Source organism: Panicum virgatum, chromosome 2N (genome assembly GCF_016808335.1).
Source record: "Panicum virgatum strain AP13 chromosome 2N, P.virgatum_v5, whole genome shotgun sequence".
NCBI classification, from domain to species: domain Eukaryota; kingdom Viridiplantae; phylum Streptophyta; class Magnoliopsida; order Poales; family Poaceae; genus Panicum; species Panicum virgatum.
In genome coordinates, this window is record NC_053146.1 from 52,889,426 (window position 1) to 52,949,503 (window position 60,078).

The window sequence follows — 60,078 nt, forward strand, 5'->3', positions numbered from 1 at the left end:
AGGTACATAAAATAATAGGTCAGGGGAGCGTTTAGGCCCTAAACAGAGGTCCAGGGACCTAATTGTAAATACGACTAAGTAGGCAGGGGCTTGGTTTATAGTTTGGAAGTTTCTTGGGTTAATTTAAAAAGGGTCAGGGTTTTATTTGTAATTAAGTTTATAAGGTGTGGGGTTTGTTTTGGAAATATAACAAAGGGTGAGGGTTTAACTGAAAAAGGGCTAAAAGGGCGGGGTCCTCTTTACTGATTAAAGAAAAAATGGAGGGGGTTATGGGCAAAATGCCCTTTCTTCCTCCTCCCCCCCGACGCAGAACAGGGGAGGGGTAGGGGCGCGCCGGCGGCGGCCGATTCGGCCGCCCTGGACCTCGACGGCGGCCCGGGGTAGAGGGAAAAGGAGGTGGGGTCCCTGCGGGGTTGATTCCCGGCCTCACCTTGGGCCGGGGCGGCGCTCAGGGGCGGGGCGACGCGGGCCGGCGGCGGCGGCGCTACTGAAGCGGGGCGGCGGCGCTAGCGCTGGGGAGGGGAGGTGGTAGTGGCCAGGGCGGTTCGAGTGCGAGGGTGCGGCGCCGGTGGGGAGGCTTTTATAGCCGTGGAGAGGCGGTGGCGGCTTGGCGGGATGCGGCGGAGGCCGGTGGCCGAAATAATGGCGGTGGGGGCCGGCGTCAACGGCGGTCGGAGCTCGGCGAGGCGACGTGACGCCTCAGGCAGGCGGCGACCGCTGCAGGCGTCACTGTGCCGAGGTCGCCGCCGCCTGTACGGCGTCAACGGCGGTCGGCGGCGTGGCGTGAGCGCGCAAGGCTGGCTCGGGCGGGCGCGTGAGTGTGCACGCAGCGGCAGTGCGAGCGGAGGGGGCAGCAGCGGTGCGCGCGAGAGCAGGGTCCCGGGGGCGTGCGTGCGCACGGGCGCTCGTGTGGGCACTGCCCGGGGGTGGTGTGCGCGGCGAGCTGGGTGCCGGGCTGAGCGGCGCGCGGTTGGGCCGAGCGGGGCGCGAGCGCGAGGGGAAACGGGGCAGGGCAGGCCGGGGTGCGCGCCTGGTGTGCGCGGCGAGCGGTGCGCGGGGCGTGCTCGGGAGCGGCCAGCGCGGAGGGGGGGGGTGGTGGCGCGTCCGTGCCGTGCGGAGCAGGGGAAGGGGGGCCGGGCCGGTGCTCTGCCGCGTTCGGGAAGAAGGGAGGAGAAGGGGGGAAGGAGAGAGAGGGAGAGGGGAAAAAAAAAGAAAAAGAAAAAGAAAAAAAAATGGGAAAAAAGAGATAAAGAGAAAAGAAGAAAAGAAAAAGGAAGGAAAATGGAGAGAGGGAGGGGCGGGAATCGCGCTGACGCGATGCGCCCCCGGCCGGCCACGCGCGGCGGTCGCGTGCGACGAGTACAGGCGGGATTCGCGGCGTGGTCTACGGCCGGTCGGCCACGCGCGCGTCGCGCGGAGAGGAGGATGGGACAACGGGTGTTCGGGAAGGAGAAATTATCTCGGGATTTGGGTTTAGGGTTTTAGAAGGATCTCGAGCTCAACGACGAAACACAACATTAGCGTATGATTTATTTTAGTCAATTTTCGGGATGTTACATCTCTCTTCTCTCTCTGCCTTTTTTTCCTCCTCCATCGACTGCTATGCTGCAACTTCACTTCTGCTGCCGTGTGTGCTTCTGCAGACCAAGAAAAAGAAAAGTTGCAAACACAGAGAGCAAAAAAAGAATAAGCTAGTAAGCTCCATAAGCTAGTAATCAATTTGAAAATGAGATAACAAAAGCCTTGTTTAGATCCCAAAACACAAAATGCAAAATTTTTATAAATCGCTTGCATTGTGTACTAAATGTAGTCGAAAAATAAATCGCATTACACAAATGAATTGTAAATCGGCAGACGAATCTAATGAGCCTAATTAGGACGTGATTAGACACTAAATTGCTACAGTAATAATACAGTAAACATGCTCTAATGATGGATTAGTTAGGCTCATTGGATTCGTCTCGTAGTTTACAGACGATTTATGTAATTAGTTTTGTGATTAGTCTATCTTTAATACTTCAAATGTTGAAGATTCCCTTGCAAAAATACAAAATACAAAATGAACTGAACAAGGCCTGAACTGAGGGCACGGTACGAGAGCTTTGACATGCGGTGCTGTTGCTGAGTTGCTCACTGCTAGTATAGCTAGCTATCCGATTCACTGCCTGGGCTCTCGGCGTCGTGTCCCTTGCTGGCTACTTGCCTGCTTCTGCACTCCCGCACCGCCGCCGACCAGGAACCCGGCCGCACGGCACACAGCAGTGCAGCCACAACGTTCACGAGTACTCCTAGGAGTGACCGTGGGGTGGAGAGAGGCAGAGAAGGAGTGCGACTGTGCGAGAGCATTTGGTGAGTTTTCGATGGTCATCAGGCATGCAGAGCAGAGCTGGACGGGGGGAAGAGAAGATGAAAGAGCACAGGAGGAATATGGTAAAGATGATATGAGGTCTATGGGCAAAATGGTCTTTTTATAACTCTTCTCTGCTGAAAATGATTTACTTATTCTGTCTGATGTGTTGCCGACCAAATCGCGTTTTTATGATGTGATGGAAACTAAATTTGTTTTGGTGGTGTGTGTAGCACAAAACTAAGTTTTCATAGTGTGCCACGGACAAATTTCCCATAATTTAGACTACTGCTACAAAGTTTGGGAGTGGAGATAATAATTATTGTGTAAAACAGTTTTGTAGATCATCTTTTTTTTTTGCAAGTGCAAATCAGACGTGCTATTTTGTAGACTGGGTTAAAATTGAAGATTGGAATGGTCGAAATGGAAAATATGTTTAATTTTCCTTATGTTTTTATGAGCACATATCCTCTATATATCAGTCTTGTTACACAACAAAATACATTTTCACAACTTTAGAATAATTTCACTTGTTATATGATTATATATATATATATATATATTCTAACTTATTTTCCCTCATTTTGATTTAGACGCCGCCATCTGGCATTGATGGGTCCACACCACTGAATTCTGTGATGCAGTCTGTGTTTCTGTAAGGATTTCTGTACCTTTGTTCACATAATTTCTAGAATAATATTCTTACATTGCATTAATGTTTCATCCAAGTATCACAGTTAAGTACAAATATTATTCAGCTTCAAAGAACTTATGTTTAAACTCATTGGAATTTGAAATTATATATCTTTCTCTTTGTAGGGACAATGAGCTAGAACCAATTTCATGTAAGTGTATTAGTATTACCCTTGACTGATCAAATCTTTTTTATTTTATAATTATAATATTTTTATATTATTTATCTTGTATAAAACTACTTGATTGAAGATCGTTCAAATTCTGAACCAATGCCATTTTATCATCAAGCAACTGGCGTGGAAGGTTATCCAATTGCTGAGTTGAGCGATTATCAAGTTTTTTATGGAACTGAGCCAAGAATCTCTGTGATAGAGCAGCCCTACCTAGAGATTCTTCCACTGCAGGATTTTGTCAGTCCCACAACCCCATTTGGCTTTGAGGTATCAAGATATGATGGTAGCAATCAGCGACGTTCCACAGGGTATGCGCTGGCATTACCTATTCCATCATTATTATATACTTCTATGGGAAATTTTGAATTTAGTTGCAGGTTTCTAGATATGTCAGCTCTGATGGTGTTCTTCATATTTTTAATACTTTTGCACACAGCTATGCTAGAAAAACCTGCAATGTATTAATCAGCATTTATCAATATGTAGAACTTAAATTTTGCTCAGTTTGTTGGTTATCACAGTCCTAATCCTAACTAGACAATGACATTGATTTAGAGGGAAAAAAAAACTCGATCGGGGGTTGAAACGGTCCCCACCCGTTTTTCATTAAGAGGAAGCGACTGCCTCGGCTCTTAACCCGACCGAGAAACCCCCCGAACCCTGGCCCACCAGCGAGGGGGATTTTTTACCCCGCGGCATCGGAAATTCGCGTCCCCCAGGACTCGAACCCGCGCCGCGGGGGCGCCAGCCCCAGCCGGCCAACTGGTCGTAGGGGCCTTAGGCTGATTTAGAGGAAAGATAGTATAAATCTAGTTATTGTGGTGACCTGTGCTGAAATTTACCATTGACTGTCTTCTCTCTCAAACTAGTTTTCTTGCTAAGTTGTAAGTGTGCCAATGCAGGTCCACACCTCGAAGGGGGAGCAGTTCTGTTGCACCATTAGGACCATCACCAGCTGTTACATTTGGAGGCCATGGTAATGGTCTGGGAGGTCATGTTGTTCAGCAGACAGTCCCTCCCAACACACCAAGCAGTCCACACCCTCCAACAGGCAGAAGGACCCAGATGAGGGCTTTCTCAATTGCATCTTCCATTGCATCATCAGCTTTCTCAATCACATCTTCCATTGCATCATCATACACAGTGGAGGATAGGGAGCCTCGCAACAACATTCCTCGTGCTAGAGCTGCAAATGTGCAAAACAATAACATTTCCAGTCGGGACAATGCCTCTAGACGTGCTGATCAACGGTACCCTGTGGAGACCCTGTGGAGACCCTTGGGTTGGGATACCCTGTGGAGACCAAGTGCGCAGCGAGTCACTCTCAGTTCTTCTCAATATAATCAAGGAGATAGACGTTCCCCTAGCAGATCAACCTCAGAGCTGCCGCCAGAATTTCTCTCAGAGAATGGTTATCCACCTTCCTCAGAGAATGGTTATCCGCCTTCCGGCAGGACGCATCCATTTCTGTGATCGATGACTATTCAGCCAAAAGTTGAAAAAGAACTGCAGGTTCAGCTTCAGGCTGTTATATATCATCTTATGTACTCTATGTAACTTGTTGTTGGTGTTGTTTTATCTGGTACCCTGTTCGCTGTTGAATGTGCAAGTACTGTATGGATACCGTGCTGGTTTAGAGTCATGATAGATCGTTCCGGTTGCTCCCGATATTATCTTGGAACCAGACTGCTAAAACTCAATGCCTCAATGGTGCTGTGGGGGGCACCGTGTAGTGTTGTAACTTGTAAGGTCTGTTGTTTGTGGATTTGTGGTCGCTGAGGCCATGGGCTAAGACTTTAACTCCTTAAAATATGTTGTGTTATCACTCCTTCCAACCTCATTTTTTTAGGCAATGGCGCTGTTGATTTTGAATCATCTTATGCCGCTGAAATGCTGCGTTTGTTTGGCCATATTTACATGAGAATGGTCGACGCTGTGATTTGGTGCTTATGACGGGTTTAATGTGATCAGTGATTGTGGTCGAATCGGTACGAAAAGCTACTTGAACTTCCCATTATAGGGTAAAAACAGGATGATGCAACTGTTTAAGGAAAGAGCGATGCTACAGTACTCCGGTTAGTTCGAATGAATCACAACAGTCAATTTTTTAGATACAACAACAACATAGCTTTTTTCCCAAGCAAGTTGAGGTAGGGTAGAGATGAAACCCGAAAGAAATAAGTTCAACGTTCAGGCACATTGATAGCTAGTCTCCAAGCGCTCCTATCCAAAGCTATCTCTTTAGAAATATTCCAATCCTTAAGGTCTCTCTTAACCGACTCATCCCACGTCAGTTTAGGTCTACCTCTACCCCTCTTTACATTATCGACCCGCTCGAGAACCCCATTACGCACCGGCGTCTCAGGAGGCCTTTGTTGGACATGTCCAAACCATCTCAGCCGATGCTGGGTAAGTTTCTCCTCAATTGGTGCCACCCCGACCCTATCCCGAATAACTTTGTTCCGGATTCTATCCCTCCTTGTGTGCCCACAAAACCACTGCAACATCCGCATCTCTGCTACACTCAGTTGCTGGACATGTCGCCTTTTTGTAGGCCAACATTCAGCACCGTATAACATCGCCGGGCGAATTGCTGTCCTAAAGAATTTGACTTTTAGCTTTTGTGGCACCCTCTTATCACAAAGGATGCCAGAAGCTTACCGCCATTTCAACCAGCCAACTGAAATTCTATGCCTAACATCTTCATCAATGTCGCCATGCTTTTGTAGCACCGATCCTAAATACCGAAAAGTATCCTTCTGGACCACCACACAACAGTCAATTTTTTAGATAAACGAAATAATTAAATAATCAACTTCTATTTCTTTCTAAAGCAAGGTATGTTTCCACCTAGATTTTTAGTTTTGTCTGTCTTGTTTTATTGATAAGTATGCAAAATGCGACAATATAGATCAAACTCCAAATCTTTGTATCTGTCATTTAAATTTAAGTCCATATGCAAACCTAGCAGGGAAATCTGTAGTTTCTTACAGCAACACAATGCATCTTCATTTTTGTGTACATCACCCAGGGAAACATGCACCAAACCCTGGCACCCTGCCATCCTTAAACCCTAAGAAAAATGTCGAGAGTACTCAAAGATCAACTTATTCAATTCATCCCACATTTGTCCAACATATAAAGGACTGTATGCCACCCAACTACCCCGTGCTTACACGTGCTAAATTCTTTCCACCTAGAGGGTGCTCATCAATAGTAACTCCCCTGTCACTGGAGTGTGCTGATCACTGGGAGTAAGCTCCGTCAGGCAGAGCCACCGGCCTGAGCTCATCACCCCGGAGGAAGCTGGAGTACCACTTCGCCGAGTGCCTCTGATACCTTGTCCTTTCCGTCGAGTTGAAGTCGACACCGTAGACACCGAACCGGAGGCGGTAGCCGAATAGGTACTCGAACACGTCCAGGAATGACCACACGAAGTAACCCTGCACGTTTGATCCGTTCCTGTGCGCAAAAGAGAGCGATAAAGATTTCAGAGCAAATTCGGCATCGATTTAAGATAGTTTCATGCTCTATCATATCAGTTTCAGAAGGCTTCCTGACCGTCAGTTGCATAATTGAATGATAATTGCTGTATCAGTACCTGATGGAATGAAGTGTGGCTTCGATGTAATCCTGCAGGAACTGTGACCTGAACTCGTCGTCGTAAGTGTTGGCGCCAGATGGGTCAGGCTGGCCAGCAGCTCCTGGTGGCCAGGACGAGTGTTACATATGAGTACAATGAAACATTAACCATTTCATAGAGAAGTATTTCAAGGTATCACTGTGCCCAAGTTACCATTTTCATGGATCATCACGGCAGGGTTCTTGTATTTCACTTGGAGATGCTTCAGCATTTTCTTCAGAGCCCAGGGGGTGGACGCATTAAAATCGTTCGTCAGCCCGAATGGGAATTGGTTATTTGACTTCAGGAATGGCACTGCAAAAATGAACTAGGCTATGCATTCTTCTCATTGTATTCTGAATCATGATAAAAAAAAATCAAGGTCCTAAGATTCATACTGTCGTATGCCACAGCCGCATCAAACATGTAATCTCTCAGTTTCTGGTCCAGTCGGCTAAGATCAGCTTTCACGTAGACGGCAATGTAGTGGTTAAATCCGACAAAATCAAAAGATCCCGTCACTCTTTTCCTCTCTTCATCGGTGAAGGACGGTAGCCTGGACCCTACATTCTTCCTCATCACAGGAGGGTAGTCTCCATACACCATAGGATGCATGAACCTGTATTATGATGATTATGAACACATGTTTACATGTTGTGACATAAGATAGTTGCTTGCACGAAAGTTGAGATTCAGAGAGGACCTAACCATCCAATGTGGAAGTCATTCATCCTTGCAGCTGCTGCTATGTCATCAGGAGTTTCCGTTGCAGGCTCATACCACCAACCAAGCAAAGTTAGTCCAATTCGTCCTCCTTGCTCAGCCTGAACAGAGGGGAACAAAACAAAATATCATGTCTGCAAAAATGCTTCATCCTAAAATAATGGCAGTTCTGCTATAAAAGGATATGGCAATAGCTCAAACCTGGTACTTCTCTCTATACAGGGACACTGCCGAGGCATGTGCAAGCAGAAGGTGGTGTGCTACTATGTATGGCTCTGTGGTGGAGTTGCCTTCCTCACAAGCAAAGCCAAATGGGTATGAGCATCGCCGTGGCGGGTTGATTCCTTGGTCGTATCCGCCAATTGGTTCAATGTTAGGCTCATTGACAGTGCTCCAGTACTTCACTCTGTCGCCAAAGTTCTTAAAGCACACATCTGCATACGCCGTGAAGTCCTCTCTGCACCAAAGTGACATAACCCAAAAGCTAATGTTACCTCATTTCTCATAGGTGTGGCTGCAGTAAGGTTAGAGTTAGTAGGAGGCAATGAGAAAGTACATGAATCTAGGACTAAGCAATCCGTTGTACTCATCTTGAAGAGCCTGAGGAAAATCGAAATGATAGATCGTTACATGAGGCTGTATTCCTACATAAACAGAGAAAATTGCATCATATATTGCACAATTAGATAATTTAATTAATAATAGATCAGATCGGTAAAAGTAGCAAAGATAAATACCGTAACTAAGGAGTTCATCTATTAGATTGTTGTAGTACTCCAGTCCCTTCGGATTGACAGCTCCCCGACCATCTAAATAGGGGTTACAATGGAACAAATTCTTAGCAACCAAACTAGGCAGGCCATAGGCCTAGTTGAATTTTTGAAAAAGGCATCACACAAAGGAAATAAATAGGCCAAAATGTCTGAATCAAACTTTCTAATATATATAGAGGTTCAGTGGCTTTATTAATACTGTATGTAAGGCAAGCCTTACCAGGAATAAGTCGAGGCCAGGCAATTGACATCCTGTATGCATCGACACCCATCTCATGCAAAAGTTCTACATCTTCCTGTCGTCAAACGTAAAAAACCCATGTCTGTTAGTTCTGAGGCTTTTCCATCTGAATTTTTTTCTTTTTGGAAGCACTTTATTTGCTTGACTACTTACCTTGTACTTGTGGTACTGGTCTGCAGTTACATCACCTGTCGCATTGTCAATAGAATAGCCTGTGAAATTTCAGCAAGATCTTGTTAGAATAAAGAAGCCAAAGTAAATAATAGATTCTGAATCAGTGACCACCAAAGATCAAACTAACCTCCATGGGTGAATGTGTCCCAGATGCTAGGCTTCCTTCCATCCTCTGCAACTGCACCTTCAACCTGCACTAATCAGGCGACCAGCTCAGTGAACATAAATTAGTTTTTTAAGTGAAATAAAAATAGGTTATTAGACATTTGTATGAGTTGACAAATAGTTATTAGACATTTTGTATAAGTTAACAAGTGATTTTTGCTGTACTCACTCCAACTACTCTTCCAACCAGGACACTTCTATATACTCTACTGTTATAAAATTGATAGTTTCCCCTCAGAACAGTGCCATACTACTAAAAACATGATCAGTTTAAAAAATCTTTATTTAACCCAAAATAGTGACCGGTGAGGAGTGGGAACCGTAACCCAGTGAAACTCTTCCAGCATCAGAATTCCAGGCCATCTACGCCGAAGTCTTCAGTGGCGTGACTTTGGCTCTATTTAGATCTTTATCCGTAAACCCCGTAAACGCAAAAAAACCATCACATCGAATATTTCGACATATGCATGGAGTACTAAATGAAGTCTATTTACAAAACTTTTTGTATAGATGGGCTGTAAATCGCGAGACGAATCTAATGAGCCTACTTAATCCATGATTTGCAACTTTGATACTACAGTAACTATCCGTTAATTACTGATTAATCATGGATTAATTAGCATCATTAGATTCGTCTCGCGATTTACAACTCATCTGTGCAAAAAGTTTTGTAAATAGACTTCATTTAGTACTTCAAATTAGCAAGATTCCAACACAAAAAATTTTTGCCCTCGAACTAAACACGACCTTAATTGCAGGTTACACACAACAAAACTACCATGCTGAAATAGCAGCCACAAGACTAACCAGCAATCCAATGGCATCTAGCTGAAAAGAGGAAAGCAAAACGGGAAGACGACAATATAACTTGTTGAAGTCCATTCGCAGCCAAATGGGCACGCCAAAACATGGGTATGGCAATTTTTTCTACCAAAACCTTAGCAAGTTTAGAATAGTACTTGGTCAGGTGTTTTTTTCCTTCAATTAAACAAGCGCCAAAATTTAGACTTGCCCATATTTTGATATGCTCATATTTTAACATGCAACTAAGCAGACCCTATATGTTGTAGCTTCTCATTAAACTCTAGCGCCCTAGTGGAAGAGCGGCAACCCCCAACAGCTGTGGCCTGTGCCCATTGTTTCTTGTGGCCTTGTGGGACCACGGCTCTGGACCTCTGGTGGTGACCTCTGAGGCTCTGAGGCTCTGACCTGCTAGATGACAAGAGACAAGCAGAGTACGGGTTCTACCCCCGATCAGAGTGCAGCAACTGAATCTACGCTTCTAGAAGGAGCACGGCCGGGCTCTTCTTGTTTCACAAGGAGCCAGCGCTGCGATCGGAGTAAGTTTGTTAATTAAGGCCCCGTTTAGTTTGAAAAAAGTTTGTACAGTATCTGTCACATCAAATTTTTGGACACATACATGAAGCATTAAATATAATTGAAAAAATAACTAATTACACAGTTTAACTGATTAGCATGAGATGAAACACGCATAGATGAAAAAGTTTAATTACCGGCGGCTGCTTTGCTCGATGAAAACGAAGCGCGGTATAAACTAGTTTATATGTTGTTCGATATAACACGCATAGATGATTCGGACATCAAATTTCTAAGCATACATAGATGTAATGGATTAGTATTGTGTGAAAACATTGCAGGTTGAAGCAGAAACGAAGAATAAGATTGAAGTTTAGCCCTCTAGTTTTCTTTTTTTGTTCTTTAGTTTTTTTATTTTATGAAATCTTTCATTTGAGATTTAGAGTCTAATAACTTTTATAACTCAAGAGTCTGGTCTCTCTTTTGGCTGTAGACACTCTCGAGTGTTTAAGACTGGGACTTTCCTTTATTAAAAAACTAGTTTAGAAAACAAATCGTCAGGGCTCAAATCAGCGCCCTACTCCAGGTCCACCACATGAGTGGAAATCAAGAGAGAGAGGGGGGGGGGGGACAGGGGTCGAAAGGTCTCCAGGACAATTCTCCATGTAACCTCACGATTTTCAGGTTCCATGATGTTTTCTCTTTACAGGGTATTTTCTGTGACAACTGAAAGGTTCCTTCAGTTCGGACGGAGGCAGCGACCGGATTACTTGGCATGGCGGCATTCCAACGAAGACAGTGACTGGATGACGTCGTAGTGGTAGAAAAGGAGGAAAAGTGTGGTCCTGATCGAAGGAGATACCAGGAAAAGAAAGGCACGCAGACGCAGGGTTTTTTCCCCCCTGAAATTTGAACACGAAAGCAGAATTCCGGCTTGGAGATTTGTCCGGGGTTGGGGCTAGTTTGCCGTGCATTCGAAATACCCGGGCATGAAACTTTTTAAATTTTACGACGCACGGAAGTATTTTTGATACGGCGCTGGGTCTCTACTTGGATTGATAGCCTCATCCCAGGATTGGGTGGCGGCTAACAAGCGACGGATCAAACAGTTAGCACAAGCACCCATCCGCCATGGACACCGGAGGCTATGGCATGCAGGAAGCTTGCGGCTTGCGCTTGCGCAGCGTACCTGGTAGGCGGAGGAGCCGACGCCGAAGACGAACCCCGGGGGGAAGTCGGCCCGGGTGAGCGCCTCCGCGAGCGCGGCCGGCAGGACGAGGAGGTGGAGGAGGAGAGCAGCGCCGCCGAGCGCCTTCCCCATCGTGCCCAGTTGAGCCAAAGTCCAAGCGCGCGCCGCCGGCCGCGCGGGGCGGACGGTTTTATACGCGGCGTCGGCCTGGGGCCGGGGGCCGGCCGTCCTCGGTGGGCGCGTCTATATATCGCTTCATGCGATTTTATACGATCGCATCGCAGAAAGGATCTTGCGGGCGCGGGTGCAGCTGAAGTTTGCGGCCTGGCCCGGCCCATTAATAGATCTGTCATTTGTTTAAATTGATTCTAAATAAAAAATTTTCAATAAATAGAATTCTTATTCATTTCGAGTCTCTTTCGAAACAATTCGAATGTCTCCGAAACATTCAGATTTGTTTTGGAACAAATTTCAAATAGTTTTGTTTGCAATAAAAAGTTTCCCATAAATATAATTCCGAAACATTTCAAATTTGTTTCGAAACATTTCAAATTTGTTTCGAAACATTCAGATTTGTTTTGGAATGATTTTCAAATATTTTTTGAAACATTTCGAATGTTCAGAATGTTTGAAACAATTGAAATTTGTTTGGAAACAGTTCAAATTATTCCAAACCACTTTAGAATGTTCCCGATGTTTGAAACTTTTTAAATTTGTTTGGAAATAGTAGAATTTGTTCTGAGACATCCAATTTTGTTTGGTTGTTTCAGAATGTTTGAAACATTTCTAATTTATTTGGAATAGTTGTAATTGTTCCGAAACATTCAGATTTATTTTGGAAATATTTCAAATTGTTCTGAGATATTCAGGCAAAACTATCTATTTTGTTTGGTTGTTCTGGAACATTTTAGAATGTTTGGAATGTTCGAAATATTTCAAATTTGTTTGGAACAGTTCTAATTGTTCTGAGATATTCATATTTGTTTGGAAAACAGTTCAAATTGTTCCGAGATATTCAAATTATTTCGAAACACTTTAGAATGCTCCAAATGTTTGAAACTTGTTAATTTGTTTGGAAACAGTAGAAGTTGTTCCGAGACTGTAAGGATCACCGGGGTGTCCGACCCTAGAGGGGGAGGGGGTGAATAGGGTCGCTAATCGCTTTTCTATCCTAGGGCTCAATCTAATTGCATAAGATAAACCTAACACGTCCTACACAAGCTAGTTATGACTAAGGTTTATCTATGCTACCCTCTACTTACCCCAAAAGACTTGCAACCTATAGCCAATCCTAATCAAACTAACTAGGAAAGTAAAGGAAGCATGAAAGAGTAAATGCGGAAACGTAATGCGGTAAGTAAAGCGGTAAGGGAGAGGATATGCAAACTCCCGAGTAGACACGGTCATGTAACGTGGTTCGGCACAAACGCCTACGTCAACGGGACACCGAGGCTCTTCCGATCACCGTCTTGCACTACGCCACCAAGGCGATGCCGGCAAGCAAAGGCAAGTGCGCACAAGACACCGAGTCTAGTGCACCGCCACCGTCTCTCTCGGTCACCCGGCCGAAATCCACTACGGAGCTTCTCCACCAAGGAGGGGGCCTCCTCTTCCCCCGCACAAAGTGTCGTTGCCACTCCACATCAAGACGGAGGGTCACACGACGGATCACAAGTTGCTTGCCACAGCAAGACTTCTCTCAAGGGAGCTCTCGCAAGAACTAATCCCTAAACAAGCACTAAGCACTCTCACAAGTGTGCTTAAGCCTATATGATGTACAATGAAGCTCTATGGTGGTTGGAGATGTTCTTGGGTGTGTTTGGGATGTTCAGCAACTCCAGCACACATCAAATGGACGGGGTGAGGCATATATATAGGCCACCAAGTCTTGTAGCCGTTGCTCCAACGGTCAGCTGAAAATCTGCTACCACCGGAAGAACCGATGCCTCTTGGCAGGGTAGCGTCGGTTCATCCGGTCACTCACAACATGAAGTAGCCGTTGAAGTCCTGACAGCTGACGCAGAGACCACCGGTTGAACCGATGCAATGCACCGATGCCTCACCGGTTCAACCGGTGCTGAAAGAATCTTCTCCTGGATGCTGACGTCATTACACCGGTGGTATGCACCGATGCACCGTCGGTTGAACCGGTGCTGAAGAAACTTCTTCTGGTCACTTGACATCGTCTCTGGTACAAAGGACGGCCATTGCACCGATGCCCTATTTTGGACCGTCGGTTCAACCGGTGCCTATAGGCTGACTTGGCTTCGATTCCCTTCTGCACCAAAGTATCAAGGCTTCGGTTCTTCCGACTACCATCGGATGCTCCGATGCCCTGGCGTCGGTTCTTCCGGTGCTCCTGAATCGAAGAGCTTTCAGGGCGCTGCCCTGAGACCCGCGAGGGGCGGCTCCCCCTCGACCCCCGTCCGCTAACCGGGTAGCGGAACCCCCGTAGGGGCAGTCCATCGGGCCTTGCTACGCCTATCTTCTCTTTCTCTTTGTCATCACTTGAACCTAAAAGCCTGAGAATGATCATCTTAACAATCATATTAGTCCAAGTGTTGTGTTGTCATTCGATCACCAAAATCACTCGAAATGGCATCAATGGTGCCATGTTCGTTACAGAGACATTCAGTTTTGTTTAATTGTTCCGGAATATTTTAGAATGTTCGGAATGTTTGAAACATTTCGAATTTGTTTGGATCAGTTCTAATTGTTCCGAGACATTCAGATTGTTTGGAAAACAGTTCAATTTGTTCCAAGATATTCAGGCAAAACTATATGTTTTGTTCGGTTGTTCTGGAACATTTTAGAATGTTCGGAATGTTTGGAACATTTCGAATTTGTTTGGAATAGTTCTATTTGTTCCGAGATATTTAGATTTGTTTGGAAACAGTTCAAATTGTTCTGGGATATTCAAAGTGTTTTTGTTTCCACGGAAGTTCCAAAAAAATGTTCCCAATAAATATTCCGAGGGATATTCATCATAAGAGGGATAGGTGTAAAGATAAAACAAGGTACGGCAAAAACAAAATTAACTGTTCTAAGGACAAAGAAAAATGTTTTAGAACAAAAAAGAAAGTTGTTTATTTTTTTCAAATGTAAGCAAGTGTGATCTAGTTTCGAAGATCTCAACATAAGGATCACTATAATGTAGTCAAAATTAAATTTGGACAATCGATTTGCGAAATAGAGATTTTTTTAGTCTGAACGTATGCATAGAACGCAATCCAGGTATATCCGCTCCACTGGGAACTTTCTGCGATGCTCCAGCACCCACTCACACGCGCGATGAATAACCTTTCCCTCCTCGGTGGCGAATTGGCCGGTTCCCATGCGGACGTCGTCGCTGACGTACGTCCGAGGCGCGCGACGGCCACTGTGGCTGACCGCGACACGGCCCCGCGCGTCGGAGGGAAGCGACACGTGGGGACGCCGGGCGTCGCCGTCCCTCCGGCCTCGTGCCCTCTCTTTCGTGCGCGCCACCGATCGACCCATGCGTACGTGATGCGTTCGGCCGGCTCGGGCTCGGGCTCGGGCCCGCCCCGTGTGCGGTGCCGGCATTGGGCTTCGGCGCGGCGCGGCCTGCCGTCACGCGTCCCCTCTGCTCTGCAGGTTACTACCGCCTGCCGGCCACACGCTCATTTCCGCCGCAAAATCTTCCAGCGCCTGCAATACTTGATCGTGATCGATTCCTCTGGATATGATGGCCCTGTGTGATTTAGTAGCACAAACTATTGTAAACAACTTTGACCATTAAATAAGAGTATTAAATAAAAGCAGATTATGAAGCTAAATTCATAACTCCTGCACTACTTCGCGAGACGAATCTAATGAGGTATTTGACCGTATGATTAGAGAATGATTAATATAGTATTACTGTAGCAAATCATGGTGAAACTCGACTCATTAAATTCGTCTCTAAAAATTACACTCATGTGTGAAAAAGTTTTACAGATAAATTTTATTTAGTACTCTGTGTATACAAGATTACTTTAGTAGCGCTACTCAACCACGAGGCATGGAGTGCATCGTCCAGCGCGTTCCTGTCCAGTGCACACTGCGCAATGATTGTGTTCTTCGAGAGAGAGAGAGAGATGCTACTCAACTCGAATCGGCAACCATGTTCGGCTGCCGTGCTCTCCTTTTCAGATCGGGACTTCGCTCGTTTCATCCAGCTTGCTTGCGTCTAGAAAGACGGAGCACAAGTTTTCGCCGCTCAGATCCGCTACGCCTACCACGACGAGAATGCGCTGTCGCGTCGGTCTAGCTGCCTGTTTTTCCAACTAGGACACGTATGGATCAAGTGGTCGACGACAAAAATTCGTGACTTCACCGGTCTCTACCCTACTGCTCCGCAGCGATCCAATCTGAAATCCCGATCCACGCAAAGTCGCGAGCAGAAAAAAAGCAGTTTCATTCGACCGACGTGCACTGCTGCGGCTTTAATTTATTTGCAGCTCATACTTGCTGAGGCCGTGTTTAGATGTTTTGAAAAAAAATTTGCGATGGAATCTTACTAATTTAAATTACTAAATAAAGTTTATTTACAAAACTTTTTGCACAGACGGATTGTAAATCGCGAGACGAATCTAATGATGCTAATTAATCTATGATTAATTAATAATTAGCGGATGATTACTATAACATCATTGTTGCAAATTATGGATTAAATAGGCTCATTAGATTCGTCTCGCGATTCACAGCCCATCCATGCAAAAAGTTTTGTAAATAGATTTTATTTAGTACTTCATGCATGTGTCGAAACATTCGATATGATTTTTTTTGTGTTTACGGGTTTATAGGGTGGGACTAAACGCCTGAGGATTCGCACACGAAAAGTTAGTACAGTTCCAACCCCGCGGGGTAGCACCTGCCACGTCATCATCAGACGTGGTGCGTGCCTACACGAACCTTTTATTCTCGACTCGACTCGCGACTCGCGAGTGACCTCCGTCCTGCCCTTTCTATCTTTGATGTTCGCTTTTCGATCACGCGGCGACGTGCGGCCTGGCGGGCGGCGGCGGGCGGAGCTCGCCGCCGCGGAGGAAGCCGGCGTACCAGCGCGCGGAGCTCCGCGGGTACCGCGTGCGCGCCGCGGCGGCCATGTCCACGCCGCACAGCCCGAAGCGCAGCTCGTAGGCGAAGAGGAACTCGAACACGTCCAGGAACGACCACACGAAGTAGCCCCGCGCGTCCGACCCGTTCCTGCACGCACCGCCACGATTGAGTTCTCCCCCTCCCTCTTCTTCTTCAGAAAAAAAGAAGAAGAAAAAGAATGGGGCAATGGAGAGCACGTCTGAACTCGCACGCACCGTATGGACTGGTAGAGCACCTCCAGGTAGCTCTGCAGGAACTCGGACCTGAACTCGTCGTCGAACTCGATCGCGCCCGGCGTGCCGTCGGGGGCGTCTCCTACCCCTGAACCACCGTGCACCAACGCCAACAGCCCGTACAGTCACTCAGTCAGTCAGTCGCATACAGTCATGCATACTGCAAGATCGGCAGCAGCAGTTCTGGGAGGTGTTCTTGCGCCTACCATTTTCATGGATGACGACGGGAGGGTTGCCGTACTTCACCTTCAGGTGCTCCAGCAGCTTCCCCAGCGCCCATGGGGGGGACTCGATGCGGCCCTGCACGTCAGTATCAGTGTCAGTGTCAAGAAATCTGTTACAAAGTGGTGTGCTACATCTGCTGGAAACTTTCTGTACACCGACTCCTTGGCATGTACTACCTCCGTGATGGTCTGGAGTGGATCTGCATCAGGAGAGCACAAAATGGTTAGGTTCGGCTACGCAGTGCAGCAACTTTCTATTCGTCAGACTAAGAACCAACAGGGACTGTTGCTACGCTGAGACTACATGTGCGCATGAATCGGACAGGGGTTCAGGGCTCGTTACTCTGGACGGCCGCATCAACGTAGTAGTCCCGGGACCTCTGGCCGGAATCCTCCTCCTCCTCCCCGGACGACCGGACTCGTAGGATGAGGTAGTGGTTGAAGCCGACGAAGTCGAAGGACCCGCGCACCGCCGCCGACTCCTCCGCGGACAGACGCGGCAGCCGGCCGCCCACCCTGCTCCTCATCACCGGCGGGTAGTCCCCGTACACCAACGGGTGCATGAACCTGTTTCACTTCCACATGGTGGTGGTGGTGAATTTCTGCTGTGGTGCTGTAACTGTAAGTCTGCAACGAACTGCAAGCTAGCTGCCCGGTGCTAGCAGAATCAGATAACAGAGTTTCAGCGCTACGGACCATCCGAGGTGAAAGTCGTTCATCCTCGACGCAGCGGCTGCATCCTGCGACGTGTTGGTGGCAGGCTCGTGCCACCAGCCCAGGAGCGTGATCCCTATCCGGCCTCCTTGGATCGGCTGTGCAACAGTCAGTTCAATGTTCAGGTATCATTCGTTTATTCAGCAATTCTTGGCATGTGTTCCAGACAGTGAAAGCGTGTGTGAAGAGAGAGATACCTCGTACTTGCTCCTGTACAAGGACACTGCAGAGACGTGTGCAAGGAGGAGGTGGTGCGCGGCGATGTACGGCTCCGTCGAGGAGTTGCCGCCGGTGCAGTTCTCGCCGAAGGGATAGGAGCAGCGCCGCGGCGGCTGTGAGCCAATGTCGTAGCCGCCGATGGGCTCTATGTTGGGCTCGTTGACGGTGACCCAGTGCTTCACCCTGTCCCCGAAGTTCTTGAAGCAGACTTCTGCAAATGCAGTGTAGTCTTCTCTGCAACACATGTTAGAAGCAACTTTCAGCTCAATCATGATCTATTGATCTGATGGCCAGATTTGTTTCAGGAGGTCTGAACGGTTTTTTTTTTCTGAAAACGAGACCTGAAGATTGCCTTACATGAATCTGGGGCTGAGGAGTCCGCCGTATTCATCCTGAAGGACCTGAGGAAGATCAAAATGGTAGATGGTGACATGAGGCTCAATCCCTACAAACATGATAGGAAACGGAGCCGGATTAGTCAGAACAGGCAGAAAAGCAAATTGATTTTTACAGGAAAAGAAGGGGACAGAACAGAAAGTAAATGTTGGGGGGTCATTACTTCAGTTTTACGACAGAAGTGTTGCAGTGCGTTGCCATAACTAATAACTTTATAAAAGAGCAAACATATACCGTGCAGTATCAGGTCATCTATGAGATTGTTGTAGTATTCCAAAGCTTTTGGGTTGATCTCTCCTCTTCCATCTACACCATGTGGTATCAGTAAGGAATATATTTAGTACTTCACTTTTTGGAAAATAACATTACTACTCTGTTTGTATTTACCAGGAATAAGCCTGGGCCAAGCAATTGAGAATCTGTAGGCGTCTAAACCCATCACATGCATAAGCTTTACGTCTTCCTGATATCGAATCCGAGTCGAAACATTGGTAAATCAAAGATTGCAATATAACTGAACTTTTTACTGAAGACGCACGATACAAACCTTGTAGTGGTGATACTGATCTGCTGAAACATCTGCAGTGGATCCGTCGTACGAATAACCTATCAATTACACACAAAATTCAAAACCTTCAAGCTTGAGCATGATTTGAAGCGCAACACAAAGCTTGCAATCCTTCAAAGTATATTAGCAGTTATGTAAAGCAATTAAATCATCTGGAACGATCAAGTACCTTCATGGGTGAAGGTGTCCCAAATACTTGGTGCCCTTCCATCCTCTGCAGCTGCCCCTTCCACCTAATATGTTCAAAATTTAGCTCTTCAGCACAAACTTACCGGAAGTGAATTTTTTTTATAGGACTACTTGACCCATTCTACATGAAAATGATAGGTACTCTTGGAATTATAGGGGCTGCTTAGTTAATAGCCAAATGTTGACATACCAGGGTTCAGCCAAATGTGACCAAGTTTCATGTGACTCATAACTGTACTGATGATGGTAATATTATTTTTCTGCCATCACTAGAAATGTTTGGTAATGTTCTTTAGTGGTAGCCAATTTACAGCGTCAGTTTAGATGACACGGTCTTAGTCGACTCCAAACAAGAATTCGGTAGGCTATGCAGCATAAAAAAAATGTAAGTTATAATAAAAAAGGATGGGGACTCCCTACTCCGTGACTTTTTTTAATATCTTATCTCCGTAGGTTGTCAATTTCATATCGTTAAATTTTTCGTTTTGAAATTCCATGACAATGATATCCTCCACGTATGTTAATTTTTCCTTCAGAAAATCTCAAAACTCCCCATTGAATATTCCCCTAGCATCGCAAATTCAGGGAGCAGAACAGCATCGCGAACGTCCACGGATCCGACGGAGTTCGCCTTCACGTTTGCAGAATTGGAGCCTGAACACAACGGCGGTACCTGGAAAGCCGATGACCCGGCGCCGAAGACGAACCCCTCGGGGAAGTCGCGCCGGGTGATCGCGTTGGCGCTCCTCGGCACGACGCCGGCGGTGATGACGGCGAGCAAGAAGAAGAGCAGCCGCGGCTTCCGGTGCGCTCGGCTTCGTCGGAGCACGGAGAAGCTGCTGAGCGGTGGTGCCATGCCTCTGCTCTGCGGAGAGCAAGCGGCCGGCTCGCTGCTCCCGGCCCGTCGCGCGGTGGTGGTGACTGGTGAGCGAGCGGGTGGGTCCGTGGGTGAGGACTTCACTTGTGCTATTCACTGACGTGATTCCATGGATCCTTTGGTCGCTGCCAATTCTCCGCCGCGTCGCTGTCGTTTCGCTGATGAGGACCGCGCGAGCAAAGCGGTCGCTGAATCTCTCGGGAAGCCGGGAAGCTCAGCAAACGAACAAAGCGGTCGCTGCTTCACGGCGGTCATGAACGACGTCGGCGGAGGCTGCCGTGCGGGCCGGAACAGCTAGGCCCAACTTCTGATACATAGGCCTGGGCCCAGTGCGGGCCAGCGTCTAAAATTGGGGGAGACTCGATGCCGCCCTGCACATGTCAGCGTCAGTGTAATCTCACAAAAAAAAATTGTCACCATCAGTGTCACCTAGGGGTGCACAAGGGTATGCACCGCTCCTCGTTAGTTCAAAAAATTGTATTAGTTTTTTTAATATTTAAACAACTAATACAATTTTTTGAACTAAAAAGAAACAATGGATACTTTAAGAGGCACTCATTTGCACTTTTAGTGTCAGTTTCACGATAAAGAAATCTAGTGCCAACAAGTTGGTGAGAAACACTTAGAAAGGATCCTTTGTACCTACGAATTTACTTGATCTATTTTCTACTTTGGTATCTAGCTATTCCTGATACCCGAACACTCTGACACTATCTCCGGAGACTCCGAACCTCAAGTCCGGAGTATCCGAACATATACCCAAAGTATCCGGGCATCTTGAGATCCTCTCAATGAAACTATGTACTGCCAGCTGCTGGTTTCTGTTGTAGTTATGTTTGCGTCGTCAAGTTTCTCGCCAACGCATGAAGCCTGAGAGCTGTACTTGCCTCCCTATCAAGAACATTCACGAACTCAAAAGTGATTCAAGTATCAAGAGTCTAACTAGATTCAAGTCAGCATGTTAAGAGTTTAAGCAGAGTAGCATATTTAAGTCAGCATGCCTATCAAACTGAGAAATTAAGTTCCAGTAGTGAAAGGTCAGCTAAGCCCCAGCCACTCTCATCTAACATCTTCACTCTAAAGCGAAACAATGCTCAGATAATTAAGTAATCTCAAACCTAACAGTACTATTACCTGTCTACTTTGATTCATGTATTACTTACACATATAGCATCAAAAAAAGTGACATCCCAAAGGTTTTGAGTATACCTGCGGATGATTGGTCCAATTCTGTAACAGTCGTGTTGTTCTTCACATATAAGAGTTATGTCCAAAAGTTCCTAGTCCTTTCAGTACAAGAACTCAACATAGTAGTTGTTGTTTTCTGCGTCCTTGTGAGCTAAGCCCGCCAAAGTTTCTTCTTCTTTATACATTATGTTACATGCATTTACATAATAAAAGAAATTATAACCAATGGAATTGAGGTTTGTTGAATGAAGCAAGTCAAACTTCTACATACTTCTCCACAATTCAAGGATAAGCTATTTTTTCATGGAGTTCTCTAGAATATCTGAATAAAATAAATCAAAGATATTTCTAGGACTAAATATTTTCATGAAAAAAGTGTAGAATTTAGATCAAGGGCTATGATTTTGCCACATGTCAATAATCTAATGGCCTTATAACCCTATAAATAGAGACCCCCTCCCTTGACATGCCATCCATCCAAGAGCATGATAGATGAGAGCAAGGTAGATAGCTAGGTGAGCATGAGAGGGTGAGTGCTAGGTAGCCACTAAAGAGTGTCTTAATCTCTTTATTTTTTTTCACAATATCTCTGGATGTAATCCCATAGAGAGGAAAAAGGGGTGTGTAATTCTATTGTGTTGTAATAAAGCAAGTATTTTGTAAGTGTTAGTCTCCCAGTTTCTAAGTACTTAGTGTACAAGTTGTGATCTATCGTAGGTTGGCTCTGTCACCCGGGATCACATAAGGGCTTCATCGAAGGAAGGCTCTGCCTCCCGGAAGCCAGCTTCATATATTGGTAGGCTCTGCCACCCGGAAGCGAGAAAGCGGATCTGCCGTCGAATGGACCTTATACAATAAGTAGCTAGAAATTGAAAAGGCTAACCGACTCTACAATGAGTTGGTGTGTCTTAGATGTAGGTTCTCAAATTAGTGGGTATTTGGGCCACCTTATTCCCAACAAGGTTTCTTATTAAGATTATATTTCCTGAAAACTCATGACTGTAGTAAATATTTTTAAACTAGAGGTTTGGGATATTAACATTGCCTTTAACTTTGCACATGATTTGTCCTTTTCCAGCAAAATTAAACCTCTTACACTCACTCAGTTCCAATTTTCGGCCAGCAAGGTTTTTTCATTTGTACTATGCTGTGGAGCACCCAAATCCAGCGCCCAGCCATCCTACAAAACAAATAAATAAATCATAATACATAATTATGAAGACTTTATCCTTTCTACAAAAGGTTTATGAAGACTGTAGGTAAAATTGAAAATCTAACCTCTGCTTCATTGTATTTGTCTTTGTCTTCAGCATCTGAAACAGCTCTTGCACTTTTGTTTCTGTCTAATACCGAGTCATTGACGAGCCTTTGAAATAGGGTCAAGAACCCCCCTCCCGACAATGTGAATGATATTGTGTGGCAAATGGATGGTGCACTTCCCGTTAACAACATGTTCGTGATACCGGTGGTGGACCTAGATTTTAAAAATTAAGTGTACATTATCTTTAAAAATATTTCTTATACTTAACCATATTTCTAAATGAAAGACATTATATCTAGTTTGAAACATACATTATTTTACAAGATAAAATCATTACTTAAATATACATTCCATTCTTCTTTAGGCCATATCTTCTCAAAAGCAAATAATAAAGATTTCAAATATGTTGTGTATGGTTGTCTAGTACTTTATTTATAGAATATGTTAGTTGTTACCCAGCTAGGACATAAATATCTATCGGTGTGATATTTTACTCCACTATATAATTTGATGTGTTGCATGGCATATTTTCTTCTACTTAGGTAGAATAAGAATTTTTTAGCAGGAACAATTTATTATAATCCTAATAAATATGCATGTGCGTGCTGTGAAGTATTTATTAACCTTATCGGTTTAATATCATCACAATACAATTAAATTTCACATGGCAACATCTTGTTCAAAATCCTTTCAAATAAAGTTTTGACCTCAAGCACTTCTTAACACTTTCATACATGCCACACATCCCTTTCTTCAAAAATTCTCTCTATCCTTCACAATGATGGCTGTCGCGACCTTGACTTTAGCAATGACTCAGAACCGCTGAAATTTAAATAAAATGAGTCTAAGGATTAGAATGTAAAAATGTTGACTTAAGCAAATTAAATGAACAAGGAAATGATAACCGGGCAGCGGGCCCAAACAGCTTTGGTGTCGCGACCTTGACTTTAGTAATGACTCAGAACCGCTCAAATGTAAATAATATGAGTCTAAGGATTAGAATATAAAAATGTTGACTTAAGCAAATTAAGTGAACAAGGGAGCCGAAACAGCTTTGGTTTAAGTCTGCCACCGCATTTCGGTCTATCAGCCGAGGGTTGGCAGGGGGTCCCTATCTATCTTGTGGAAGATAAATAAGTCATTCATCTTTAAAGCCCATGAGGCCCAAATTAGATTCAACATTATCTAAAAAATATTTCAACATTTTGACATAATGGATTCAACATCTCTTATAAACTATTTCAACATTTGGATATAATAGATTCAATATTTATTAAACCTATGTCAACATTTTTTTTGAGGGGGGCGGGGGCTTCTCTCCGGACTCCGATGGCGGCGGCAGCGCTCCCCGCGGCAGCCAGGCGCGGCGGAGAGGCGGCCGGCGGGCGGCCGCGAGGGCGCAACGGCGGCGGCGGTGTAGGGGAGGTCCGCGGGCGGCGCGGAGCGCCGGGAGCAGGGGCGGTGGCGGCCAGGGCCGCGGGCGGCGCGGAGCATGGCCGCGGCGGCGGTGCAGGGGAGGGCCGCGGGCGGCGCGGAGCACCGGGAGCAAGCGGCGGCGAGCGGAGCCGCCGGGAGCAGAGGTGGCGGCGGTGCACGGGGCAGGGGAAGGAGGAGGAGGCCGGGCCAGGGGCGCGGCGGCACACGGCCGTCGGAGCCGCGGGGCGGCGGCGCACGGCCGCGGGACAGCCCCCGGCGATAGGTGGCGGCGGGCAGTGGGAGGGAAGAGGGAGAAAGAAGAAGGAGGTGGGGATTAGAGTTTAGGTGGGATCCAAGGGTTGCAGTTGATTTGCACGAATCTCAAACACTGGAAGATGATTAGAAAAAAAACTTCCGGAAGATATATAGGTTCCACGGGGTTGGAGCGCGACCACTCCGAGTTGGGCCGCCGATCAGCCCACTGCAGCCCGAGACCGGGAGCGCGGGGGTGAGCAGGCTGGCCACGATGGACTGCCTGCCAGGCCCGGCTCCGCTCAGTTCGCACCGGCCTGTATATCAGACCGTTTGGGAGGGGAGTCGGAACCCTAACCGCTCAGCCCACAGCCGTTGGTGTGCTCCCTCCACCGTCACTGCATGCTGATCCGCCGGCGACGCCGCAGTTATAACCATGCGCTGCCTAGATCGGTCGTGTGCCGACCGTAAGATTTTAGAGAGCAATGCATGTCTTTGATATTCTCTATACAACCCCTTGCGGAGGAGAAGATATGACATGATATGTCTTAGATATCTTCCTAAACAAAAATCCCTATGGGGAAAAATAGAAGATACGACATATATGTTCTTGTATTGATATTGTCCCATTAAAAACTTCTATATGAGAAGTCTCAAGGGAAAACTCATAAAATGAAAAGAGTGCAATGATACTTAACCGTTTATAATTATGAGGAGACTCCCCCTGAATTTTGCGAATTACAAAATAATCAGATACCAATTTGATGAACACTTTGCAACTGTGAAATATGGTAGGGACTTTGTAAATAAATTAGCAAATTAATCGCAGATTTAATTTGCAAGATTTTTGTTTCTTGAATGTATTATAATACATGAAGATAGACCATTTTATGAGAAATAGTATAATATTGCTTTATTGTAACCTATTTGCATTCAAGAAATACAAGTAACCTTATCTTGATAGACAAAATCAATGATGTAATGGGGAATCACAATTAATCACCAATGAAATCTTACATGCACATGTTAGATTCGGAATGATATGCAGGAATATCTATTAGAGTCTATGACAACTCTTATGAGCAATCACCGTGTTCGGCAGGCTGGAGTTGGAGTGGTGTGAGAGAAAAATACTATTACCTGGCTGGTGGCTGGAGGCTGGAGCTGGAGTGGTGTGAGAGAAAAATACTGTAGTGCTGGAGGGCTGGAGACCAGCCGAACACGATGAATATCAGTATGTGATACACATTAATGGGGAACAGTTGAGCTGTATCATCATATCCCACTATGGCCATTCTCAACTCATCCAGTCCCGGTCTGGCCAGGCTCGTAAGCACCACACCTTTGTTTGGTTCACGTTGTCACACATCCATACCAATAAGAGAAGCTGGTTGGTTTGCCTGAGTACATGAGCTGGTCTCGCATCGGTGCTCTCTGTTCGTAGCTCCTGTGCGCATACAACTTGCATGCGCCCAGCTAGGCTCCCGAGAAACGCTCGATTTGAACTTCTCTCGCGAGCCTGACTAGAAGGCAGGCTCCACTATATCACTTGGGCCAAACTCTACCCTTGACCAGGTATCCAAACATAGGGACCCTGCATCCCGGGAGCCTGGTTCCCTCTTATGTAGGAACCAAACGGATCCTAACATTTTATAATATCCATCGAGATACGAACGAGCGGTTTAGATGCACTGTGTAATTTTTTTGAAAAAGAATCTTTTCACATTTGAAGTATAAATATAAACTAATTATAGAACTCGTCTGTAAAGTATGAGATAAATTTATTAAGACTAATTAATTTATCATTAGCATATGTTTACTGTAGTAATTTAGTGTCTAATCATGATCTAATTAGTCTCATTAGATTCGTATGGTAATTTACAAGTAAACTATACAATTATTTTTTATTTCATCTAAATTTATACTTTATACATATGCCCGCACACATTCGATATGATAATTTTGCACATATTGGATATGATAATTTTGAAATTTGCATCTAAACCGGCCGTTAGATTTCCAAGCAGTCTCGAATTGGAAGGGGACAGCCCGATGTGATGTCATCCGACCAATAGGAGGCGCCCCAACACCGGATCTCCAGGCCCACTTGCCGTAACCTTTCTAAAGTCCTTCCTGACAATCATTAAATTAGAAGACAAGTGCCACTCCAGACGGAAATCAGGTCGCAATTAGAATAACTAAAAGTCTATGTACTTAACCGAAAATAAGTTCCCGATGCATATAAATCCAGGAACCAACCCTCAAGATTTCGAAAATTCGATCACCAACTCCCCCTTTCCCTCCCCACTCCGTCCGCTGCTGCTGCTACTGCTCCTCTGGAAGCATCGATCTCTCTCTCGACCCATGGCGAAGGCAAGGGCACACGCGTCGAAGCGAACCACCCATCACCTCCTACTCGCGGTTTCCCTCTCTGTTTCCGTTCTCCTCCCGCTGCTCTTGCCGGCGGCGGCAACCGCCGCGGTGGCGGTGGTGGAGGGGGATGGGGAGATCAAGTCGGCGCTGGGGGCCGGGAGGCAGTGGGCGACCGGGAAGGACGAGGTGAATCTGGTTGCGGAAAGGGATACTGCTGGAGGCGGTTTGGTGGAGGAGGACGAGTTCGCTGGTGGCTTCGGCTCCCTCGATAGCATGCTGCAGTGGGCGATTGGTACGGGAATCCCAAACCCCCTAAATTCTGCTGTACGATCTTTCGATTTTCTTTGGGAATTTAAAGTTTTACATGAAAAGGGCGGGCCAGTGGATAATTGATGTTGCATTTGTGTTGTAGAGTTTGGTTGGGTTTGAGCATATAAAGACAACTCTGTATTTTGCTGAATGTTTCTGGTCTTTGTGGGGCAGGAAATTCTGATCCGGAGAAGCTGAAAGAGGAGGCAGCTGATGTGCAGAAATTGTCTGCAGATGAGCTGCTGAAGCGGCGTCAGGAGATCAAGGTAATAAATGCTGCTTCACTGCGTCAGTATTCTGACTTCTGTTAATTTATTATCAGCTTTGTAGTGTGATATTCCATCATCCTATTTATTTTGTAGTTATTTGTATTACTTGGGTTGTATACATAAAAGTTTGGTTTGATCATGATCTAGATTACTTGTGCTGTTTTGGAGCTGCTTTACTGTACAGCTCGTACATTAGCAGGTGAATTAGTACTTCAGTGCCTGGGGCTGGGGACATGCTTTTGCACTTGTTCTATCATTTGGACTTCCAGCACATTTGTGGAAAACCTTATTCCTGCAGTGCCCCAAGTTATTAGCATGTTCTTGGTATAGTTGTAGACTTCACAAGGTTTGAATTTTGCTCCACACATTTGTTTGTAACTGTTATTAGCCAAAGAAAAGATAAATCTACTGTGAGTATGTGTTCTTTCAGTAGTCAGGCATCTGGTCCTCTATTTAGTTGAAAGGCAAAGGTTAAAACATGGTTATACCTACACTGAATATATTTTCTTGCAGGAGTTGATGGAGAAGTTAAAGATGCCATCAGATGCTGACTTAATGAAAATTGCAATTGCTGACTTAAAAAACTCTTCCGTTTCTCTGGAGGATCGCCAGCGTGCATTGCAGGAACTTTTAGTTCTTGTTGAGCCCATTGACAATGCTAATGGTAAGTCTGTTCCATTTTTAGTTCATCTGTATGCTACTTACTGCTCTGCATATCAACCAAAATGTATTCTTATATCCACAGAAAACTGAGACATCTAAGTTAACACCTTTAGAGTCTAGGCTGCTGACATAATGTAGCCACTGTTTTATTACTTGTATTGGTTGTATTCCTAAAATGCTCCATGTTTGAAGTGTATGTACAGTTCACCACTTTGAAAAATACCGAAGGCATTGTTTGAAGTGCTCACTTGTGTGTCTGCAAACCTCGCAGCATAAAACTGTATAACCATGCAACTATAGCTTCCAAAGATTTCTCTTCCAGAAAAGAAAATAGCACGTGACAGCATGTGAACTCTTGTGTCCTATTTGATATTTGTTAATTTACTTTTTTCTAAGATTTTCTGAAACTCTGTTCTTGCATATGCTCAGATCTTGACAAACTTGGGGGCCTTCTTCCTGTGATTCAAGAGCTTAATAATGCAAATGAAGAAATACGGACCACCTCTGCATGGATCCTTGGTACAGCCAGTCAGAATAATGCACTTGTACAAAACCAGGTAATCGCATTCAGCATGCAAGAATGAGCATTCTGATTCCACTTTTGTGCCTTTTGTAGTCAGGGAATGTGCATCATTATTCATTATCCTGTGCATGTCTTGTAAATATATATTTTTTTCTTAGTTAGCCTTGCAGATTCTGATTTGTTTGGTTGGTTGCCAAACTTTGCCATGCCGAATGGTGAGGCACGCCATAGTTTCTTAGGCAAAGTGTGGCAACGTGCGCAGGACAAACAAAACCAGTGTTACTGTAATTTAGCCTTACAACTTAATTACATGTGCTCCAATATGATGTTTGCCCTGTGTAGCATACCATTTCATGCATGCAATTGTGAATGCTTTCCTTTTTAATATTTTAATCTGTAACGTGATCAGTGGATTTCTTATTAACAATTGTTTCCATCGTGATTCTGCTCAGAGCAGAGTTGAAGTACTTTGATCAGTTCTTTATGTTCTAGTTATGCAGTATGCCCTGATGATATGTTTAGTCGTGCTAATGGCTAATGCTGACCCCTCCACCCTTGGCTAGATCCTCGATTATGGAGCTTTGGTGAGGTTGGTGAAGATGGGCTATTCGACATCTACAGAAGAAGCTGCAAAAGCATTACATGCTATATCTGCTTTGATCAGAAACAATGTAAATGGTCAAGAGGCATTCCATTCAGAAAATGGGGGTGCAATGTTGCAGGTAACAACCTTTTTCGACTCAGAATATGGACACAGAATTGATTCACGTCTGACAACTTGGCCTGTTTCGCAGCACATATTGGGGAGCAACAGTATTGATGTTAGGCTACAGAAGAAGGCAGTGTTTTTAGTAACAGATCTGGCAGACTTTCAGCTAAATTCTGGAAACCCACAACTTCCTTTCTTAAGTGACCGCCTTTTCTTGAAGTCAATAGTTGATATGTTGTCAAATTTTGACCTAGATCTTCATGAAAAGGTATGATTGGAGCTGCCTCCAGTTCCTATTATCATGAACATGCTTGCTGTTACCATTATTTAGCAGTAAGTTAGCATTTTTCATGACAATTTTACTTGTTCATAATAATATTGCCATTTTCCCTAGAAAGAAGTTTTGTCATTTTTTGGAAGACAATAATCTTAGCGGTACATGCTTGGTTTTAGCGATGCAAAGATAAAATCTTGTCATTGAATATATCTATATGTAATTTCAGAGTTATTGCCATAGATGCATATATTACTACACTAGTACCTTCAACATTTTGGACATGTAATTTAATTTTACCAGCTTATACAGACAACTTATTTGTTAGTTTGTCATGTCATTCTCCTTCATTGAGTTTTGGCTCAAGCAGTCATGCATATCTGAAATTCAGATTTGGAAGGTCTTGGTTGCAACATGTTTCATTGTTCAGATTGGGAGTGGCTGCTACACTTCACATGAGCTTTACACTTTCTATAAAAACTAGCTCGTTGCACCTACCTAGTAAATTGATCTGATCCTTCCTGTGCAGGTCTTGTTGGCCATTAAGAGTCTACTGAAACTTTCCTCAACTGATGTGGAGGATTTTGAGTTCTATGACCTTGAGGGTGTTCTGCTCAGACTAGGGGTACAGTTGGAGGATTTGACACCAGAGGATCAAAAGGAGTTCGCTGCGGAGGTTGATGGCCTTCGAAGAGAAGTTCAGACGCTCTTCCAACAGAAGCTCAAGCAGGTACATAGTTGACCTTACCTTAGACTGAAGTCCAGCAATTCGCTAAGTTAACTTGCATTTCTTCTGCTAACGACCAGGGTAAAGCAACTGCGACATGATATTTGGAAAACCACCAGAAGATTTGCCCTTTTGGATGCAATATAATACATCATTTTTTGTGGGATGTTAATGTTACAGTTAGATGGCAGGTTTGGATGTCCTTTTCTTGCAGTATTCAGGAATGATCAGTCGTAGGGGACGGGAGGATTGCCAGGTAGTGATGTCGTGGTGTTGTAGTATACGATGCCATGATAAGTTAGGCTTTTATAGGCACGTGCTTATGACTTCATTTTGGCAAACTAATTATCATTCTCACAACATTCTGTGAGACTGTGATACGGGCACTGCAATGAAGCAATTTTTCCTTGTGCCGTTGCAGCTTCAGCTTCCTTTTGAGGCCTGTTAAATTTGATGTTGTTCATATTCATATCTTTTCCGAGCTCGTGACGAAACTAAATTGAGATCTGTGCAAATGTCTTAAAAGGAGGCGGATGATTGATTTTTGAGTTTCTGATTTACTATCTAGGTTCAGTTTGCTGTTGCACACGTACGTAATAATATTGTAGCTAGAAGTGCTGGGACAGAACAGCCACTTGGTCCTTATCGTGCTGACAAGAATTCTAGTACTCGGCGATAATGTTTCACATGTGGGACGAATATTACATGTGGAAAAAAGACCTCCACCTCCAACAGTTCCCTAAAAATTAGTTGCTAAAAATATTTTTTCTCTTTCCCTTTCTTTCCTTCATTCATCCACTTCCTTTATTTCTTGTTTCCTCTTCTGCCCCTTGCCGTCTCTTTTCCCATGGCCGCGCCCACCCAGCAGCCTCGAGCATTCAGGAGCAGCAGTGCAGAACGTGCAGCCATCCTGGACACCAGCAGATTCACCTGACGAACACCGGGCACCGGCGGCGGCTGGTGGTGCTGATTGTTGAGTAACGGATGCAGAGAGCAGAGTGGCGGCACAATTCAGAACTCCAGCACAGCTGCACAGGTCGTGTCTCCTGCTCAAGCGCTGCCGCATCCCCGCAAACTGCGGCAGAGCCCTCTCGTCCCTTGCAGATATCGCCTCGGTGACGCCAGCAGCACATCCGAGCAACGAAGCCGGGCAGCGTGCAGTGCCCGGCGGAGCTGGAGAAGGGCACGGCGGTGGGTCGTGCACTCACCTAGCGTGCGACCCGTCGCGCGTTAACCCACTCCAATGCAAAAGAGGTGGCCTGCATGGACGGGTCGGCGCTTCTTCATCAATCTCCGTGATTGGGAGTTGCGAAGGACCGGCGGGAATTTGGCACGATTTGGCATTGGTTTTGAGCGTGCATATTCTAGGACGTTTATTGGGTAGTTGTTGCAGAAAGATTTTTTTTGTGTTTGGTGGCTAAACTAAATTTTGGAAGTTATTTTAGACACTCTTGGAGGTGCTCTTAGTAGATCTTATAACAGCTTCCCAAGCAAAGGCGGTTATCCGGTCAACTTTACTAACCCACAAACGTACAACCAATCATTGGGCGTGTTTGGATTCAAAGACTAGGGCTATTTTTATTCTAAAATAATCTAAAATCTCCAAATATGAGGATTAGTTTTTGGCTATTTGCAAATAGTCTATCTCAAAAAACTATCCCACCTAAATGGTGATTATTTGGGCTATTTCAGGTGGAGTTCACCATATCAAGAGAGGTAATAGGATTCCAATAATCGAGAAAAAGTGTTTCAAAGTCTAAATAGCCCTTGAATCCAAACATATCAAGAGCTATTTTATTAGATGGCTATTTGCTTGAACTAATTAGCTCTACCTCAAATAGCTCTATCTCTTGTATCCAAACACGGTCATCATCAACAAGTGGGCAGATCAGATGATCCTAAAAAAAAATGAGCATGGCTTTATCGCTCCCCTTCCCGGTTCCTATCCGCGCGCGCCACCTTCCTCGGCGGCAGCTCGTGGACCATGACCGCCCGGCCACCGTGACCGCCGTAGATCAGACAGACAGACAGACACGGGCGAGCTCCGCCAAAATCCACCGCTGCCTTCCGCGGTTCCGCCCTTCCCCACCCAAATTCTCGCGGCCCCTCTCACCAGCCCCGGGCAAAATCCTCGCGCCGCGCCGCTTCACACCGCAACGGCAACAGCCTCGCGCCCACGCGCGGCACCCACCCCACCCCCCGTCCGTTCCCCACCGCGAGAGCCCCCCCCCCCCCCCCCAAAACTCGGGTCGCGCGCGGCGAGCTCACGCGCCGCGCGGCGAGCCGAACGGAAAGGTACGGAGGTAGGCGGCTGGCCTCGCGCGGCCGCTGGGTTGCCCCTCCCCTCCCCTCCCCGCTCTTCCCGGCCGGGGCCCATTTCTACGGCTCCGTCCTCCCCGTCCCCGCACACCCACCACCCCGAAAACCGAACACCCCCGTGACCCCGTCCCCCGCTCCCTCCCAACGCTGTGCGCCGAACGCATTCCCAGGTCAAACCGAAACCGAGCGCATGGAGGCCGCGGCGGCGACCGCGCTCCCGTTCGCGGCGGCGGCCGCCGTCTCCCCGCGGGGCGGGTGTACGGCGATGGTGGCGGCAGGGCGCGCCGCGCGGCCCCGGCCGAGGCAGGGGCGGTGGCGGGGCGCGTCCGTGGTGGCGAAGATGGAGGGCGGGCAGGGGAAGGGGGTGCCCACCACGAACTACGTGGTGCCGCTCGACAAGGCCACCGGGATGACGCGCCCGCTCGTGGAGATCCTGCGGGACCTCAACAAGCGCGTCCCCGACAAGATCATCGACCCCGAGACCAACGCCGTCCACTGGTGAGTTGCTAGTGGGATGCTGTGCTCCTCCGCGGGGCGGCCCCGTGCCCCGTCTGTTGATTGTTCGCTTTGATTTCGCTGCTCGTTTTAGAGGAGAAAGAAATAAGAATGCGCGATCCGTTGCTCTCTGGGAGGATTTTAACAATTCAGGGCTCGTTTAGTTGTGCCCGTAAATTTTTTGAAATGGAATCTTTACACATTTGAAGTATTAAACATAAACTAATTACAAAACTAATTATAAAATTTGTCTGTAAACTACGAGACGAATCTAATGAGTCTAATTAATCTATCATTAGAGCATATATACTGTAGCAATTTAGTGTCTAATCATAGTCTAATTAGACTCATTAGATTCGTCTCGTAATTTACAAGCAAACTATATAATTCGTTTTTTATTTTATCTAGATTTAATAATTCATGCATGTAATATTCTCTTTCGATGTGATAGATTTGGAATTTTGAATTTTACAACTAAACAAGCGCTCAATACGCAAAGCATCTCTGCAAATTTGTAGCTGTTTAGCCTGTACTCCCTCCGTCTCTAAATAACTGTTGCTTTCGCTTCTTGAAAAATAACTTTAATTAATTTTATATAAAAATATTAATATTTATGATACATAATTAATATTATTAGATAGATCTTTTAATCTAGTTTTTTAACAAATTTATTTGGAGATACAAATATTGCATGTTTTTTCTACAAATCGACTGAAATTTGTAGCACGCTTACTAACGGCGACACTTTTAAAAAGAGACAGAGGGAGTAGGCTGGAATTGATGTGATCGGACCTCGCTAAAATGCCGCTGACCCAACACGATTGATGTGATGGAACAGCTTTGTATTGAAGGGACACGGTGCAATGTCACGGGTTTCCAACTGTGGCATTAATTCGATCGGTTAGCCTCCTCATCAGTTACGAGGGGTGTTCTTTCTTGCTACTTCCTTCTAAGGGCACATTTGATCATGTTGATGGTGTTGATTTCTGCTGTTTTGTTGATACGTTCAATATCCATTCGAATTGTTTATCAGATGTTACTTGAGTAAGAGTAACTTGTTCTTCCGATAAGTTTTTTCTCCAGAAAACATGTACAGAATCATTATCAATACTGTTCGAAATCAGATGTTGATTGTGTTCTGAATTTCGAACAAGCTGGGGCGCCTGTTCTGTTATTTTAAAAGGGAGGTAGTTATGACCTTGGAATGTGTAAAATGGATCGAGCTATATGGTTCCATTTTGGCATGTACTATGTCATGTGTTGTCACATTCATTCTAAGTAGCACGGATACCATCGGTATCGGAAGGATACGGATACGCGGATACGGCAATTTTCTAAAAAACCCGATACGCGGATATGTTTCACTATTTTTTAAATAAATAAATAATGGCACATATTAAATTTGTGAAAGTAGTAAATTAACTTGCAATAGCAATTACCAGCCAAAACAAGTGCTTGAGGAAACAGGCCCCCTCTTGTTCCTCTTGTTGGTGTCAGCAGTATTGCTTGAGGAAGGAGCAGTAGGCAAAGAAACAGTTTTTGTCTTGGATCTTTCCACCAGATCCTTGCACCTTTCAATTTCCTTCCTCATGTCACTAAGCATTTCATATGTAACATTAGGACATTTACCTATTCCCTGTCTTCCCTTCTGAAGCAAATGAGCTTCAACTCTAGTGTAACTACTCAGTTTTTGCATTGGACAGTACTTGCAGCGCCATAAAGCATTTCCTCCACCAGTTTTAGGCTTCTCCAGAATGGTGACATGATCCCAAAGTGGAGCCTTGATGTCTGTTGTGTGTGTGGCTTCAGATCCTATGCTAGCACCAGCACTTGCACTGCCACTACCTACACTACTCATATTTGGAGACGCCATCTACTGCATACAAGCAATCAAGCAACAGGAAATCACTAACTGCACGTTTGCACTGCAGAAATAGAATAGATCGAGAATGAGGATAGGAAGACGAAGTGGGGAGCAAAGAAATCAAGCAACAAGCAGCCACGAACCGAAGAACAAGAGGAGATCGAGAAGGGGGAAGGGGATTAACTCACGGGAGTTCGCCGCATCGCAGGGGCCTGGATCCGTGTCGTTGGCGACAGGCAAGCAGAGGCGGAGGCGTGGAGGCTCGTCGCCGGCGAACGGGCGAGCGGGGTCGCCGGCGAGCAGTCGCGGGGGCTCGTCATGGACTTGCCGTCGCAGGGGATCGTTGGCGTTGCAGCCGGTCGAGCGCGCGGTCGCAGTCGCGGGGGCTCGTCGCCGGCGAGGGCGGAGGCTGGTCGTCGGCGGCGGTGGGCGGTGGACACGGGCGCTGCGTGGGGAAGTCTCGCCCAGTCGCAAGGCGGCGGCGGCTGCGTCTGCGTGAGGCGTACTGCGCGTGGGAGGGAGGGGTCGGGAGTAGGGCAACGCAGAAGGTTGGGCCGGGCCGTATCGATGGCAAGGATACGTATCCCTTCCTTAGTTTCCGGCCCATTTAAATTGGGATACGCGGACACGTCATGGATACGTATCCGGCGCGTATCCAGTGCGTATCCGTATCGGATACGTCTCCGACACGGGATACGCGCCTACCCTGGCGTATCCGTGTTTCTGAGGTCACATCAATAAACTTTTTGGTGTAGTCTTAAAAAACATGTCTTCATGGTATCAAATTTTATGCATAATGATAAGTTAACTGATTTTGTGGCATGTTTTAGAGTTGACTTGCTATCTTAAACTTATCAAATTATTTTTTCTCTCACTTTGATTAAAGAAATTTTTAATATGGTGCCATATAACGATATATGTCTAATAATTCTGCCAAAAACAGAAATTCAGTTTGATGTAAACTACCTTTGTTGGTGCAAAAGTAATTTGTGGTTGAAGTGGGTAGAGTGTCAATAGTGTTGGTATGTGCCTTGCAGTTCTGCCTATCCATCTTGGTCTTGATCAATTATGTCTAGCCATCGATCTATTGAGCCAATAAAATAAAATGAAATATGATTTTACTTTGTTTCATTTTCATAATGCAGGGATAAAGTGTTGGTACTATGTAGACTAGATCCCCATTCTCTATGCTGGCCATGCACAGGATTACATCGTAGTGTTTCTTCTATCATGAGTGTGCATTTTCTGGATGAACAAAATTACGTTGATTATCAACACTGCCTCTATTCTCTTGATAAGCAAGGCTTTAGGCATAGTACATCATTGGTTAAGATGACAATGTACTATTCAAAAATAAATTAACACCTGACACTACTTGTACTAAATATTAACATAAGCAAGACTTCTCTGTTTACATGCAAGGAGCTTTTTACTTATTTTAAGGGTCTGACAGAGAAATATATGTGATTTCTATCTCTTTAAGTAATATTTGGGAAAAATTCCTCACATAACCCTAAATCCCTTATATGCCACTAATATTTGCTATGAACTGGTAGGCAAAAACATGCTGAACTCAATGATACTGATATTATTTGCCTTTTGTTGTGTAGGTATCATGCCAACAGAATGCTTAGCTTTTATGCACCAGGTGAGTTTTCTTGAGGATCTGAAACTGTTTTATGCTTTGTTTTTCAGTGAACAGTTTTTTTAGGAGAAAAAAAAACAATGTCCCCTGCTGGATGCTGGCTTAACAGTAGTTTTCTGGTGCTCCCATAGGGTTACTTTTCTTCTTCAAGCCTGCATTTTGGATGCATGTTCTTGTTAGTATGCTAAAAAATTTCGTTTTCAACTATCGAAGGCACAAACAACCGGTTTATACCATGCCACACCTGTTTCAGACAACTTGAAGACAGCTTGCTTCACTTCGCTGACATTGCAGACATGAAATGCTTTACCTACTAAGTCATTGTTTCTCAGAACTACTCTAAAAGGAAGGTGCTAAGATGTTTTATACATGTTTCTGTTGGAAATCTGAGCTGTTATAACAGGAGGTAGTCAAATAAAAAAAAATATCTGCGATCTGAAATAATTGTACATTTATTTAACTAGGTGGTAGTTTCTTACATAAAGCACCGCTCTGGGTTCGGAGAAATCACTGATGATTCATATCTTCAGGTTGGTGTGGAGAAGTTCGTGATGTTATTTATTCTGAGAATGGAACTGTAACCGTGGTCTATCGAGTGATACTGAAAGGAACTGATGGAGAGGTATCCTTTCTCACCTTTTCTCTATGGAAGTACTTGTTTGTTCTGCACAAATCATCCTTCATTGTGGTGTTGTCATACTGTTGAAAACTAAAAGTGGCTTTTTCTTGGAACTATACAGTTCATACCAACTGCATCACCCTTTGTTTCTTTTAAGGCTAACTAGGATACGTAGAACAACCATCTTTATCAGCTAGTGCACTCATAGTTATATCTCTGGGGGTGTAGGCATACAGAGATGCCACAGGCACAGCACAGGTCCATGAGGGCCGCAGGGAAGATGCTGTTGCAGCCGCTGAGGAAGAAGCATTCTGCAAAGCCTGCGCACGGTTCGGTTTTGGACTGTACCTGTATCACCAGGATGATATGCATCACGAGGATCACTTCCACTGAGGCTCATTACGCTACCGGAGCTGCTCCGCCAAATGCTTAGGATAAGCCCCTGGAGAACTTCATATCCAGAGAAATTTTTGTTCTTTGTGTAGTATCGTATTCGTACCACAAGCGAATAGGCGTGCTTCCACTTGAATGTGAATGTAGATACTTGTGGTACTAGGCGTGCTTCCACCTGAATGTGAATGTAGATGTGAAGAAAGCCTGTAACTTGTTTCTGTTCCTGCCTTTGTTGTTAAGAGAGTCGATGGCATCCTGCAAGAACCTGTCCAGATAGGAAACCATTATGGAAATTCTGCTGTTACTTGATTGTTGTACTGCTCCATCTCATGCAGCGTAGGTTAAGTACATGAGACGTCATATTATTTGAGCAAATACGTAGTTTTGTAATTCAGATATCTGCTTGTATTTATTAGATACAGTACAAATGAATTATGAACGTTTGGACATGTCCGCAAACTCATTTTTGTTGGACAAGGGCAGGAGCTCTTTGTTGCCATGTACTGCCTATGCGAGCATTTTTGGGTTATTTCAATATGGTTTAGTCCTCTTGGGAGGCACATTGTTGTACTTAACCTTCTTTTCATTTTTATTTTTTCAATGAAAAAGAGAAATAAATAAGTTTTCTTGAGAGTTTAGGCAACAAAAGTTACGTGAGAGCAAGAAAGAGCACTAAGATCATTCTTTAGTTTCAGAAGAGCATTAAAAAATTCCTTTAAATTCGTAAAAAGGAAGATATTTTCTCACATTGGAGATTTTGTTTCATTCACCAACTTAAATCTTTTTAGATGAGGTGACACTTTTGGTACTTGTGAAATGAAATTTACCACTGCCAATGCTCTTAATAGACACTCGCACATCTGCAATTCCTATTCACGCTGAAATTAATTGGAGTCTGAAGATATCAAAATCTAACTGTCAATATACGATGCTAAATACTCCCTCCGTTCCAAATTTGTTTGACTTTTTGACCATAAGTTTGACCACCCGTCTTATTTAAAAAAATTATATAAAATATCAATTCTTTTGTTTTGGCCTACTTTATTAATACAAATTCTCCAAGAATGACTTAAATCTGACTATATTTGCACAAATTTTTAATAATATGAGTGGTCAAACTTGAGGTAACAAAAGTTAAATGAATTATAATTTGAAACGGAGAGAGTAGATAGCAAAACCTAACACCCGATGACACGTGCGGCCCAATTGTACATAAGCAACAGGTACATGCACTTCCGACCTGATTGGTTGATTGCCATTTTGTGTCGAGCCAAAATCATGACAAGCCAACATACAGTCCATTCGTTTGAACTGAAAATCGCTGGCTGGGCTAGAGTGGTGGTTGGAATGAGCACTTCCGACTAGGGGTGGTAATGGGCCATGGCCCTAATGGCCTCTTCACAGCCCAATAAAGCCCTTAAAATTTTTAGTTCAAAAATACATATGTTTAGAGCCCGGTCCTTTTAGGGCCCGATCCTTAGATTTTCTAGTTCAAAATGTAGGGCCCTTTACCACCCCTACTTCCGACCTAATTGGTTGAATGCCTATTTATGTCAAGTCAAAATCATGGCAAGCCAACATATTGGCTTACCGAAATCATGGCATACTAAAGTGTTGACAGGAAAGTTAGGTATTCATTTGGTTTAGTGCTATTTTTTTTTCTTTTGTAAGGTTTAAGAAATTTCTAGTAACTTGCCATTGTTTTGGTCATAAATATTGAAGTGAAGTGCCAATTTTTAGATATTAATCAGTTGGTAGCCAAATTTTATTTGCACACTCTAATTTTGACTTGGCAGAAATTGGCATCACCCAATTACGCCCTTGGAGCCATTAAGTCAGCTACCTAGAAGTAAATAAAAAACATACAAATAACATAACTGAAAAAGCAAACGGTTGTGCTATCGATAATCATAAATGTACCACTAGAGCTCATGCTAACCAATTTAGCACTCTCCTATATGGCACTTTGACCTGCAATACATATGATATATTTCAAATGCGCAAGTTATATAATGTAAAAGTACTATTCATAATGAATCGAGTAACACCAACCTTGTGTTTGTTAATTTGTATAAATTTAAATATTATTCATTAAAGTTTAAAATTCTGACTTGAAGGCCAATTCATATAAAAACTTATACCTCCATGTTTAAAGAGGAAATTTTTTTGATAAAAAAGAAGTATTTTTATGGAGAAAACAGAAAAAAATTTGATGGTTTTTTTGAAGAAATAAAAAAAGTTTGATGGATTTGGGCCCATTTAGGTCTGGAACACTCTGGACCGTACGATGCACCGAACCGGGAAGTCCAGGCCTTTTTTATTTTTATATTTAAAAAAATACAAAATTTCAAAAATATATGGCGGTTTCAAGAAATTGCAAAAATGGACACCTGTCGCCCATGGGGGGGGGGGGGGGGGGGGGGGGGGCGACAGGCCCCCTGTCGCCCAGGCAACGGGCGACATGGACCTTTCTATAATTTTTTTCTTCGAACAGGTCCCTGGCGGGGGACGTGGTGCAGGGGGGCCGGTCGCCCACCCCCCCCCAACAGGCCACAGGGCAGGGCTGCCCTATTTAAACCCCCCCTCCCCTCTCACCCCTCATTCTATTCTCTAAAATTCTAGAAAAAATAGAAAAAAGAAGAGAGGGGTGAGAAGAAGGAAAGCGGCGAAGCCCTGTCGAAGTGCGCATCTGTGATCTGCAGGTATTAACGTTTGACCTTTCATTGTGATTATCTTATGAATCAGAGTAGAAGTAATTTTTATATATTGAAAAATTGGATCATAATCTTAGAATAATAGTAGCTATTGTTATTTCAGCATTTCGCCATGGCTGCCTCCAATTTTGGAGGTTTTTTATGGACCGAAGAGAAATCTACTATAATACTTGATATCGTGAAAGATCTTGTGCTTAGAAAGAAGTTGGATCCACTTGTGGATGGTACGATAGAGATGGTTATGGCCAAAGTATTAGGGTTTCAAGTTTGCACACTGTTTCATGGTATTACAACGCAAGATCTAAAGGGACACCTGCTAGAACGCCGTAAGGTATACATGCGTATATGTGAACTTGCGAATCATCCTAATGTTATTGAATTCTTAGAAAGTACTGCTAAGATATGGATGCGGCCAGAGGTGTATGAGATACACATTAAGGTAACTTTCATTCAGATCTAATATTAAATGTATTTTTAATTCATATTTTTTGAAACTATAATATTATTCTGTATTTATATGCAAGGATTTTCCTGAGGACACGGAGTTGATTTACAAATTAATACCCAATTTCCGTAAATTGGTATTAATCTTCGGTGGCCCTATGTCTCAAACTAGACGAAGGAGGTGCCGAAGATTGTCGGGTAATACAACTTTGCGTCCGCATGAACAGAGATCCGGAAGTTCATCAAGTCATACTGCATGAACAGAGATCCGGAAGTTCATCAAGTCATACTGCACCACCTGCATCACGAACTTCTGTTAACCTCGACGACGACTTCATGCCACCCAAACCATGGCCTCCAAGACCTGATCAGCGAACCGGAGGTTCGTCCAGTCGTACTCGACCACCTGCAGCATCATCTTGTGTTACCTGGGACAACGATGATGATTTCATGCCCCCCAAACCTTGGCCTGCAAGAGCGGATCAAGGAACCAGAGGTTCGTCCAGTCGTAACGCACCACCTTCAGCACCATCTTGTGTTAACTGGGATGACGACGATGATGATTTTATGCCCCCCAAATCTTGGCCTCCAAGATAGGATCAGAGAACCGGAGATTCGTCCAAGTCTTCAAACTCTCATGCAGCACCACCCTATGAGAACTCAGATGACGATGTAGATGATTTCATGACATGATCTATGATATGTGTTGTACTGAACATGGAAGTTTGCATTTGTTGTGTATAAATAAATGTTAGTTTACGGTTTCAATGTCTATAATTCGTACGTAATGGAAAATGCGTGAGAGAACAGAGGCGTATGCATGAAAAGTAGTTAATAACAACGAGAAGACAACATCGTTGGTACCATAAGACATAAACGTTCGGCCACTATGTCATTACAAAAAAACATACGAGATACAAACATAAGTCATATCTAGCCACCCCGACGGTTTCGGACCCTCTTCGCCCTCTGCTGGGCATGGACATGGCCCTGCGAGTAGGTGTGACGATCCGGAGAAATCATTTGTCGCTGAGGACGCAAAGAAGGCTGCGGTGTCTGCTGCTGAGAGTAACCAAGTGGTGCTCCTCCTAGCTGTGAAGAGCCCAAGACATCGGGGTCACCTTGCTCCACGGGTGAGAGGGAAGTGAAGTTGTCGAGATCTTCTAAGTTGAAGCCACCGCTATCTGGAACTAACGTGTCTGAGACGAACCCTACGTAATATGTAAATGTGATACAACATATGTTGCGTCTTAACTTTGTGAAAAAAAATTGAGAGTGTTATATACCAGGTTGTGCTGAGGAAGAAGGTCCGACGCCCGCATCTGGATAGAATCCTACGCATAAAAAACTTGCACGTCAGCGTACACTATTGTAGTTCATAGTAACATGTAGAAAATGACATATGAATCATAAGCTAACCTAGGTAGGCTGGTGTCGATGGCGGCGGTCCCATCCCTGGGTACGGTCCCCCAACTGGCGCTGTCCCTCCAAACATTCACATCCCCTGCTGTGGGTCGAAGTGAGATCCTTGTTGGCCCCATTGGCCAGTATGGCCGAAGGAAGAAGAGGGACCGAATCCTGTTTGTGTCGATTAGTAAAAGTATAGCAAAAACTGATATTATTTAAATTTAGTATCCATGTTACCTGCAGTAGTGTTCCACTGGCGTCCCTGATCTGGCTGAGAGGTCGGCTCGTGCATCGTCGCCGGACACGGGAACGACGTCGAGGCCTGGGACGATCCTTGGCTCTCTTCATAGTCCACACGGCTACCAAAATCGTGCAGTACTGTACGCAAGTGGTCACGGTGCCTGGACCATGCCTCTCTCTGCTCAACCTGGGTCATAGGGGAACCGTGATCCACCCTCGTGAGGTAAGCAGAGCAGTCCGCCTCCATCATCTTGAAAAGTCGAAACTGCATTCATTTTAGTAATGGAAAATTTACTTGCATACTGATTAATATTATGAATTTGAATCCATTCGCAAACACTATGAAGAGACTCACCGCGCCAGCTAGTGCTTCCACGTGGTGCTTGGCGTAGCCATCTCGAAGACTCGCCTGGTGTGGCTGCGGGTTCGTGTCAGGAAAGACCAAATGAGCCTGAGTCCGAGGCAAGTACCAGGTGAGGCAAGCCCTAAAAGAGCTGTCTGTGTGTGGTCCTGTCGGCTCGACCACGTTCTCATCTGCATCGTCCCATTGCTCCAACCACGGCTGCATCGTGGTGAGCCAAACGGCTGAGCACGGCATGCCACTCCTCGACAACCTACAAACGTGGTAGACAAAAAATCGTTAGATTCGATATGATTGAATAATACAAGTGCATTCATAATTACCTGTGGTTGTGCCGTTCGACTCGGTCCAAAGCCGTGGCCACCGGAAACTCCTGTCGCTGTCCAAACTGTCTCATGACCCTGTGCGGACAATGCGCCTCAACCGCGATGTCGTAAACAAGGACGGCTGTAGTAAGCCACATGCCCGCATTCGCAGAGTAGTGTGGAGACAGGCCTAAAGGTGCACATCTCGCCACTGCCTCTGGGGTGTATGGCTCCCAGATAACGTCCTCTGGCGTCAGCTTATCCAGCTCCGACACGAACTCAGGATATGCACGCCTAACCTGGGCATGCGCCCAAGATCTCTGCACATCGAAACATATGAAATTAATAATGAGCTTCATGTATCGAGTAACTAACTAAGACAGAAGTAGAGTTTCCGCGAATGTACCTGACGCCAGTTCCAGTGGGTACCCATCGTGGGCCAACCCTCCTCGTCGTCACCGTACAAGATGTCGTGGTATGGCTCCTGGCTCACGATAGGGCGACCAACCGCTATCCTCTCGTACGACCAAAGCTGAAGCAAGAGTGGGCACCCCGAGAAAATAGCCTCACCATCGGTCTTGCTGCACCCGTCGAAGAGTCCACGGTAGGTGGCCGCCAATACCGCCGAACCCCAGCTGTAGGGCGGTAAGTCATCCTCTGCATCCGCAATCTCTCGTTCGTACAGAAGTAGGATCCTGTCGACGGAGTTGTCATGGGTGTTGTTGAACATGATGTAACCAAACAACCATAGCAGGTACGCCTCCAGTGATCTGGTCACACTATACTCGTTCGCATCCGCATCCAACTGGGTAGGCTGCATAAACAAATATGATGTACGATTTAAACTCACAATGAAACATATGAATTTTAAAAACATAGTGTAAAGATGAATCGAAATACGTACTGTAAACTGTAGCAACCAGGTCTTCGAAGGACCTGCAGCTCGCGGGTGCGGTTTGATCGGTCCTGCTGCTGCCACGCGCTGTACCGGAGCAAAGCACTCCTCCAGGTCATCCTTCCACGAAGCCGGCACCACACGCGGACCTACGGCATCATCGACGATAGGGAGACCCAGTAGGTAGGCCACGTCCTGCAGCGTCGGAGTCATCTCCCCACATGGGAGGTGGAACGTGTGAGTCTCCGGCCTCCATCTATCCACTAGCACCGTCAGGAGGGATCGGTCGAGCTTCACAATCCCACCCTCCACAAGACGGCCTAGAGTCAGTAGACCGCACTCACATAACCTGAAACAATGGAACAAATGAAGAAAAGTGAGTACAAATATTATAAAATAAACAATGGAACTAACATATAAAATTTAAATACATACCTTTCGACCCAATCTTGGTGTATAGTGTAGCGAAAATGGTCTCTCATGCCATATTTCAATATAATGTTTTGGCGATTGATGACACATACAACACTTGGACTAATATATGTGTTAAGATGATCATTATCAGGCTTATATGTCCAAGGGATGAAAAGATACAAAACCTCGAAGAAATCAGGTCGAAAGGACTAAGACAGAGGTAATTTGCACTCACCGGTTAAACTGACATGAGGCAAATTACATACACCGGTGCAATGAGCTCAGAGAAGACTCAGTCAGCAGAGTGCACCGGATGAACCGACGATGGGAAAAATGATGGCGTCGGTGCAATGGACCCAGAAGCTGAGGATAGGGTTTGGCGTCGGTTGAACCGACGAAGCCTGGAGACAAGCGTCGGTGCAGTTGTCCAGAGACTCCGTTTTTGGGGGTTTCTGAGCTTACATACACCGGTTAAACCAACGGTGCTTTTCAAGAGCATCGGTGCAATTGATCAAGTAGCCGTTGGAGCAGTAACGGCTAGTTACTGGGAAAAAGCATTCACCGGTTGAACCGGTGATGACAAAAACTGAGCGTCGGATCAACCGCCGTTAAGGAATTTTGTCAGCCTTTTCCCAACGGCTAGTTTGAGGGGTTGGGCTATATATATGCCACCCCACGCCTCATTTGTGTGTGCTGGAGACTAAGGAAGCATAAAAGAGTTGAAGATCCTCTCCAACCACTTTAGAGCTTCATTGTATATCATATAGGCTTAAGCACACTTGTGAGAGTGCTTAGTGCTTGATTAGGCTTAGTTCTTAAGAGAACTAGCTTGAGTGAAAGCCTTGCTGCGGCAAGCATCTTGTGTACTCGTCGTGTGACCCTCCAACTTGGTGTGGAGAGGCAACAGCACTTTGTGCGGGGAAGGAGACCCCTCTTGGTGAGAAGCTCCGATAGTGAAGATGGTGCCGTTGGTGATGCTTCGAGAGAGACGGTGGCGGTGGCTTTGTCTTGGTGACTTGGGGTCACTTAGCCTTTGCTTGCTGGAAGCCTTGGTGACGAACGCAAGACGGTGATCAAGCGAAGAGACTCGGCATCACACTTGTTCATGTTGGACAAGTGGCCGTGGACGTAGGGAGGGACTTGATGTCCTAACCGAACCACGTTAAATCGTGTGTCTTGGTGTCTTCATGGGAGTTTGCATATTCTCTCCCTTACCTCTTTACTTACCATATTACGTTTCCGCATTTACTCTATCTTGCGTGCCTTTACTTTCCTAGTTAGTTTGATTAGGATTGACTATAGGTTGCAAGTCTTTTGGGGTAAGTAGAGAGTAGCATAGATAAACCTTAGTCATAACTAGCATGTGTAGGATGTGTTAGGTTTATCTTATGCAAGTAGATTGAGCCCTAGGATTAGAAAGCGAATTAGCGACCCTATTCACCCCCTCCCCCTCTAGGGTCGGACACCCCGGTGATCCTTACATGTAGAGATGACCTCTCCTGGTGGATGCGGTCGTAGCACTCCAAGGGCTCGGCGCTGAAGTGCTGCGGTGAAAGACCGGTGGCTCGCGTCGATAACAGGGTCTAGCAACAAGCTCATACCTGCATTAAAACATTCAAATAGGGTTGCATGATTAGTACAAAGGTAAACATACGTATAGAAACACATTCAACAATATAACACCTTATATGTTTTGGATTGTGCCACCAAGCAACAGCACTGAGTCGACAGAATGAACTTGCAATGACTTAAATCATGACACTGAGTGCCTTCCACGAGCAATTCTCGGCAATGGTGCTCTGAACGTAGGAGGTGCTCCATCTATTGGATTTCCAGAAGGACCAGCGTCTGCATCACCGTGAATTGCATTCTGAGAACACCTTTTGTAGTTGTGACCCAATGCTCCACATTGGCTGCAATGCTTTTGTGCCTTGCTTGCCTCGGACTCGTCCATACCATTTCTTATACGACGCGTCTGATGACGGCATTTTCCTTTCTTAGCGGCTGGATCAGGAACATAAGTCTTAACCTCCCGGTCCATAATAAAGGGTCCAACTATGCCAATCCCGTATATTTCATGTCCCCAGGTGGATGTAGCTGCCTCCTTGCTGAAATAGGGTGACACAAATACTCCGGGCTGCAACCCAGATTCTGCACAAGCAGCAATGACGTGCGAACATGGCAAATGCAATAACTTTGGCTTCATGCAGGTGCAGCGGGCAATGCCATCTGCTCTAATTAAACTCTCTTGCACCACCCTATCTCTACGGATGCCACGACTAATTATATCCTTGCATAGCACCTCAAATCTATGCTCCCTTGTACCCGTCGATATGACGCGGTGCTGTCTGGCCTTTGCTATCTTGTCTTGCATATATTGTGTCACTCTTATGCAAAACTGAATTTGGGGGTTGCTCATGTTTATGGTTGCAGCCATGTATCGTTCTCTGAAATACTTCATGCATCCATACATGATGAACTCAACAATTCCCACGAGAGGAAAGCCATGACAACATCGCATCAGCATATTGAAACACTATGCGTGGTTTGTTGTCTGGATACCGTACCGCATTCCGTTTGTATCATAAAGGAATGACCATTTCTCCTTCGGTGCACCTCGAATCCAGTGCGAAAATGGCTTCTCCAAAGAAGCCCTTGCATCTGATGACTGGCTACTGCTGGTTCCTGCTGCCCTTGCCTTCACTTGCTCCGCAGTTAGCTGATCAAGCATCTGCCACAAAGCATTAAATTTTCTCTACTGATTCTGAGTGCACAACCTCTTGAACCATTTTTTTAGTTCCTTGTTCTTGAAGTGGTCAAAGAAGTTTGCACCCATATGCTTAATGCACCACCTGTTTTGCACATCTGGCCATAATGGAGGCGTTGTTCCATTTCCGACTTGTAATTTCATAATTGCTTGTAGTAGACCTGTGTGCCTATCACTTATAAGGCACACATCTGGACGGGCGGCAACAACATGAATCTTCACTCGTTCGAGGAACCAATACCAACTTTCTGTGTTCTCATTCTCAACAAATGCAAAGGCGACCGGTACTATTTGGTGGTTGCAGTCTACCCCGATTGCATTGAGTATCTGCCCTTTGTACCTTCCAGTCAGAAATATCCCATCAATGCATAAAACTGGAAGACTGAAAGTGATCTAGGCCCCTAAGTGGGTTTTGGTGGTTAATGACAAAACACATGTGCATTTAATCGTGTAATTGAGCATGTGTGCAGGTGGTGAATTTGTATAAATGGATCAAGTGAAGATATACGACCCTCAAAAAGGAAATGAAAAAGCGGAGTTCAAGTTTACTCAAGAAATTAGTTTTTAAATTTGAAATTTGAGTATAGCAACGCCGTACTATCAAGAGGGACTTGATTCAAGGGTTTAGATTTAAATCTTGTGCTCAAGAGAACCCATACAAACACTTGTGAGCCACAAAACAACTCAAAAGAGCCATAAACCGAAGTTTTTCCCTGCCTTACCCGGATACTCCGGGTATAGGGCCGGATACTCCGGACCCCATTGCCCGGAGAGTCCGGGTGCTGTTTCCGGGCTGAAAAATCAGTGTTGCCCGGAGTCTCCGGGTACACTTTCGCCCAACGGCTATTTTTGGGCTGAAGACTATAAATACCCCCTCCATACCCCTTCAGCCCTCTCTCTTGCCACTTTGACGAGCTGAACTCAAACCTAAGCCAAGAAAGAGCTCTCTCACTCCATTTCTCCATTCTTGAGTGATTCCCTTGAGGGATTTGAGTGAGAAGCAAGCAAGAGCAAGGATTAGTGCTAGTGAGCCTCATTTCCATCTGTTGAGCACTTGGTTTTGGTCAAGCCCGCGGATTCAAGTTTGTTACTCTTGGAGCCTTGTGCTCCTAGACGGCTAGGCATGCTTGTGATTGCTCAATCAAGATTGTGAGCTGCACAAGAAGTTTGTAAGCTCCATTCCTCGCCGAGGAATCCATAGTAAGTAACCTTGGGCTTGAGATGTGATCTCGCCCTTGGAAGAGGAGCATAGGGGTTTTTGAGCACCGTCTCTCGAATCCTTCCTCAACGGAGACGTAGCACCTTCGGGTGTGAACTTCGGGAAACAAATCCTTGTCTCCTTCGTGTTAGTTTACTTGATTTCATTGCTATTTGCTTGTGAGACTTCATTTCTAGGGTTTGAGCTCGATCTACTCACTCACGAGTTTCTAGTGAATTCTATTTGTTGGATATCAACCTTAAGGAACACCTGGTATTCTTATTTTAGCTCGATCTACTTTTCAATCTCAGATTTCTGCAGTTTCCTTTCAGGTTGTTCATACCCGGAGACTCCGGATATAACTCCGGATACTCCGGACCACCAAACCCGGAGTATCCGGGCTGGTCTGTGTCTGACTTTTTGTTAAGTGTTTTAAATTACAGATTGCCTATTCACCCCCTCTAGGCATCTTAAGATCCTTTCAATTGGTATCAGAGCTAGGCTCTCCATTCAAAGGGCTTAACCGTCTGGAGAGGTCAAGATGTCGGATGATGATAAGAATCCAGAGATTCCGGTTAATGAAGGTGAAAAAGATGATCCTAGTGATAAAAGAGACAAAGATAAGAATGTAGAGCCATCCAACAACAACATGAAGGGAAAGTATAAGAATGGTGGAGAAAAAAGTGAAGAAGAGACATCCGATGATGAGATGTCTTATGAGGAGTGGAATGCATGGAGGAAAAAGAAGAATGAGCAAAGGAAGAAAAAGTCTAGCTCCCGAGTTATCATTGACTCTAGTGATGACTCCGACACCGACTCCAAGAAAAGAAACTCACGCTCTTCAAACAAGGGCAGTTCATCAAAGTCAAAAGGCAAAGATGATTATCGAAGAGTTGCTCATGATTACACTTTTTCTCTACCTAGTGAGCACAATGCATCAATTCATATGGGCAAGCCACCTTTCTTTGATGGTACCGGATATAATCAATGGAAGACTAAGATGTTCGGTTACATGAATGCAATCCATAAGGATCTTTGGAAAGTTGTGGAAGTTGGGTGTGAAATTCCGGATGAAGATGAAACTCCAACACCGATTCAAGCATATGTGCTACAAAGGAATTTTCAAGCGTTGAACATCCTACACACATCCGTGAGTCCCGAAGAGTTTGACAAGATAGAGGATGCACCAACCGCCAAAGATGCTTGGGACACTCTTCTAGTGAACCATCAAGGGTCAAGGAAAGTACGTGAATCAAGAATCAAAACTTTAGAAGATGAATTGAGCTTATTCTCCATGAAGAATGATGAAGGTGTGAAAGAAATGTATAACCGCATGAAGAAGATCACAAACCAAATCAAATCTCTTGGTGGTGACAAGTGGGGTGACCGTGAGATCGTGGACAAGCTCTTGACCGTGTATATGGTTAGGGATGTTACTCTACCTAGCTTGATTAGAGCCGAAAGAGGATTCAAACACTTCACCGCCGAGAATGTCCTTGGAAGAATTGAAGCTCACCATGATCAATTGAAGAGAGTCAAGATTAACCAAGATCTAGCCGAGCTTCAAAAACAAGCGGCCAAGAATAGTGGGTTGGCACTTCAAGCTAAGTCAAAAGGCAAAGAAAAGGCAAACCAATCCTCAAAAATTGAAGGCACTAGTAGTGATGACGATGAAGAGCTTGATGATGAGCAAATGGCCTTCTTTATCAAGAACTTCACAAAAGTGTTGAAGAAAAGCAACTTTAGAAACTTTGGGAAGAACAAGAAATATGAGCCAAGAAGAAGATCTAATAGGCCGTGTTTTGGGTGTAACAAAGTTGGGCATTTCATTGCCGATTGCCCGGAAGAGAAGAAGAAGAACAAATGCACCAAAGAAAGCACATCCAAGAGAGATAGATCAAGATACAAGAAGCAAGCCGGAGAAGCTCATCTTGGTCAAGAATGGGATTCACAACAAGAAAGTGAGTCCGAGAAAGAAGATGTTGCAACCATGGCTTTCAAGGCATCATCTCCATATCCTCCAAGCTTGTTTGAAGATCTCACCGACGATGAGGATGAAGCTCCTATCATGTGCCTCATGGCTAAAAACTCCAAGGTAACATCTCCAAACTCATCGGACGATGAATTGGATAATGAAGTAGAAGTTGCTAAACTAGTCAAGAAATATGGTAAAGGGGCCGCAACTAAAATGATGAAATTAGTTATGAAACTAGATGAAGCGAATGAGACTCTTGAAACACAAGAAGAATTGCTTAGACTTGAGAGAGAAAAATTCAAGGCTCTTGCAAAGGACCTCGCCTATGAAAGGGAGGAAAACAAGATGCTTGTGAACTCAATCAAAGTCAAGGATGGCACTCTTCTTGAGTTGAAAGAGTCACTCTCTAGTGAAAAAGAAAACGTGGATGATTTGACTAGAAAATTTTCTTTTGTCAATGACACTAACACTTTCCTAAGGAAGGATAATGAGAAACTTCAAGAGAGCATGACAAGCTTACAAGCTAATCACACGGCACTTGAAGTTCAATTTAATACTCTTTGAGAAAGTACTTCTAAGACTAAAGAGACATCTAATTCATCTAGTCCTTCTACAAGTAATGGATGTGCATGGTGCTTTAATATTGATATTCAAACTTGTGCTACTAACCATGTTGAGATGAATGCAATGAAGAAAGAAATCTCTAGACTCACTCATTTGTTGCAAGAAGAGACTCCATCACATACTCAAGTCCCAAATAAAATTCCCTTTACAAGGGTAGGTGAGTTTGAGAAACACAATAAGGGATTTGGGTCAAGATACATGAGCAAGTTTGGGTTTTAAGTGGGTAAGGGACTTGGTAGGAATGGGCAAGGTACTCCACATGCCATTCCATTTACCAAGAACAAGAACAAGACCGCCTTAGGTGCTCAAGGAGGTCTAGTGAACATGACCACTCCCATTCACAAGACAAATGATGTGATTCAAGAAAGTGGTCATGTCAACTTCATCAAGAGAGGCACAACATGTGATGAGGGTGCTAAGATTGTTGCATCCTCATTCAAAGAAGATAAGTTCAAGGCTTCTAACCCAACTAAGATCAAGGCACAAGAATCATCTCATGTATCCTTTTATGCTGATTATGTATTGACAAGGAACCACCGTGGTAAAGTGGTTGCCAAATTTGTAGTACACCGTACATGGAACACAAAAGTGAAAAACCATGTATGGGTGCCCAAAGTTCTTGTGACTAACATTAAAGGACCCAAGTATTGTTGGGTACCTAAAAGAAAAGAGTAACTTTGTTTTGTAGGGATACTCCTCCGGTGGATCAACTTGGATGATTGATAGTGGATGCACAAATCATATGACCGGAGAAAGGAGTATGTTTGAAATAATAACCACAGCAAGTGGAGATCATTTCATTACTTTTGCGGGAAATCAAAAGGGAAGAGTGCTTGGTACCAGTAACATTAACCTAAACTCAAAGTTCACTCTCTCAAAAGTTCTTTTAGTTGAGTCACTTGGTTATAATTTGTTGTCCATCTCACAACTTTGTGATTCGGGCTTCAATTGTTTGTTTACTAACGAGGATGTAACCGTCATTAGAAGAAGCGATGACTCCATTGCTTTCAAGGGGTGCTCAAGGGAAAGCTCTATCTTGTGGATTTTTCTCAAGAGAGGGCTCAACTTGATGCTTGCTTGATAGCAAAGTCTAGCTTGGGTTGGTTATGGCATCGCCGACTAGCTCACGTTGGGATGAGAAATCTCAACAAGCTTCTAAAGGGGGATCACATCCTAGGACTAACAAATGTTTCTTTTGAGAAAGATCGTGTTTGCAGTGCATGCCAAGCTGGGAAGCAAGTTGGTGTTCCACATCCATCAAAGAGCATCGTCACCACCGTCAAGCCATTTGAACTTCTACATATGGATCTCTTTGGCCCGGTGGTGTACATTAGCATTGGTGGTAACAAATATGGTCTTGTCATTGTTGATGATTATTCTCGTTTCACTTGGGTGTTCTTTTTGCATGACAAAAGTGTAGTGCAAGAGACTTTCAAGAAATTCGCAAAAAGAGCTCAAAATGAATTTGAGACTAAGATTAAGAAAGTGAGAAGTGACAACGGCACCGAATTCAAGAACACTAATGTAGAAGAGTTTCTAGATGAAGAGGGCATTAGTCATGAATTCTCGGTTCCATACACTCCTCAACAAAATGGAATTGTTGAGAGGAAAAATAGAACTCTCATCGAGGCCGCAAGAACAATGCTTGATGAGTACAAGATCTCGGATCAATTTTGGGCGGAAGCAATCAACACGGCATGTCATGCAATCAACCGCATATATCTTCACAAGATCTTGAACAAGACGGCATACAAGCTTCTACTTGGTAAAAAGACTAATGTGTCTTACTTTAGAGTTTTTAAAAGTAAGTGCTTCATTCTTAACAAGAAACCCAAGAACTCTAAGTTTGCACCTAAAGTTGATGAAGGATTTCTTCTTAGTTATGCCTCAAATGCACATGGCTATCGTGTTTTCAACAAAACCTCCGGTTGTGTTGAAATAGCGTGTGACGTGACATTTGATGAATCTAATGGCTCTCAAGGGGAGCAAGTTGATAATGTTGTAGGAATGGAAGAATCATCAAGTCAAGCCATCAAGAAGCTGGCGATTGGTGAAATAAAGCCTCAAGAACAAGTGGACAATAATGATGATGATGAGATGATGTTTCAAGGGCCATCTACCTCTACATCCGCTGCAAAACTCGGAAACTCCGGATATGAAGCCGGAGACTCCGGACAAAATGACCGGAGTATCCGGACTTCAAACCGGAGTATCCGGGCTACTCAAGCCGAGGCATCAACTCAACATCAAGATCAGTCTTGAGATGATAGAGAAGCTGAACCAATCCAACATCAATCCTCCATTCCACATCCAAGAGTTCATCACATAATTCAAAAGGATCATCCCGTGGATAATATCCTTGGAAGCATAAGTAAAGGGGTAACCACTCGATCTCGTTTGGCTACTTTTTGTGAATATTACTCGTTTGTTTCTTCCTTGGAACCTCTTAAGATGGAGGAAGATTTGGATGATCCGGATTGGGTGATGGCTATGCAAGAAGAATTGAACAACTTCACTCAGAATGAAGTCTAGTCCTTAGTAGAAAGACCCAAGCAAAATATCATTGGAACCAAATGGGTCTTTCGAAACAAACAAGATGAACATGGCGTGGTAACAAGAAACAAAGCAAGGTTGGTTGCTCAAGGCTACACACAAATCGAAGGTTTGGATTTTGGTGAGACTTATGCTCCCGTAGCTAGGCTTGAGTCAATTCGTATCTTGCTTGCCTTTGCTACTCACTATGATTTCAAGCTATATCAAATGGACGTGAAGAGTGCTTTCCTTAATGGACCAATCTCCGAATTGGTATATGTTGAGCAACCACCGGGTTTTGAAGATCCAAAATTCCCAAACCACATCTATTTGCTCCATAAGGCGCTCTATGGGCTCAAGCAAACCCCTAGAGCATGGTATGAATGCCTTAAGGACTTTCTCTTAAGAAAAGGCTTTGAAATAGGCAAAGCCGATCCTATTATTTTCACTCGCAAAGTTGATAAAGATATCTTTGTGTGCCAAATATATGTCGATGACATTATATTTGGCTCTACTAACAAAACTTGGTGCGATGATTTTAGTAGGATTATGACAAAGAGATTTGAGATGTCTATGATAGGTGAGTTGACCTTCTTCCTCGGATTTCAAATCAAGCAACTCAAGGATGACACTTTCATTAGTCAAACCAAGTACTTAAAGGATATGCTCAAGAAGTTTGACATGGAAAATGCCAAGCCCATCAAAACTCCCATGCCAACCAATGGGCATCTCGATCTCAATGAAGATGGTAAGGCCGTGGATCAAAAGGTATATCGCTCCATGATTGGATCTCTTCTTTACCTTTGTGCATCTAGGCCCGATATTATGCTTAGTGTGTGCATGTGTGCAAGATTTCAAGCTAATCCGAAAGAATGTCATTTGATGGCGGTTAAGAGAATCCTAAGATATTTGATCTTCACTCCTAACCTTGGTTTATGGTATCCTAAGGGCTCATCTTTTGACTTATTTGGCTATTCCGATTCGGATTATGCCGGTTGCAAAGTGGATCGAAAGAGCACTACAGGGACTTGTCAATTTCTTGGCCGGTCCTTAGTAGCTTGGAGCTCTAAGAAGCAAAATTCGGTTGCTTTGTCCACGGCGGAGGCCGAGTATGTCGCCGCTGGTGCGTGTTGTGCACAACTCTTGTGGATGAAACAAACGTTGAGTGACTTTGGTTGTCATTTTGATGCAATTCCTCTATTTTGTGACAATGAGAGTGCAATCAAGTTAGCAAATAACCCGGTACAACACTCCCGAACAAAGCACATAGATATTCGTCATCACTTCTTAAGGGATCATGAGGCTAAGGGAGATATTGCTTTACAACATGTAAGCACCGACGGGCAACTTACCGATATCTTTACTAAGCCTCTAGATGAGTCATGGTTTTGTGCTTTGAGAAGTGAACTAAACATCTTGGATTCTCGTAACCTAGCTTGAATTACTGCATACACTTGAGTGATCATAGATTAAGTGGTTATCAAAATGAAAAGGTCTTGAAAACTTTCAAAAATTGGGTGACTTTTGCTTTATAAAAGGCTTGGTTCTTTACTTTACTCACTTGAGATCATTGTTCTCCTTGATTGATTGTTGGCTGATCTCAAGTTGAGTAATTTCTCTCACACCATTAGATCTTCAAAATCTATCTATACCAAATCTATCTAGATCAAGTTCTTTCGAACTTTTTGTGCTCAGTCTTAGGGGGAGCCGGAGTCTCCGGCCCAGGGCCCGGATACTCCGGACTGTCCGGATACTCCGGCCCTGAGGCCGGATACTCCGGGTACTTAAGTTTTACTATATATACCGCGGGGGGGGGGTCGGGGTCAAACGGTTTCAAGTCTTTTTTCACTGACGACACCGCCCTCACCCATCTCCTTTTCCCCTCTCATGCCCTAGGGGCGATTCTACTCTTCCAACCATCAAGAACTCGTCAATCTTTGAAGGAAGACTCTCCTCCCCTCCGGGGAGGCCTTGGATTTGAAGATTCCCGCACTCTCAACGGTCTCAAAGGTATTTTGAACTTCGGATCGCACGATCTCCCAATGCCGTAGGTTTCTTTGAAAGAACTTTCGGGCATCTCTTCCTAGCATGTGTAGGAACCTTTGCCTCAAGTTTCATTCAAATCCCATGGTCAAATCCTTAGATTCTTGAATCTTAGGGTTTCAGGCGCTCGAATCCAGATACTCCGGATATACACCCGGATACTCCAGACCCTATGGGCCGGAGTCTCCGGGGATATACCCGGAGTCTCCGGACTTGATCACCACCAGCACATCTTTTTCTTCCCAATTCTATCCAGCTTGGTCTTGATCTAGTTATCTGTTCTTTAGGCATGGTGAGGCCACGTGCTGGTGAGTCCTTGGAGGACGCGGAACAAAGAAGGCAAAAGAGGCGTCATGATCCTCGCACTCAAAGGGAGGATCCCCCTCGAAATCCTCCAAGGGAGCTGCGTCCACATCATCGTGCTGGCAAGGAACCCACTGGGAGCAGTTCAGGAAAGGAGCCAAGGAAAGCTCCTTACATTATGCAAAGCCGACTCGCAGCTCCTCCATCCCGTCCAACTCCAACAAGCAAGGGTATTGCTCATGACATTTGTCCTAAAACCCCTCCTCGCTTGAGAGTTGAATACACATCTGAGCAACACAACTATCCAAGCGTTCCAAGGCTTCATCGTCCGGGAATTGTTCCTGGCTTTACCGTAGAGATGGAAAGAAATTACTACAAGCAAGATGTAGCACTTCGTGAGGCACGCAAGGAGGAAGTCTACAAATATGACAAGAGTGAAGGTCTTGAGAGGCGCTTTTGGTGCAAGCTTCATGAAGACTTCTATTCTTCAGTGGTGATGCGTAAGTCTCGAGCTCCCATTGTTCCATGCAAGTACATGGATTGGAAATACTATGAAAATATGAAGGATCCATTCTTTAATGAGGCTATGGAAAAGTGCAATGAGATGGGTTTTTATGATATCATGGGTTTTCGCTATGATTGGAATGAGGAAATTCTAGCTCAATTTCACTCTTCTTTATACTATGATGAAAGGGAGATTGCATTCTATTGGACCACCGAGGGAGCCAAGTATGGAGTGGATTACATGGCATTCTCTAGGTTACTTGGACTTGGCACTGAGGATGAGAAAAGAGATCATATTCATGTTGAGGAACAACTCAAGCCATATCAAGTACCTACCTTGTTCTACAATCCTATTTGTGCTCAAGAAGGAAAAGCAAACCATCTCCTACCGGTATACTATGCAATGAATCAATTCTTTAGAGCCACCATTGATGCAAAGGATGGTGATTCCGTGGCACTTAGATACTATGCAGTGAACCTTCTAGCCCGTACTTTGCCAAGTGGAAGACCTTTTTGCGTCATGGACTTTATTTGTAATGAGCTAAGAAAGACTATGATTGAGGCCAAGAAGTCACTTCCTGCTGCCCCATACATCATGTACATGATAGAGAGGGTGACGAAGGTCACATTTCCAAAGACAGTCAAGCATGAGCCTCTTCACCTGCGTGCTCGCTCTGGTGATGCACCACCTCCTCCTCCATCTCATGCCGGTGCAACAAGAAACCCAAGACATGATCCTGCTCCATCTTCTGTGGGTGCCTCTTCATCATCTCGTCACCGTCACCATGACTCTTTTGTGAAGAGGGCCCTCCGCAGCTTGTTTAGCATGTGCAGGAACATTGCACAAGATGTTTATGAGAACATAAGGTCGATCAATGAAATTCGGGGTCACTTGGGGCTTCCTTTGGATTCTCACCGCGAGCTCCCAGACTTTGATGATCCTTTTGCTGAGTGGGATGCCGCCGATGAGGCTGCTATTGCTGCTACTCATGCCCCACTTCCTCGTGCTCGTCACCAAGCCCGTTCTCCTCCTCGTCGTGCTTCTACTTCCTCTCGCCGTGCTCCTCCAAGTGGCCAAGAAATCTTTGATGAGGAAGAGGAGACCGAAGAAGATGAGCCCATAGGCTACCGTGAGCACCCCGACTCCGATGAAGATGAGGATACCTCCGAGGATGCCGCTCAAGATGAAGATGATGAGTAGATGGGCTTCATGCTTCTTTTCATTCCCTTTTTGGCAGTTGTTGACAAAGGGGGAGTAAAAATGCCATTTATGTACTCATTTGGGCATGTGTCGCCTTTGTATCGAACTTATGTCGTTTTCATTCCATTTCAAACTCTCTTGATCGTTTGTAAGGACTATGTGGTGTGAGAACCTTTATAATGTGTGCTACTCTGTGCTTAGCTGTCGAACTTAAGTTATTTGTAAGGAATTTCTGCTAGTATGTGACATATTTGAGCTGTGAACTATCTGTTTTTCTGTGTTCTGGTTCAGAAGGGCCGGATACTCCGGGCTACAGGCCGGATTCTCTGGGCTACAGGCCGGATTCTCCGGAGATCCTGACCGGAGTCTCCAGACTTATACCCGGAGTCTCCGGGTTCTGTTGTCGAACACCTCTTTTCTTGAGTGAATAATATGTCATATGCATCACACTTGTCTTTGCACTCACCTGTTCACCCCACTGTAAAACATATAAGAGCTTTTGTGGTTCTCTTGATATAGATGCCAATTGTTGACATGTCAAGTCAAATTTGAAATTCAAAGTTCATGGCATATATTTAGGGGGAGCTCTTATATGCTAGATGTTTATCGCTTTATGATTATAAAATGAGTTACATGTGGGTTGTCATCAATCACCAAAAATGGGGAGATTTAAAGTGATCTAGGCCCCTAAGTGGGTTTTGGTGGTTAATGACAAAACACATGTGCATTTAATCGTGTAATTGAGCATGTGTGTAGGTGGTGAATTTGTATAAATGGATCAAGTGAAGATATACGACCCTCAAAAAGGAAATAAAAAAGCGGAGTTCAAGTTTACTCAAGAAATTAGTTTTTAAATTTGAAATTTGAGTATAGGAACGCCGTACTATCAAGAGGGACTTGGTTCAAGGGTTTAGATTTAAATCTTGTGCTCAAGAGAACCCATACAAATACTTGTGAGCCACAAAACAACTCAAAAGAGCCATAAACCGAAGTTTTTCCCTGCCTTACCCGGATACTCCGGGTATAGGGCCGGATACTCCGGACCCCATTGCCCGGAGTGTACGGGTGCTGTTTCCGGGCTGAAAAATCAGTGTTGCCCGGAGTCTCCGGGCATATACCCAGAGTCTCCGGGTACCCTTTCGCCCAACGGCTATTTTTGGGCTGAAGACTATAAATACCCCCTCCATACCCCTTCAGCCCTCTCTCTTGCCACTTTGACGAGCTGAACTCAAACCTAAGCCAAGAAGGAGCTCTCTCACTCCCCTTTCTCCATTCTTGAGAGATTCCCTTGAGGGATTTGAGTGAGAAGCAAGCAAGAGCAAGGATTAGTGCTAGTGAGCCTCATTTCCATCTCTTGAGCACTTGGTTTTGGTCAAGCCCGCGGATTCAAGTTTGTTACTCTTGGAGCCTTGTGCTCCTAGACGGCTAGGCGTGCTTGTGATTGCTCAATCAAGATTGTGAGCTGCACAAGAAGTTTGTAAGCTCCATTCCTCGCCGAGGAATCCATAGTAAGTAACCTTGGGCTTGAGAGGAGCATAGGGGTTTTTGAGCACCGTCTCTCGAATCCTTCCTCAATGGAGACGTAGCACCTTTGGGTGTGAACTTCGGGAAACAAATCCTTGTCTCCTTCGTGTTAGTTTACTTGATTTCATTGCTATTTGCTTGTGAGACTTCATTTCTAGGGTTTGAGCTCGATCTACTCACTCACGAGTTTCTAGTGAATTCTATTTGTTGGATATCAACCTTAAGGAACCCCTGATACTCTTACTTTAGCTCGATCTACTTTTCATTCTCAGATTTCTGCAGTTTCCTTTCAGGTTGTTCATACCCGGAGACTCCGGATATAACTCCGGATACTCCGGACCACCAAACCCGGAGTATCCGGGTGTATACCCGGAGTATCCGGGCTGGTCTGTGTCTGACTTTTTGTTAAGTGTTTTAAATTGCAGATTACCTATTCACCCCCCTCTAGGCATCTTAAGATCCTTTCAAAGACAATACTAAAAAGCTCTCACACATGCACCTAGACAAAAGAAGGCTCGAAGCAGGAAGCTTTATCCCCTCCTCACGGTTGGCACGAGGTAAGTGTCATAGAAACTTCCAGGGTTTCTAGCAACAACATAGGATAACATTTGAGATAGGTTATCATATGATGCCTCGTATGTGCCGAACCGCATCTCGAACACCTTTTGTTTAGCCCCGCCATGCCTTCAAATAACTAATGTTGTACTGGTAAATTTGCTCAATATGTCGAACAATTATTTTTGACTCATAATTTAGGTTGTTCATAATCAACCCATATATTTGCTTTGCAACAAAGTCGCATGATATATTGCGATGTGATACATGAACTTCTGACAGCAAACAAGTGTGCTTTGTCACAATGGAACATTTCCAGTTCGACTTCCATCTACCCTTGAATGCATGTACTCGCCATTGACATCCAGCATTCACACACTTCACCTTATATTCTTTACTGCCAAACTTCACGACTCTAAATTCTCGCTTCAATGATATTGCCCACATTCTCACAGCATCTTTTACGGCTTCAATGTTTGGATATGTTGCACCTTGCACCACCTCATTCCTTCTGTACTCCCACTCCTGATGTCGTACGTCTTCTACGACATGATTGCCAAAATCATGCTCCTTCCACTCTTTTGGCAATGAGTACAGCTCGTCATCAGATGAGCCCTCATGTTCTTCCATCTCCATTGCGGCATGGTCTTCTGCCTCCATCTCGTCCACGATGCTATGTATCCTCTCTCCCTCATCAGTAAGGCCCTGTGGTTCGATGTTTGGGTTCTCTATCTCTTCTGACTCATCTTGCTCAATATAGTTTGTCTCCCTTTGAATACTCGGAGTTGCTTGATCTGCACCACCTCTTTGAATACTCGGAGTTGCTTGATCTG

At 44.7% G+C, this 60,078-nt stretch overlaps 4 protein-coding genes across 5 annotated transcripts; 2 read left to right on the forward strand and 2 right to left on the reverse strand.

Annotated features, from left to right (window-relative positions):
- Positions 1-6,124: 6,124 nt before the first annotated feature.
- LOC120661207 (beta-glucosidase 31-like) lies at positions 6,125-11,584 on the reverse strand. Its single transcript, XM_039939949.1, has 12 exons — positions 11,421-11,584; positions 8,877-8,940; positions 8,729-8,787; positions 8,555-8,630; positions 8,299-8,370; positions 8,118-8,205; positions 7,763-8,018; positions 7,547-7,662; positions 7,237-7,457; positions 7,013-7,153; positions 6,818-6,920; positions 6,125-6,678 (listed from the first exon to the last, which is right to left on the reverse strand). The coding sequence occupies exons 1-12, from the start codon at positions 11,550-11,552 to the stop codon at positions 6,462-6,464; spliced, it is 1,545 nt and encodes a 514-aa protein (XP_039795883.1). The 5' UTR covers positions 11,553-11,584; the 3' UTR covers positions 6,125-6,461.
- A 4,612-nt stretch (positions 11,585-16,196) lies between these two features.
- On the reverse strand, positions 16,197-20,100 carry LOC120661208 (beta-glucosidase 32-like). The gene is made up of 13 exons (XM_039939950.1): positions 19,737-20,100; positions 19,044-19,107; positions 18,854-18,912; positions 18,694-18,769; positions 18,541-18,612; positions 18,268-18,355; positions 17,889-18,144; positions 17,674-17,789; positions 17,321-17,544; positions 17,155-17,177; positions 16,960-17,053; positions 16,736-16,841; positions 16,197-16,628 (listed from the first exon to the last, which is right to left on the reverse strand). Exons 1-13 carry the CDS (start codon positions 19,917-19,919, stop codon positions 16,412-16,414), a joined length of 1,578 nt encoding a protein of 525 aa, XP_039795884.1. The 5' UTR covers positions 19,920-20,100; the 3' UTR covers positions 16,197-16,411.
- A 6,216-nt stretch (positions 20,101-26,316) lies between these two features.
- On the forward strand, positions 26,317-30,407 carry LOC120661209 (hsp70 nucleotide exchange factor FES1-like). 2 transcript variants are annotated; one of them, XR_005669823.1, is made up of 9 exons: positions 26,317-26,722; positions 26,914-27,005; positions 27,522-27,672; positions 28,101-28,228; positions 28,758-28,916; positions 28,989-29,171; positions 29,707-29,907; positions 29,985-30,129; positions 30,255-30,407. XR_005669823.1 is itself a non-coding variant. In XM_039939951.1 (8 exons), exons 1-8 carry the CDS (start codon positions 26,422-26,424, stop codon positions 30,003-30,005), a joined length of 1,236 nt encoding a protein of 411 aa, XP_039795885.1. In that variant the 5' UTR covers positions 26,317-26,421; the 3' UTR covers positions 30,006-30,403. The 2 variants fall into 2 exon arrangements, 1 of the variants encoding a protein (XP_039795885.1); XM_039939951.1 differs by having other exon boundaries at positions 29,985-30,403.
- Positions 30,408-32,150: 1,743 nt separating this feature from the next.
- LOC120661210 (DNA repair RAD52-like protein 2, chloroplastic) lies at positions 32,151-37,702 on the forward strand. Its single transcript, XM_039939952.1, has 4 exons — positions 32,151-32,721; positions 36,193-36,230; positions 36,758-36,849; positions 37,075-37,702. Exons 1-4 carry the CDS (start codon positions 32,414-32,416, stop codon positions 37,237-37,239), a joined length of 603 nt encoding a protein of 200 aa, XP_039795886.1. The 5' UTR covers positions 32,151-32,413; the 3' UTR covers positions 37,240-37,702.
- Positions 37,703-60,078: the final 22,376 nt, after the last annotated feature.

What these genes read in the sequence shown, in the direction of transcription:
- LOC120661207 (XM_039939949.1), bottom strand. Translation starts at nt 11,552, where the DNA reads ATGGGGAAGGCGCTCGGCGGCGCTGCTCTCCTCCTCCACCTCCTCGTC. An exon ending in GGACACATTCACCCATGGAG is followed by an intron (nt 8,788 to 8,876) that starts GTTAGTTTGATC and finishes GAAATTTCACAG; the next exon opens with GCTATTCTATTGACAATGCG. An exon ending in TTGCTTAGTCCTAGATTCAT is followed by an intron (nt 8,019 to 8,117) that starts GTACTTTCTCAT and finishes ACTTTGGTGCAG; the next exon opens with AGAGGACTTCACGGCGTATG.
- LOC120661208 (XM_039939950.1), bottom strand. Translation starts at nt 19,919, where the DNA reads ATGGCACCACCGCTCAGCAGCTTCTCCGTGCTCCGACGAAGCCGAGCG. An exon ending in CGTTGATGCGGCCGTCCAGA is followed by an intron (nt 17,178 to 17,320) that starts GTAACGAGCCCT and finishes CTCCTGATGCAG; the next exon opens with ATCCACTCCAGACCATCACG. An exon ending in GTGCTCTACCAGTCCATACG is followed by an intron (nt 16,629 to 16,735) that starts GTGCGTGCGAGT and finishes CGGTGCGTGCAG; the next exon opens with GAACGGGTCGGACGCGCGGG.
- LOC120661209 (XM_039939951.1), top strand. Translation starts at nt 26,422, where the DNA reads ATGGCGAAGGCAAGGGCACACGCGTCGAAGCGAACCACCCATCACCTC. An exon ending in CATGCTGCAGTGGGCGATTG is followed by an intron (nt 26,723 to 26,913) that starts GTACGGGAATCC and finishes TTTGTGGGGCAG; the next exon opens with GAAATTCTGATCCGGAGAAG. An exon ending in AGCGGCGTCAGGAGATCAAG is followed by an intron (nt 27,006 to 27,521) that starts GTAATAAATGCT and finishes ATTTTCTTGCAG; the next exon opens with GAGTTGATGGAGAAGTTAAA.
- LOC120661210 (XM_039939952.1), top strand. Translation starts at nt 32,414, where the DNA reads ATGGAGGCCGCGGCGGCGACCGCGCTCCCGTTCGCGGCGGCGGCCGCC. An exon ending in GAGACCAACGCCGTCCACTG is followed by an intron (nt 32,722 to 36,192) that starts GTGAGTTGCTAG and finishes TTTGTTGTGTAG; the next exon opens with GTATCATGCCAACAGAATGC. An exon ending in GCTTAGCTTTTATGCACCAG is followed by an intron (nt 36,231 to 36,757) that starts GTGAGTTTTCTT and finishes TCATATCTTCAG; the next exon opens with GTTGGTGTGGAGAAGTTCGT.